A 71,320-nucleotide genomic window follows, 5' to 3' on the forward strand; every position below is an offset into this window, starting at 1 on the left:
TTTCAATTTTGAAATTATCAAAGGCCATTTTTTTAATCTCTTGAAAATTTGAATAAACTTTAATAATGCAATGGAACCATACAGTTGAATCAGCTGTTGGTTCAAATCAGTGAAAATATGAGAATTGTTGTATAGGCCTTACTGTTAGCTATGAAGCATTCTACCGGTGCTGACATATTTAGGGATTTATATTGAAACCAACATTTAATAGATCATAATCTCGATCATACATGTACAGCCAGTACTTGAAATTAACCATGGCAATATATGACAAATCTTTGGTAAAAGCTTGAGCAAACACAGACTGTTACAGCAAAAGAAAAATAGCCTAAATTGTGCTGTTGTTAGTTAGTGTAATATACTAGACATACTACATGTACTCATGTAGATGGTTTCTACTCAAAAATTTATCCCTTTTATATAAATAGTAAAGATGACACATGAAATACATATGTACATGTAGTTTATAACTTTTCAATATCAGTGATTGGGCGAAGGTTGGACTTGGAATTAGGTCAATAATTCAGCGATGCAATATTTAGTTTTAAATCGTGTTTACCGTTATAATTTAGTACTTCATAAAAACATGCTCACTTTCTACAATAGTGTCCTTATTAAAGAAAGCTATGGCTCAGCCATGGGAAATTTTATTAAGCAATTTTGGTATCAATGATACCAACACAAATAACTTTAAAATCGAAGGGGAAAATCTTAAACTAATTTAAATGTCTTTATATAATACTCCAACAAAAGTCTGTAAATTTGATACGTATGAAGTCTGCGTATGACAGTACCACAAAACATAATTAGAACCAGATTCATTGACACTGAAAATCATTGTACAAGTTGTTTGTCTATCTACGAATGAATGAATAAAAATTTGCACGTTCCGTGATGGACAATTACAACAACATGAATGTGTTAAATATGAAGAAATGCTGTGGTGTCTTGTGAGCTCAGTTAGATACAGCATTTTCAGATTGTTTGTGCCATTGTAGAAAAATTCTAATTTAAAGCACTGTCATACTTAACTCTTGTGTATAGACTGTTGACAAGACATCTGAAGGAGGAGTAGGCCTATACCACGAAACAGTCGTGGGGGTCACAGTGGCTAAGTGGGTAAGACGCTGGCTCGCTACTCTGAAGGTCGGGTGTTCGACCTGGCCGAGAAAGTTAATCCAGATTTTCCCTCATGGTTCCCCCCTTGTCAGTGATGCAGGGCAGAGTGCCTGACAAGGACAGCTGTCTAGTCATTCGGTTGGTACGAAAAACCGAGGTCCCGTGTACACATTGGCGTGCACATAAAAGATCCCATGACAGTTGGAATTCGATATAAGAGTAGGCCGTAGTACCGCTGTCCAGGCAAAATTACCCTCATAGCACACTGTATGGCGTATGCCCATCTTCATTAGCCCAGTTTGGAGCAAAACAGTAGGACATTGAACCCAATTTCATTTCATTTAAAAAAATATACATGTATAATGGGAGGTTATTAGACTATCCAAGTTTTACGGAAAAAAACACATCTCACACATGAACATTTTCATTTATTTTGGCTTCAGATATGGCTGTTATTGACACCAATTTAAAGTATTTCTACCTCCAATGCACTGTCATTTTTATTGATTGTTTTTCCGAAATTTATGTCAGCACTTTTTGGCCCTCGATTTTAAAGCCATTTCTAGGGCTTAGGACAGCAATTGCCATGATGGCCGTCAGAAATTTTGATCCCTGAGTAGTTCAATGCATTAACTTGCCCAAAAATAAAATAGGCTATATGAATGTATAATTGTATAAAATTTGCTTTGTATGCCAATGCCTGTCCTGAAACAATTCACCAGGGAATTTGTTAGGATGTCTAATTGATAGTGCTGTATCTTGTCAAAATTTACGCATCGATACTTGCATTGATATATCATAAATGAAACGCTTTCCTGCAAATCTGTTATATAAGTTCTGTTAACGTTATGATTAGGAACCAAATTAATACTACTAGTGCCTACTTTGATTATGTATTCGATAATTTTTATATCTGTTTGTGAAGAAAGTCCTCGAATTGACAGGGTATTTTTATCTTGGCAAATTTTCCATTAATTTTTACACCTGTTTCTCGAATCCTGTTGATTGTTCATTCTTTGGCGTGAAAATAATAACTTCCTCAAAAATGAGTTTTTTTTGCTCTAGCCAATCAGGCAACTGTTAATGCCGAGCCGTCTTGGTAAATATAAAAAAAATTGTCCTTAGATATAATAAAAGAATTGAGGATTAGTGTGTAGGCCTTCTCCGGTTTCCCGAATCATGGTAGTTGTACTTTTGCGGCATTGGACTGGTGTCTACAGGGTATTTGTTTTGCATGATGCCTGCAAGACTGACAGGGAAAGTGTCTGTATAATTATAAAAGAGGGTAGAACACTGCTGTCCATGCAAAATTCCCTTCTGTAAAAATAAGAATAACCATGTGTTGGTGCATTTGATTGGCAGGTGCCTGTATAGAAATACAATACATGTACATGTACCTACCTACAATATTAGTTTGACCTAGTTATTATTGGTAATGTATAATATTTAGCCCTAGGTACATGAAGCTCATGACAAAGATACATTCCAAGCATATTATATTACAATGTAAAAGTATCTTGTTTTTGATAAATGATCCATCTGGTCCTTTTAATTTTACTTTAACAAGTTCCATGTGCTTACACATAAGCAGTGTGCATAATTTGACTCTTTAGTGTTCTTTCCATGTAGGCACAATATGTTTCATTATTCAGAAATACATACCCTTATCTCTGTATTCTGATTCAAGATATTAATAATTTCATATGAAAGCAATCTACAGGCAACATCAAATTACTATTCTGCACAATGACTTTACTACTTTGATAAGGTTAAAAGTTTTGGACATAAAATTCTGTAATGCTGCTTGGATACACACTACCACTGGTGAATAAATGTCATTGATTTACATGTATAAATGTGGAAATAAATGATGTCATGCAATGAGCTCTGGGTCTGTCAAAAAATCAAACAACACATTTAGGAAAAAAAGTTCCTTATGTTGATCTCAAAATATGTGTGAATGTTAAACCACGATCGCTTGTTGTAAATGAAGGGGATGGTCTGTCATTGAGTCAACTGGCATGGTTTCGATTCCTCAGTTGTACGTGACAAGGAGTAGGGTCGCCTGTCCAACCTTGTGGGTTTCCTACGATTTCCTCCAACGGCAAGCGAATTATTGAAATGAAATTGAACCATGTGTTAGTTCTGAAATCACCTAGTTTGTGTCGAGTGGACGTTAAACCCCATTTCTCTCTCTCTATGTTGATAATGATTGAAGTGGTGACATCTGGTTTAACTCTTTACAATCTAATTTTCAGTTTTGGTTAAATGTGGAAAAGAAAATTTCAAAACAGAAAAAACGTAAGTATTGTTGATTTATATTCATATTTCATTACTGTATATTGGCTCTTTCTTATTCAATAACTGCTTTACAAATTGTGTGTTGAGATCAGATTGCTATGTTGAGGTGATCTGTGGCTTCGATATGCTATGGATGTGATTAATATTATCAGTAATAATGGCTTGGTTAGCTAAATTATATAGGCACAATTTCAGATGTAGTCTCTTAGTAATAAAATTATTCCTTTACTATAGACTTTTCTTGTTCATTCATCATTCAAATAATGGATGTTTTTGTTTGTTTGTAGGTGGAGCTTGGGTATTTGAATTTGCAGTCAAATTTTATCCACCAGATCCCACACAACTTCAAGAACATTTAACAAGGTCAGTTATATTGATTTGTCAAGTTTAAAGTATTTCCACAATATTTTTCATGTGTGAAGTGTGCTCATGCTTCCCTAAGCAGAATATTTACGTTCTGGCAATGACCCACAAACTTGCATTTTGAATAACAAGTTTAATGTTGTGTTCTTTGTTTTTGCATCATACAAACACTGGTTCTCTTCCACTTAGTCGATCAACTGACCTTGTTACTGCAAATTCAGCTTGCAGATGGCAGATTTTTTTGGTATGGTGTTATTAATAAAAAAGGCCGCAACTGAATGTAAACAAGTGTCGGACTCCCTGCTGTAAAGTGAAATCCTCACTTAAGACATCATTTACGTGTAATTTCTCAAACTTTTCAGCGATTTTTCTGTACACATGGTGTAAATGCGTACATGGAAGGCAGGCCTAAGTGGAAATATTGCAACCAGGGCAAAGTATCTCATGTAACCATAGAAAAAGGAAAAACTACCAATGACTGAAGTATTTTGTTAAGCAGACATTAAACATCAATCTGTTTCTAGTTTGAAATTAACAGAGTTCCAAAGTCAGTATAAAGTTACTAAGCGATTTTTGGAAGACCTTTGGGTTTTCATGTATGTGTGATTCTGTACATGGAACCTGTATGACCTCTGCTCCTACATTTTTGTGAACTTTTTGCTTTGTTTTTTCAGGTTTTTAGTCTGTTTACAAATTAGAAGAGATATTTTAAGCGGAAGGTGAGAATCAAACCTTTCTATGATTTATAGACAACTATGGTGTTTTTTTAGATGGGTTACAGCTTTGTGAACTAAAGCATGACCAAGTTCATTCGGTCAATGCCCTTTTTCTTTAAGGCTTGTTATTATGAAATAAGCTCCCACTTTTTACACAATGATACTGTATATCTTTTTAAATCCTGTTGAAAATTCGCCTATTTTAAAGAAATTACTTTATTCTCCATTTAATGAGATGTTTATACTAAGCTTATTTATTATTGTGTGTATGATTTTCCTTTTTAATTTAAACACTCTTTACATATTTTATAAATGTGTAGGGAGGGTGGATGGCCGAATGGTTAGCGAGTGCGCACTGTATCATACATGTAAGGTCTGTGATTGAGTCAACTGGCGTGGTCGCCTGTCCAACCTCATAGGTTTTCTCCAGGTCCTCCCACTGCTAAAGACCCCTACGCGCAAGCGAATTATTGAAATAAAATTGAACCATATGTTTTGTTCCGAAATGACCTAGTTTGTGTCAGTGGATGTTAAACCCCATCTCTCTCTCTCTCTCTCTCTTTCTCTTAAACTAGTCAAAGCCCTTATAATGATGATAAATAATTATAGATATGCAAATTGATTGTAGACTTATTCGACAGATTAAACCTTTAGAATAAAAACACACCCATTAATATTGGCAGCTATTGGCCGATTAGTAGACAGTATATATTTATATGTTAATGCTGAAACAATTTCTTTTGTCTAGGTTACCGTGTTCTTTCATCACACATGCTATGTTAGGATCATATAGTGTACAAGCAGACAGAGGAGACTACGACCCATTGGAACACGGACATGGTTATGATTATATTAAAGAAATGCCCTTTGCTCCTAACCAGACGCCGGAAATGTTAGAAAAAATAGCAGAATTACACAGACAACATAAGTATGTACTCTTGTATTTATAGGATGGTATGGGTATTTTTGCGAAAGCCCTCTCTGGCGTAATGATAAAACAAGTTTCTACTAATTTCTAATTTGTCAGATCTAGTACTAGTGATATCCACTTAAATTGCCATGCATAATAAAGACATGAAATTGGCTTTAACATCCTACTTTTCTACATGATAAAGAGAAACTGAAAACATGTTTTGGTAAATTGTCTATAGTTTTTGCAGTTTATAGGTTTAACTAGTAACAAATCAATTCTCTTCTTGGAAATAAACAACATTTGCTACCATATTTATTGATAAAGAAAACATAGCCTGAAAATGGATTCAACATAACAGACAGAACTACGTCATTTTAGATGTATTTAAGTGATTATCTCCCCTATGTTTTCTCACATTGTATAGTACAGCATTATTTGAGAGGGAAAAAGTATAATATTTTGTATATGATTTCAACCGCTATAAAATATTAGAGTGAATTTGTGATTTAGTTTGTAATATGTAGTGAACTGTTGCATTTTTTTGTTGTAGGGGTCAGACACCAGAGGAAGCTGATGTACATTTCTTAGAAAATGCTAAGAAATTAGCAATGTATGGTGTAGATCTTCATAAAGCTAAGGTAATAAACATAACAATTCAGTGTGAAAATATTTAAAGGGCTATTAAATTTGAAATCTTCTGCAGTTCCTTTCATCGTTCTTTCAGAAATGAATGTGTTAGTCTCAAATGTAGATGAAATGTTAAACTAGCGATGTTATTAATCCATTAAACAAATCTTTTATGGCTTACTTTATCCTACAAAACTCTGGATTATATTCAGAAGATAAACTCTGGATTTTATTCAAGAGATAAAATCAGGATTTTATTCAAGAGATAAAATCAGGATTTTATTCAAGAGGTGAACAAGAGATAATATTCAAGAGGGATGCATGTAATAAAGTTTAAATGAATATGCCGTTGTATTTATAGGATCATTATGTTTATTTTCAGGACTCCGAGGGGGTTGACATAATGTTGGGTGTTTGTGCCAGCGGTTTATTAGTATATAGAGATAAATTAAGGATTAACAGATTTGTCTGGCCTAAAATTCTTAAAATATCTTATAAAAGAAACAACTTTTATATAAAAATCAGACCTAGTGAGGTAAGTATTTATAGAGACAGAGACTGAGTGGTTAAGATATTGTAAAGAAAAATAAGTCCTGCAGTTGACTGATAATTTATGATATAAACAAGTGTAGAGTTCAGTAAAAACTAGTTGGCTACAAAGATTTACTGTAAGTAATTTCTTGGGGATTAATTTGTATGGGCCATATTTGAGAATTAATACCAGATCACCCTACTTTAATCTTTAAGTTCTATTTTTACCTGTACTGTAACTGGGGCACTTCCCCCCAAACTATTATACTATTAGTAAGGGGTTTATTCATCAAACTCTTGGATATGATTTATGACCGTGGGACCTTCACAATAGTGAATAAGATGCATGCTAGACTCGGAATCAGATTTGAAAATTTCATAGTGGATAATTACTCCCCCAATTCCATCCTCTGGAAGTAAAAAACAACAATTGAATTAGTATTTTAGCTAGTACTTCCATTGACTTAAGACCAGTTAATATAGTTACACATACATCGTATATATCATTTAATTATTTTTCAGTTTGAAAGATATGAGAGCACAATAGGTTTTAAATTAGAAAATCATCGATATGCCAAAAGATTATGGAAGACGTGTGTGGAACATCATGCTTTCTTCAGGTTAGTTTTTCTGTTTATACAAATATCCAATATTTTTTTTCAGGCATTTACTTCTAATCTTTATACTTCTAAAACTGTCTTAATTTTCATTTCACTATCAATCTTATATCTTAATAAAATCTACTTTGAAAAGAACTATCTCAATACTATTGCCTAAAGTCTGCACAATCTTTTTCTTAATTTAGTTCTTTTAATTTAACAATTTTATTATTTTTCTGGAGAACAATTTTATTTAGTTTTCAAGAGAACATTTTTCTTTATTTTTCAAGAGAACAATTTTTTTTTTTCAAGAGAACAATTTTAAATTAATTTTTCAAGAGAACAATTTTATATCTATCAACAAAAAGTTTGCCTTTATTTTTAATAGGTGTATATACCCGAAACGTGAAAGAAATAAGCCTAAGCCTATCTAGTTTGTCAACAATTCCCGGTCGTTTGCTTTTTGTCCTCTAGTCCCATAATTACAATATTGATATCAATAATTATTAATGATTTTTAAAAATGTTTATTCTTCTATGGTGAAATTATTTTCTATTGGGATGGTCTTCTTGCCTTAAAACCTTGCACTCTTTTCCTTATCTATGACTATTTCTACAAAATATTATTTAAATGTCAAGTTCATTTCCCTGATATATAAAGTCCCAAATTTCACAGTTTATATTGTCACACGGTATTTGGGAAGTTTTAATTAATCAGATCGATGGGTTAATTAAGTGGAAAATGTTTTATATTATGTTTATTATGGAATAATTTATACTCCAATTTATTATGGAATAATTTATACTCTTTATTTATTTTCTACTTTATTATGGCTTTTATACAATAAAACATTAAAATAATCAGTTTTGTTTTTTCAATGTAATACTCAACGGATTTAATTTGAATAAGTGTCTTATTAAGTAGTTGCATCAATGTACAATGATGGATGTGATGTTAAGTTCTTAGTCAGTAATTACTGCTCAGGGTTTTACTATTTAATGAATTTCTTTATGGGGAACAACAACATATTGCTGTTACTATATTGATATAGATATATTTTCTTGAATAGAATTTCATGTGTAAGTATTAAAAGCATTGCATTATATTTATTCGGTAAAGCGTTAATTTATTAAAATCTTTCAAGCAGTTCTGTTTAAGTTATTTAAAGTATCTAGGCCTAGTTCAAGGGTTCAATCATCAATTTTTCGAGCATGTATTAATATAGAAATTCTTTTCCTTCGCAGATTAAGAGAGCCAGAACAACCTAAAAATAATGCAGTATTTCCTCGTCTTGGTTCCAAGTTTCGATACTCTGGAAGAACATTGTATCAAACAAAACACACGGCAGCACTTCTTGATAGAAATGAACCAGCGTTTGAACGTGTTCCTCGACGAGCCACATACCAAGACAGAAGTCGCAGTATGGATGATGGTAGGTAGATGCTTGAGTCTTGTGTTTTTTGAGACATTGCTTGCTAGAGAGTAATGACTATTAAAGAAACTAGTCTTTATCGGAGAAGGGGGCTTCGAATACCGAGTTGGATTTCTCTGGGTCCTCGATATCCTCAGACACCTAAACACCCTGCATTTAGCCAAATGAATTTATTAAAAGGGAAACCTATGACAGTCCCAAAATGACCTAGTTTGTGTTGATTGGATGTGAAACTTCTATCTCTCAAAATATTATTTCTATAATTTTAGTTGGTCCAAGGAAGAACAGAGATGGGTATGGTGGTTATGCGGATGGCGAGGATTATGACAACAAATATCCTGGCGATCGTAGTCCTAGGAATAATAAAGATGGTCGCACATTTTCAGATAGTGATAATTATGATAATAAATATCCTGATGGCCGTAATAAGAGAGATACGTTTCATGGAGTACCAACACCTTTCGCAAAAGCTGGTATGACAGACTCTTTAAATGACTATAATCCTGAAGATGGCAAAACTAGATATAATGACAGGTCATTTGATAAGGATAAGTCATTAAGAGAAGGAGAAGATGGTCGATTATATAAGGATGGTGAAGATGCTTATGCTAAAAGTCGACCTGGTTATTCACCAGATGGTAAAGCATTAGATAGTGCTGAGATGCGATTACAAGAAAAGCAAAGGCGTTTCGATGACAGTGCTGATATAAGAGACCGAGCGCCAGGAGAAGGGGTAGGCAAGATTTTATATGTATTGAATGTTGAATCTGAAATTTAGAAGCTTAAAAGTTAAACCACAAAAAAACTAACAACGATTTAGTCTTTACAGAAAGTGCAAAATAAATTCTAAATTAAATAATTTAAAGAATCCCCGCTTAACAGTAGCACAACAGACTTGGTAGAAGTGAAGATTTTTTAATCAATATGACGTTTCGGGTTGAGATACCCTTTATAAATTCTAAATTCTAATGTTTTAAAATCCAAATGCAAATATTTTAGTCTCGGTTTTCAGGCCTGATATATTTTTGCATTGCTACTAAGTAGGTCTGAATACACAAGCTGAAAATTGTATTGCGATATATTATTTTTCTACTCAAAAACATTGTGTAATATTTTGTATATTGTCTGAACTTATTTAATACTGCAATTTAAATGAAGATGTGATGTATGTGATTGTTCTAGTGGATCTATTAACCATCAACGATCACTCAATATCTGGATATGCTAACTAGTATATTTTCGAGTCTTGTTATCATTACACCAAAGCTGACAAGTCGTTCTTTGAGTGGAATTGAAAACAAAAGTTTATGTCTGTTAGTGCACGTCAAAAAACAGCCCTTGAGGTTTTATTCACAATGTCAAATTTTAATTTTGTAGGATGTGACATTAACAAGAGAGGGTCACATACCAGATGAAGCAACGTTAGGCGTTCAAGCAGGTAATATCTCCTTGCCACCTAAAGGAAAACGTACAAAAGAAGAAGAAAAGAAATTCAAAGAAGCTGAAAAAGAAAGAAAGAAGAAAGAAAAGGAAGAAGAAAAGCGTCGTAAAAAGGAAGAAAAAGATAAAAAGAAGGGTGGTAAAGGCAAAGAATCAGAAAAGATTGCTTTAGCAGAATTAAATGTGTCAGAAGATATTCGAGATCAACGTGTATGTATTTTGTTTTAATTTTACTTTGGGTACTGGCTTAGAATGTAAGACATCGAACAATACTTTAGCTTCATGCAAGGCTCAACTAGGTTAACATCATATTCAATAAACCTTATCCTTTCGATGGGTTGTCTTGCATTGAAAATGGATTCTTCATAAACATAAAGGTCATCCTTTATAAGAAACAAAAGCTGGATTTTCCAAAAACTTGGGTTGTGTGTTGGACTAAATATGGTATTTTGTTGGAACTATGTAACCTTAAAACCCGATTAAATCTTACATGTCCGTTTTGTAAAAGGGCTGCAGTTCATGGTTATGGGACTGATATCCTATGTGACATTATCTTCTAATATTTTGATGTTTGAGCTAAGCTGCTGTCTTATACCTATTGTTATTATTTTAGGAAGGAGATAGTGCTACAGAACGTGCAAGACAAGGAGTTGACCCAGGATCAGTTGGCCTTGAAAGGGTGAGTGCTTATAGAAATAGTTTCGCAATTCTTTTGTGTGAAATCATCGATTGATCATCGATATTTGAATTCTTAGTACATCTTAGAGACTAGTTCTACTAATAGGAGTTGTTTTTAAATGTTCTTCCTCCTTTGTTTTATGATTTAGCACTTAGCACTAAGATTGAAAACCATTCCATTTTACTTGAATTTTATTTTAAACAGGAAGAAGTTAGACTCTCGACTTTTGGAAGACCTGGATCAACCTCTGACAAGGTTTTATTTATAATAAAATATTTGCTAGAAAAAAGCCCATGCAAAATTCGCAGTTCCAATCAATCTTTTTCTTCACGCACATTATTTTCAAACATGAACATGCTCTGTCTTTATTAAATTAAAGATAAATCAGACATGGCTACTTAACTGTAACAAAAATGTAATTATCATAAATGTGAGGATCGGATAAGATAGCTGAGGATAAATTCCATGATTTCTCTTATTAAAGCCGATGATTGTCGCTAGAACACTACCTGATTTTTCACTCAGTGATTATTTATCATTTCATGAGGAGAACAAAACCAAAACGACGAAATGTTTCAAAATATTAAATGTATCACATCTTTGTAAATACGGACCAGAGTGGAACCATTTTTTTGGGCCGATATTCTTTTAGAAATTCAGCGTTCACAATATTGTAGTTTGCAAGACGATCATCGGCTTTAAAATAATAATGGAAAGATTTCAGAGTGAGAAATTTGTAATGTGAAAAAACAGACCAAATTAATAGGTGAAGTTATCATTCTTCATAATTTGTTATTTCTTTGAAATAATATATATTGAAATACTTCTGTTAGGAGGATGATATTGAAAAAGATAAAAACAAGAAGAACAAAGGAAAAGATAAAAATAAGAATAAACACGATAAGGACAAACATGATAAGGATCACGCCGATAAGGAAAAGAAAGGAGGGTTATTTGGTAAATTGAAAAAGGATTCCAAATCGAAACTGCCATCTGATTCGGATGCATCTGACATCGACGCTCATGGTGTACGAGGTGGTGCTTCCTCACCAGACAATCAGGTTAATTTGAATTTTAAACTTCCAATCCTAATGGCTTTGGTAGTGGTTGGACAATATTGGTAGATTCGGTTTTAGAACTTTATAGAATTTTCTACTGTTAGTTTTGAATAATACAATATAAATTAGTTTCTACAGCACCTAACTACTCACACCTAGATTATTACAGGTTTTCTAGGTTTTTCACCTTTTTATAAATCCAAGCATGATTCAAAGAAATATCAAAACTGACCTTGCTTGTTTGCTTGGGTTAATGGCAAGATGGGAGGTGCTTGCATGGGTTTGAATTGAGGGGATATCTTTGATGATCTCATTCAAGTACCCTACTTTTTATATCAAATAAATGGACACAAGTCCCTTCAGTATTGTTTGATGGCCAAGAATTGTTAATGTTGAGTGTCAATATATTTGAAATTAAAAAAAAATGAGTATTTTTGAACGAACATCCACTTGAAATGCTGGGAGGTACCTATCAAAATTGTTTTTACTCTAAAAAGCGATATTATATGTTGATGGCCATATTGGTGATAATTGAATTAACAACCTAACCTGTATCCCTGCTTCTGCACTTTATTATAGATTATAGATCCAACACATAAAAAAAAAATATAATTTAGTAAAAAATTCACCTGCAGATATTTGCAAGAAAGCATAACCTCGGATATGGTTTATAAATAGGACATGTAATTAGTTTTTAACCAATAGATTTCACTCATAAGTTTCAATCTAGAACACTTCTCCATTCATCTTCATTATTATAAACATTTAATTTTGCTTTTTACCTCTAGATTTTACTTATAGTTAGTTTTAGTGTAGCACACTCGTCAGTACATCTTCATAATTGTAAAGTGTAAAAAGAACTAAAACATATTTACCCTAGAACTGTTTGTGTAACAACTGAAACTGAGGCTTTTGATTAGAATCAGTAAATTTTGATGAGTATTCATATTCTGGTCTCTAGGTGTCACTTCCACGTTTAAAGAAGTATTAGAATCTTAATTTGCGATTTTGTCAAAGTTTCACCACACTTGATAAGGGGCATTTAATTTAAATTTTTCAAATTGAAACAGATCTGCCAATCTATCACTGATATACCGCCATTATAGTTGTTCAAAGTCTAGTGTTATTTTAAATATATTACATGAAACTACTAATGTCTGTGAAACATTCACTGGTACATAAACAGTTCTGTGATAGTCAAAGGGCCCAAGGGTGAAATTTTCTTGTTCTTTTTATACTGGACAGTAGGAAGTTGTGACTTTTATAGTTTGAATATCTTTTTATGTATTATCAGATATTTTAGATCTTTGTTTCAGCTTGTTTTTGTGTATTTATATTATTATTAGATTCTTTCATTAGGTTTTTAGAAGTTAACATATCTCTTATATATTCTTAGTTTACAGGTTTTAGAGGAATGACTACAACAAAATTAACCAATAATATATTTATCTTTTCTCACTATCTTTTTTAGCTATGATGTATTATAAGTTTTCAGAACTCAAAGTTACATTTTGTAGTTATTTAAATATGTTCCAGATAAATTGTCAACTGTAAATATTTGTACAGGACAGTGAATTAAAAGTCCCGTTGTTATTTAAATTGACATAAATGAGTTAAGTGGGGGAAAAAACCCCTCGAATATGAACTATGTCTGAGTTTGCTGTTGCTACAGGATATCTTATTACTGTATTTTCAACTTTTGTCACATGTGGCACTGTAAGGTAAAAGTGACACATTTGTTGAATAGATAGCTCAATTAAATGTTTCTGATAAGTTAAATAACAAAAAACACATACACATATGTATATATAGTAAGATAAGTGGTTTGTTATTTAGGACATCGTTAGAAGAGATAGAAATGATCCAAATGCTTCTCAACCAAACAAGGTTTTTATACAAATTATGATTTAATCATATGTATATATATATATATATATATATATCACAAACCCAATCTTTTCTCCTTTTCTCATGCTTATTGTGGTTATATTAAATGAATCTTAACATAGTACCAGTGGTGGGTGTCAATTATTCAATATATATTAATCATTAGTACACTTGTAGCAACCATGTGTGGTTGAAATTCAACAACTTAAATTAACTCAAACTAATTTGTATTATTCGTGCTTTTCCCCACTCCCCCAACCTCTGAATTATATTTATAGAGGAGATAGAAATAATACAAATTGTTACTTTTATATGATTAACTTTTAGGATTATCACCACTACAAAAAATGGCTGACCACAAAAGGCTATTGATCTTGACTTGCTTTATCTCTCTAGTCTGTCGCAAAAGAAATTTTACAGTTCATTATTTGTGTAACCATGGGAATACTTTGATATTCTGGAATTGAATACTCTCAATCTCTTAAAAGGTGTCAGGGAAGGAAACAGGATAATTTTGGGCAGCTCATACCACATCTTTCATCAAGATTGGCAGAATGTTGATATTACACTTCCTATGTGTAGCAGAAGACACTTCTCGTTACTCTATTTCATTCAAATGATGAACTGCTCAGTTTTGTGCACCCATAGCTTGCTAGCCCTGCTGACTAGACCAATTTAAATTGCATAACAGGCATCTTTAAGTCAAATATTACTTGAATATTTTTGTATGGTGAAAAAATGTCAAATGTACTGTCTACCTTGTGTTCATCTGATAATGTATAGTTTTATCTCAGCATGAAAGATTTGAGTTGATTGTATTAATACAATAAATGATCATTGTGTTAAAATTTCAGAAACCTAAAAGTGATAAGGGTATTAAGTCGAGTATTATGGCGGGATTATGTGCAGGAAGATCGCCTAAAAAGGTTAAAAGCTACCTTGGTTAGAATGTTGTATCTATATAGAAGTGTTATCGGCATGTTCATTATATTGGTTATTTATATGATATATTGTGTTGACATTTAGTCTCTCAAATCCTGTTGTGTATTGTTCGACTAACATTGGTTGTTTAGCAGATTTATTGAAAGTGTAAAGAACCGCTTGTTTTAATGTTCAATTATTAACTCATTGTTTAATCTGCAACCTATTTCACGATGCTCGAGTTTTATGTCTATTGGATCTGCATAATGTTGTTGTCAAAATAGTACCCAACCTACCATCATAACACACTTGAGCTTTAGTAACTTTTTTCACCTGAATAGCAAAGAGTTAGATCCCCATTTTAAAGAACCTCACTTATATTTTTGTGTTTTATTATTTTTTTTTTAGACAAGTGCATGTTCATGATCAGATAAAACCTTAGTAGTAGCATATTGTCACCTTCACAAAAAGATTTAATTTGAAATGTTGACAGCTTACAGTAGTATTCCCTGAATTTGTACATTAGACTAGTTTGTTAGAAGTTTATGATAATGATTAATGTCAGTCTAAGTGAATGGGCTTTATTTAAGTCATTTATCACAAAATGCATGACATATGCACTAATTATTCATGCAAGATCAGTTAAATTATTTTTAGGTTTTTTTTTTCTTAACACAATTTTAGAATTAGTATCGAAGAATAGACTTTATAAATAGTGATGCCACGGTGGCCCGGTGATTATGAAACTGGCTAACTGGAAGGTTCGGGGTTCATTCCTGATGTTGGCCGAGAAATTTCATCATCATTTCCCAGTCTGGTTTCCTCTTGACAAGTAGTGAAGGATTGGTGAGGGGGTGGGGGGGAGCTGTCAAGGAAAGTGTCTAATCGGGCTGACTGGATAAAAATCCAAGGTCCACTCGCGGAATTGATGGCATGCACATAAATGAATCCTTCATACTTAGAAAAGCTCTGTCCGGGCAAAATTTCTCTCATAACACTCTGCATTAGCCAAGTAGGTGTAGATTTCATAAATAGTTAACCAATTCATTTCAAATTTCAATAGATTATTGTATAATTATTTCATGATTGGCATGGTTAACTTTCTGATATGAAAGTTAGCATGGTTAGGTTAGCTGAGTTTAAATACAGATTTTTTAGTTGGGTTTGTTGTGGATTTTTGATTTGAGTTTTTTTATAGATTGAGTAATTCAATCAATAATAATAACATTTGCATATTGTAATAGCTGACCATTTTATATATATGAATGTTTTAGGAATCCAGGCACAATTCTGTATCGTCACACAAGTCTAATTCGGAAGAAGATGAAGAATATCGTCCTAGCTCAGATATAGTTGAGTCTGACAAAGATACAACAGAAACTATATCAAAATCTGTTGTCATAAATAGTCCTATTCCCATTACTGTCACAGATGTTAATCAAATCGAAACTGAAATTGAAACATCTGTTGATGGTCCAAGTGATGAAGATGTTCTTGATAGCGATGTAATAATGCCTAGTGTTGTTAGGGAATTACAGGTTTGATTTCATGATGGTTAAGCATGGTGTGATTTCTCTTTACAAGGTGTTGTGTAGGCCTCTTCTGATCAGTCTTCCAGTTCTACATAATAATACTTCTGTTAAGGATGCTTGATTCTGACTTTATTTCTACCCCCAAAGACAAAGATATACTAATATTAATATTTCTAAAGTTCCCAATTCTTAGCACTTTTCTTTTTCCAAGAGAATACTCAGTAGTAATAGTAGTTAGAAGCATATATCGGTATATAATGTTATTTTATTTTCAAGATGTCGCATAAATACACCATTATCCATACTAATTTAATAAGAGGATGATTAATATTGATATTAAATTTTTTTAACTGTCTAACCTGTTTTTAAAAGCATGGTTTTTGTGCTAGTTCTTATCAAATTAGAATTTTGATTGAAGCCGGTTAATTAAGAGAGAAAAAAAAGGGATGTATTTGAATTTCACCCTGTAAGATTGAGAAAATTATCAAAAATGATATTTTGATTGAATCCCAGGAGCTGAAATTGTATGTACTACTAACAGTCATTAAAAATAGATTCATTTAAATGAATTAGCATTTTTCAGGTTTTCCTTTTATAACTCTTTTTTTTTTAATGAGGCATTTGTATAGAATTTATCGATTTATTTAGTAGCATTCATTTTTCAGAGTATTAATATTATGGTTATATTTTCAGTATTTATTTTGAAAACTGTTTGACACTTGATATGAATATGAATGAAGTTTAAATTGTTGTTATTTTATAGGCTGATGTTGGTTATGGTGTGGGTGCTGGTGTGGGTGCTGGAGCAGGAGCAGGAGCAGGTGGTTTAAGTGCAGGAGGAGATGAAAGTTTTGTTGACAATAAAATGTCCTTCATACCTGTCACACCTGCAGACACAGTAAGTCAATAATTATTTGTTAACAATTGTACAGATAAATATGGTATGGTACTCGTATATTGCCTTTATGACAATGACCAGTGGAATATTAATACAAATAGGTCTTTCAAAAAGAGGTTTGCTATCTTTTATTTATGCGATTTTTAATGGTTGTAAAGTACTCAATTGAACATTCCATAATTGAATTCCCTCAATCCATTAAAATTTGTTAATCAAATCGAGTATACATGTACACACGAATTTTGCACGACCATGTTGTGCCAACTGAATGATACTATCTCAACCATCACCATATATCTCATACGTTTCTGCTCACACCATATTTGTTTTCAGGATTGACAGAAATATACAATGTTGGTGTGACCAGGATTTTAGTATTTAAATTCTATGTAAGATGTGAACTTAGATTTCCAATGCATATAAGCTATCAAATTTCAGTAGGAATTGTTTTTATTTTATTTTTTTATTTTTCTTGTTAGGCAAAGAAGTCTGGCGGTTCCATGAAGACTGGCTTAGATTTAAATGACAGTAGCACAATGCCTTTCTTCCAACCCAACGCTACAAGTACAGTAGGTCGTAAAGTTCCACCCCCAGTTCCACCAAAGGGAAGAGGAGGTGGAGATGCCGATGACAGAAATTCCAGAGTTTCAACTGACATTGTAAGTATAAAACTGTAATATTTGATTGAATGTTCAGGAATTGAAATCTCTCAATCCCTCGACGTCAATCAATGAATTATACATGCAAGTTTCTGGTGAAAAAGACATGTGCCAATGGAATACAATACTCTGTCAGCCATTCACCATCGCTGAAACACTTGATTACATGTCGATTCAGTTCTCACCAAATTTGTTTTCGAAGCTGGTAGAAATGTGACATGACCTAACCCCACAACCATTACTATAGAGAAAGAAATCTGTTTGTCAATGAAAGGGATGCAAAGAATGCAAACGACAGATTTTCACATCTGCACGAACCGGGCTAATAATTTCATGCACCCCTTTCATCCTTTGTGTGTTCTTTTTTTAATCAGAGCCCGTTTCTGGGTTTATCTTAAAGCAATCACCTTTACTGAAGTGATCATGCTATTGGAAATTGTTTCACAATAACTTACAGGTATGGGTTCTATACCTTGAATAATGTTAAGATTAAAGTTTTCTTTCTTTACTGTATTTACGGATCAAAAGTTTTATTCACCAGATATTTATTCAGTTATCAGTATATGCAGTCATTATTATATTGATTGCTATAATAGTTCTCATTTGAAAGGTCAGGATTATGACTGATATGAAAGATCTACTTGACATGAAAAACTCTAATGATTACCTTTTTTTGAAATTGTATCCTACTCTGAAATTTTTGTATCTGTAATTCGTTCTTTCTTTAAGAAAGGGTATAGCTTAAATAGCTTATCGTCCATTGCATAACACATACTAAAATTCTAAATTTGGCATTGCTAAAGAAATTACCATTTTCTTATTGCTTTGATTCATCATAGGATACTGCTGAATTTGACCAGGTGACTGCTGAGTTAGGCAAATCGTTTATTAAACTTTCTTGTTGGATAATGGTTTGAAACAATAATTTTCATAAAACAAATTTGAGTTTCGTGCATAAGATGTCCTGTTTAGAAACCTTATGTTTGGTTTCTTTGTTTTTAATTTTATGGAAATAGTCTGCTAAAAATGTGCAAACCTACATTTGCATGTTTTTTAAGTTTGCGTAACCTGAATAAGCTTATCCTGTGAAATTTATGGCCTGGTATTGTATTCTATCAAGTCATTCTCATTGGTGCAAGGCAACAGTGCACCATAGTTACTAACAGCTATGAGTGAAGTCAACTGCTAGCTTTGATTCCTTTTTAATACAACATTATTAAATTAATCTTCTAAATTTGGGAATTTTTGGCCTTTATTTTTGTCTGCATGAGTGAAATTTTTTTACACATGACACAATTCTATAGATCATGTTCACAAGAAGTAATAAACATTTAAAATTACCTGGGTAGATGGGAAAACCACTTTTTAAAATGAAAAGTTCTTAGAAGTTTTTCTATTGGTAGATCTATTAGGAATTGTTTATAAAATGTGTATCTCACATCCTGCCTGCACCCCTTCCCCCAGGTGGTATTAAATGTATATATTTCATTGATGACTGTTAATCTATTAGCCTTGAATAAAATTATTTTTAGGGATTTTTATTTTATTTTGTTTATTATGTTACCATGATAGTCTTTTCTTCATTTATAAATGGTAACTTTTTAGTTAGCTTAATAATGTGTTTTGATTGAATTTTTATACGCCCACATTGAAATGTGGTCGTATATTGTCGCCGCCCCCGTCCGTCCGTCCGGCGTCCACAATTGCTTGTGGACGCTCTAGAGGCCAAAGTTAATATCCGATTGACGTTAAATTTATACACAGTGTTTAAGGTCTTGAGACGAAGAAGCCTATTGATTTTCAGTGATTTCCGATAATTACTGCCAGAGTTATGGCCCTTGATCACTTCAAAAAATCTTGTGGACGCTCTAGAAGCCAAAGATTGACCTTAAATTTATACACAGTGTTTAAGGTCTTGAGGCGAAGAAGCCTATTGATTTTCAGCGATTTCCGATAATTACTGCCATAGTTATGGCCCTTGATCACTTCAAAAAATCTTAAATTGACGTTAAATTTATACACAGTGTTTAAGGTCTTGGGACGAAGAAGCCTATTAATTTTCAGCGATTTCTGATAATTACTGCCAGAGTTATGGCCCTTGATCACTTCAAAAGTTATCATCCGATTGACTTCAGATTGATACACAGAGTTTAAGATCTTGAGACGAACAAGTATATTGATTTTCAATGAATTTTTATGACTTGAACAAATCCATGATATTAAAAGTTTTGTATACAAAACGTTAGCATGGGGCAGAACTTTATAAAAACCAAACAAATTCTAATGGTTTTCTGATAATTACTTCATGAGTTGTTGCTCTTAATCAGATTTTAGTGTATTATAAATGTTTCATTACCGAAAAAAGTAAGAATATGCGACAACTCTTGTTGACTGCCTGGACGATTTAGCTGCTGTGGGCGTATGTTTCGTTGCCTGGCAACCTATCTTTGTTTGAAATATAAATTATATTACTGAAACAATGCAGGGCTTATGGTTTATTAGTGCTTCCTTGGTCTCTCACACACACACACCCTGCCCTTCCTGTTTACAAATACCTTATTCCTGAGATAATGATAAAATTCTTCACATAAAACTGTTTCTGGCATACCAACTGATAAATCAGCAGTAATGTTGAGTAATCAGTTTTAAAACAATAGTGACGCTCCAACTTTTCTAACCACTTTGAAAATAGATTGTGAAATAAGAGATATTTGGTGGGTCATGTCAGTTTTGCTATATCTGTCAGAAGAACTATTGTTGGAACTTAGAGACTAAGGAAATGCATATTTAAAGTTGTGGTATGATGCATCCTGGCCTTTTAAAGCTTTTTTTTAAGTTGCTACTATTCTAATAGAAATGAAACATTTTTTGACACCATCCATGCTACATTAACCAACCTTCCATATTGTTCCACATTTATTATGGCTATTAGGCAATATTTATATTTATCTCACTTGCTGTAGGTGGCTGGGGAAAACACCAAATTCTAGATCTAATAAATTTAAGAATAAAATTTGCACCTACCGATTTGGTTTTTATATTTTATTTTAATGCCCGCATGTTCGTTGTAAAATAAGGGGGGAAAATTTTGGACTGCATGTGCATGATGTCCACAAATAATTTTTGAACCGTGACTGAATTGGCTCTCAAATCCTTTTATTATCCTATTAATTCAGCCACCTACAGTTGCTACGGAAAGCTATCATTACAACCCAGACTTGGATGAAGCGCCAGTTTCCACTAAGAATGTTCCCATAGTGAAAACCGAGACTCGTACTGTAACTTATGAAAAAGAAGGCTACCCTAACAACAACTATGATTTCGATGATGTATTAATTAGTTCACAGGCTCACAGTTCCAGAACGCAAACTATCGAAACTACCACTGTAAGTTTGTGTGACATGATATTGTAGTAAGGTTTCTTGAGAATATACAAGGCTATGCTGTTTCAGTAATATAGTTTGTTTACAAAAAGATAAATGCAAAATTGAAATTACTGTAGATTTTATTATAACATTTAGGTTATTTTTAGAATATCGGGGCTTATTTTATTTGCCAGATGAATAATTGTTAAAACTTTGATATTTCAGTATAAAACAGAGAAGGGTGGAATTAGTGAGACACGAGTTGAAAGAAAAGTTGTTATTCAGAGTGAAGAAGATGATTTCGATCATGATTCAGTGAGTTTTTCTTTTATTACATTATGATGCATACTGAGATCCGAACTTGCCTGCACTGCTATAGGGAATCTTCCACCCTACTGTTTTTATAGAGTGTGGGGGTTTTATCGTCTCCTCCTTGGAATTATGATCAGGGGTGGATGGCCGAGTACTGAAAGTAAAAATCAAACTTTATATTTGTCCACAAATGGCCTGGATAACGTTAAGTAGACATTACACCCCATTTCCCAGACCTCTTATTTTATCAACATACATATAACATGCAAAAGTTAAATTCCTCAGAACCAGTGCCCCCCCCCCCCCCCCCCCCCCCCCCCTCAAAACCTTACACTATAAGACAAGAGGAATCTTTTAGTAAAATCCAAATAGAAAACTGTCAATTTTCTGGCTTCCATTTTTTGGTAGTGAAACTTTCTTTACTAAATTTCTTTGTTTTGATGGATAGTTAAAGTATAATATATGTAAATTTCAGGCACTTGCTGAGGCTATTAGAGCTGTTACAGAACTAGATCCAAATATGTCTGTAGAAAGAATTGAATGTATGAGGGAAGTGGAAGAAGTGAATGATGACAGACGCAGATAAGAAGGTATTTATTTACAGATTGATTTTTTTTTTTTTTTTTTTTTAAAACAATATTTTTATTCATTAAATTTGGATTGGGGAACAGGCTATGTCTATGTGATGAAGTAAAGGGGCACACAGAATTACAAGGGGCAATGGAAAAATAGATGCACAACTCTGGATTCCAATAAGTTTCCTCATTAAGACTAAACAAAAACAATCCTAGCAAATTGAAATAAAAATCGCAAAAACTATCTGCAGAGTGTTTACAAAGTTTTGATGACAGGAGAAATAACTAGAAGAACAATCCAACACTCTGTTGTGCATTTACATGAAATGTGAACAGACATGATGATCATATACACTCATGAAATGTGGCCATATATAGAAAACCAATTTAAAGGACCTGTTTGGAACTTTCTCATCTTGTTCAACTCTACCACCCTATTGCATATTTATACATAATTAATATCCTTTATAAACTTGTATATTTTCAGGATCTGCATGTAATTAAAGTGCTGTGGAATTCTACTGTATATCCATCCCTCCTCAAATCTTTCATATTGTGCTAAGCAAAGTGTGTCGCTATCATTTCGCCTCATATATACCCATGTAGATAGGGACTTTTGTTATATCGTGTATGAAAATAAACCGCAAATAATTGTATATTAGTAAGAGCTATTTTGTAATAGTTTGATGTGAATATTGGCATTATGTAAGTTCATGTTGTGGAGTTGAAGACCAACCATTAATGGTCCTCGATGAAACCAATAGCACATTGATCTTTGTTTATTAGACTTTGTATTATGAACTTCAGTAAATATATATATATTATATCAACATGAATAGCATTGGCTTATATCTTATATCGTAAGCTCTTATTTTGTTAACAAAAAAAAAAATCATAATTTCGTTATTTGCATAGCTGTTCTTTGAATCATTAATTGGCAGATGGTAATGATATAAATTTGAAATGGAGTGTTGAAAGCAATCTGTATTTTATCTATACAAAAAAGGCAGCAGCTTAATTCTGCCTTATTTTTAACATTGTGTGTAAAAAGGAAAGTTTGTCGCCATTTATTTCAAATCCATTATTTTTGTTGGGGATTAGAGGACCAACTTTTTTATGAATTGTTGTTTATAACTGAATTACGATGTGTTTCAAACTTTTTCCGCATTAGCATTTATCACACGAACTTAGAAGAAAATTGTAGAATGCTTAATCGTTTTGTATATTAGTATTTTTGGCAATTCTACAATTTTTATATAATTTCGCCTTTTTAACTTGCCATTTTAGAGAAAAGTCAAGAAAATTTGCATCGACTATCAACACATCATTTTGTAGTCTTGCTTTTTAAGTCGTATAGAACTAAATCAAATATGGAGATGGCAATAGTTATGTTTTTGTGTAGATGAATACACACTAAAATTCTAAAAGATGTATCATTTTTATTATTGTTTATTTAAATTGATTGTAATGTTTTTCTTTGTAATATTCATATGGCTGCCATATATATTGTTGAAGAAATGCCTGTTTTTTCAAATAATGTTGCTTAGAATAGAATAAATAGAATTTTATCTGGCTTATAATTCACCAACTGTATATTTTTCAAAATGTATTTCATTCGGACACTTTTCACATTTTAATCCTAAAGTTTTTAACTGTACTATTGCGTCATGATTTATTAGGAATGTTTGTACTATAAATACAATTAACAATGCTTTATATTAAGAAACTGTTATTATATTGGAAATAAAATTGTTTAAAGTGTTAGTTGGTATAAAAACCATAGTAAATAATAAATTATATATTCAATGCCTTGCTCTATATTATTATGACATGATTTTAATTCACGTTTTATTTTTGTTAACATAGTTTTTAAAATTAGAGGTCAAAACCACACTATACTTATTATCATGCTACAGATTATTTTCTGTAATCAATTTAATTGGTATAGTCTAAGTAGAGAAATATATTATCCCCTAATAGATTTAATTACGTTTTTAATTTGTATAAAATTCATTTGTTGCTCATTCAAGATGGAAGATTTTGTTCACTTTGCTTTTCTTTTTAGTTGGGTTTCAGATCAAATAGCTGCTCATTTCTGTAAATCATGAATAAACACATCTTTATAAACATATGACTTCTGGTTTCTTTGTAATGTATACTGTCCTATTAGACAGTGCAGATTGTAGACTCCAGTTAAAGGGGGTATTACCTTCTACTTTTCTGTAATCAACTGGGCTAATGAAGACAGGCCTTTGACAACTGGTATGTGCTTTGAGGGAAATAATGCCCAGACAGCGTTTCTGCCTAGTCACCTTCTCTATATCAAATTCTAACTGTAATGGGTTAATTTATGTGCAAGCAATTCAGAACAACTAGACACTGTTCTTTGCCCGGCCCTCCTTCCTGCACCAATGACCAGTCCTGAAAATCCCAATAAACTTGGCCTCATAGCTACGAGATTTTATTGGTGCAGGATATGTTTCTGGACTACCTGATGCCACAGTAGTCTCCCCACTGCTTGTGGGCCTCTGATTGATGTTTTGTCATTCAGAAAAATAAGATCCAAGTTTTGAGAGACATTCCTAACCACCCCTGAATAAGCTCTAAAATTTAAACCCCATGGCCATAGTTGTGTTTAACGTCCCATCAAAATACTTCTGTCATTTTTCTATGCCATGCGAGACTAGAGGGCTTGGCATATTTTCCTTGTCGGCCTCTTGGGTGCAGTATGTGGGGTTTTGTGAAGCAAGCTAGCGGAGAACATCAAAAATGATGCAGCCAGATAAAACAATTAATATCCAATGAATCAATTATCAAAATGCACAATCAACAATCACCAAATTTAGCTCAGTATTTATTGCGAAGTTCTCTACCGTAAATCAACAAAATCGAATCGAGACACCGGTATTAAGAAAAAAAAATATAAGGAGATTGCAAAACCTACCCACCAACAAACACTGACCCAAATCGATACTGAACCTGTCTTGTTCGAAATAGGTTTAAAGGGACAATAACACTCTTGCTGGCTTGACAGCTCCAGAAAATAAAAAATAGCCTTATTCTAGTACTAGATGTGTTAAGTGTCCTACCTGTTGTGTAAATTGGGGGGTTGGATGGCCGAATGGTTAGCACATGCGTGCTGTATCATACGGCCTGTCATTGAGTCAACTGGCGTGGCTTCGAATCCCCGGTTGTACGTGACAAGGTGTAGGGTCGCCTGCCCATCCTCGTGGGTTTTCTCCGGGTCCTCCGGTTTCCTCAAACTGCTAAAGACCCCTACGCGCAAGTGAATTAATGAAATAAAATTAACCATATGTTCGTCCCGAAATGACCTAGTTTGTGTCGAGTGGACGTTAAACCCCATTTTTCTCTCTCTCTCTGTTGTGTAAATTATCCATTAAATCCTATTTTACTTGTCCAAAGGGTTCAAAATTATTTTTAAATCCAAGTCACATTTGAAAAGCTTTACGTCGGTTTTTCAAATCATTTAGTTGAATTTTTCCAATTTTTTAAATGAGATGTGTTAAGATGAAATTTGTATCATCAATTAATTGGAATATTGTAAAATAGTACAATTTGTTGACCAGAATAAAGATTGGGACATATTATTCAGTTACAAGAGTGGTATTGGGTCTTTAAGAGATCTCTATTTTGATGACAGAGACTTGCGTCCAAAGGGGGACAACTCTCGAAATAAAGCAGACGGAAAAAGATGAATCTTTCGTTTTCATCTCCGATTTTATATGAACATTTAACATTCTTGCATAGAAGTTTGAGACAAAATTGGCTATCAAAACAGCAAGAAATAAATATTTGTGCAGAAGACGACAAGAGTGAAAGGTGAGTTTAGCAGGGAAGAGTAAGACATTTATAATACAGCAGAGTGAAACTACCCATGGCACTTCTGGAGCTGCAGCAGTGACAGCGTTTTAGCTAGATCTACACAATAATAACATTTTTGTATCAAATAAAACAGCAAGAAATAAATATCTGTGCTGAAGACAACAAGAGTGAAAGATGGGTTTAGCGGGGAAGGGTTAGAAATTTATAATACAACAGAGTCGAAAGTGCCACTGTCAGGCCTACCTCGACTCTCCCTGGTCGTGGCGCTTCTGAATAGGCCCAGCGTTTAACACAATAGATCTACTAATTAAATTCTTGTAACAAAAGGGTAGGCAGCTAATGTGCACCGCGCCATATCCTGGTCTGGAACACCCGGGCCTTTTATGCTGTTTATACGACAAACTGTTAGGTACAGCCACTGAACAAATGAAAGCATTTGGCATAACATCGTCATCGTTCTGGAGTAGCCTACCCTCTTCCAACTGGCAATTTCTGGCATTTTGAACAGTATTCCCATTCACCCTATCAAATTAATGAAATTATAATCCAGCACAGCACAGCTTAGTCGGTCCTGGAGTTTAACGTCCACTTCCACCAAGGGTGATATCGTAGACAAACACAGAGCTCTTACACTTGGAATTATGTTTTATAGAAATATTCTATATAGATAGTAGATACCAGACTTTGGCTAGTAAAATCTGAGTTGACAAAAAATATAACCAATCTAGTAATGTGATGGCGAAATCTCGTAACAAAAGAAGGTTCACAAATTGTCGCACTTTTTATGTTTACACCTGCCTTATTTTATAATTTCAGTTCCAAGAAACAAGATCTTCTTAAACGAATAGAAACTTTGGTGAATGATTTAGTACATTCATTATCAAATGGTGTATCTCCAGTCTTATCTTATGTCAGCTATAAAGATTGGGACTCAGTCAGGTTAACTTCACAAATTCACCATAAAGTCACGAAAAAAAAAAAGAAAAGAAAAAAAACTAACCCGGAAATAGTATTTTACATTTAAATTATCGTCAGAATGCAATTGTTAGTATGGTTTTTTTTTTTATTTATTTATTTATTTTTTTTTTTTTTTTTTTCGGGAGAGGCGGCGATAAAAATACCGACATAGATCACAATATTAATCGCACTTTTGCTGTCCAATTGTTGCTATAGATACCTTATTGTAAAATGAATAATTTTCTAATTTTGTTGTTGTTTAAAGCTACACAGAAGGGGGCATATTGGTACCATCAGCGAAAAAGAAAATGGCGTATATTCGCTATGACAACGAAAAGTCATTGAAAAAATTTGGTAATTATACACACAGAATTAAATAATTATATCCCTCGAAACATGTGTAAAAATGTTTATCTTAAAGTAGCTAAGTCTCTAACTCAATATCATCCAAAATCTTCAACATTGAAAACACAAATTATTTGTCAATTTAAATCAACATTGATGCTGTGATCTTACCGGAAAAAGATGGGCTTCTGATATCCAATATTTAAGACAAAATAAACATTTTACCATTGGTACACGAATCGTGTACCATAATGCGTTTCAGCCCCAGTTCAGCCCCAGGAACGAGGCTAGACATATTGCACCAAACCAAACAGCGTATGTAGACTGGAATAACCAGGCGCTAGAAATTTGCATTCGATTGTGACTGCTGGCTTATTTCGCGGAACATAACTGATTTGAAATTAGAGTAAAAACGGAAACCATTGAATGTATATCAGTTTATATACATTCATATTACAGTATTATATGAGTTCCGACCCACTTGTGTCAATTTCTAGGTCCCAAATGTTAGCGATTTAGCTCCTTTAAAATGACCGGAGTATTACCATGACGAGACATTTTACCACATTCCGTTTCATTCCGAAGATTATAGCTCCAGATTTTCAAAGCCCCTTTCTCACTTGTAACGGACAACGCCTATGGTTCTGGTAAAGATATGTTATGTGGGTTGTTGAGATGCCACTGCGCGCGCAAATGTGTCCACCTAGCCCGCAACTCCATTTGCACTGTAGCCCATACCCGGAATTTATTTCAAAGCTTAACCATGCCCCATGCATTGAAAAGCGAGCTTTTAACATGTTCGAGTATTCGCAATCAATGTCATAGTATATTTGTTCGTTTTATATATTCCAGGTTTGATAGTGAAAGTGCTTTCAATCATATACAAACTACTCCAAGAGAATAGATATTGTACAAAACGGTGATTATCGATTTTTCTAATTCAGCGATTTATACTAATACAATAAACTAATACCCACAGTGTTTACATAACGACAATAAATCGATGGGATATATCAATTCTCGGTTGTTAGTGGGTACCATACGAAACCGAAAAACCAAATTGATGCGTAACCGGTCCGTTGAATACACAAGGAATCGGGCAAAACCAGGTACACATTCAAACGGCGGCCTCGAAGTTCTGTACACACGAATTAGTAGAATATATAATAACTAAATGTGAAAAATGATATAATTAATGTGTGGGCCATCAGAGATTAGCGATATGTCACATTTCCAAAATCAGGATATCGAGGTGGCTAACTACAAATCACCGAAATACAGAAGAGTTTATAATACATGTATCCTCAATAAGTTGTGTTATATTTGCACTTTAAAAGAGCATTAATAAAAAGCAACTGGTTTTATAATAAGATAAATGAGCTTTGACTTGTTTCTGGAACTTCAGACAATATCTGGTATTTTTTAATGTTAATCTGTCGCATTGAATGACTGGGATAATGAAGACGGGCGCACTCGTGTTCTGTGAGGGAAGTTTTGCCCGGACAGCAGCTCTACGGCCTTCTCTTTCGCGCACGACAATATGTACACGGAACGTCGTTTTTATGTCCCATCAGAACGACTATACATTGCCCCTGTGTTGTCTTATGCCGGGACCTCCGTCTTGCACCACTGACAAGGGGGAGTCACGCCGGAAAAATGGGAAAACGAACTATCTCGACCAACGCATTACTCACTGAGCCACCACTGCAACCCTGTCGCAATGACTATAGATTATAGCCATCATTAGTATCTCATGTATTGTTTTCTTTAAGAGATCTATACTACCAGGATCCTGAAAGTTTTGGTAAACAAACAACTTTAGATGGTGTTGTAGACATTATAGCTGCTATATTGAATGTTCCAAGATGGGAATTAAATGTGGTTAGTATTTACTAGAGTATTTATGAGAGAAACTTTCCGACTGAGTATTATTACTGTCTTCTACACATGAATATTAAATAATTTCGCCACTAGTTTGGTAAGGCGGTGTTTGTCGGCCTCATATAATATAATATGTCTGTTCCAGCGTTGTTTCCCCTTGTTAGTAGTGCAAGACAAAGGCACAGGCAAGGGACAGTGTCTAGTCGTTCGGATGACACGAATAATCGAGGCCCCGTAAACGCAATGATTGAAAGTTAGAATTTGAAATGTGAATAAACCGTAACCGACTTCTAGGACTAGCTATACCGTTCTTTTATTTCAGCTTGCCACTTCCAAGGGTTTAGTATCTGGCGATTTACAATTTTATAATGAAGATGGTCACCATATTGATTGTAGGGGATCAAAAGGCGTAAGAAACAAATACCATTTCCAATTCAAAGTAGTAACGATTATCATTGTGTTCAAGCCGCTAAACAGTTAGTCGCAACCATAGCTGGGTGGGGGGGGGGGCGGCATTGTGTTCTTGAATGTGTCCAATTTAACAGCCAATTTATTATTATTATGTAACATACTAAGAACCTAACTACATTTTTGGGCACCAACCACCACCGCCCCCCCCCCCCCAGTCAAAAATTTTCCCGTACGCCTCTGGTCGCAACACACATAAGCTAACAGCCAATGAGAAATATGGTTATCCTTTTTTGACTTCTCAACACAGTAAACAAAATATCTTAATTCGCGATCAATTCGTAATATGTCTTTAAATCAATGTGGCTCGGTGTCTAAGGCGCTGGCTCACTAACCAGAAGGCCGGGGTTCGATCCCCGGGTTGTCCCATCGTAGCTTCCCCTTGTCAGTGGTGCACGGCGGGCGGGGGTGGGGGGGCTCACAAGGAACAGCGTCTTATCCCTTGGGTGGGACAAAAATCGAGGTCCCGTGTAAACGTCCCTTTATAGTTGGAATCAAATTAATTGCTGTCCTGACAAAATCTCTCTCATAGCCTTTTTGGTGCAGATGTTAGGGCGTTAAACCCCATTTCATTCATTCATTGTTTCTGTAGTTCTGTTAACTTGTGTAATGTTTGATACACATCTGGAGTACTGATACACAGTATTTGATTCATAAATATGACTGGCATGTAATCCTTTGTATGTTTAACAATTTCAGGGTATTTCTATTCCAGCTCATAGAAAAGATATGAACAGTATCCTTGTATAGTTATATTTTCATCCTATATTTTATCATAGTTGCATTTTATTCTGAACTTTGTAATTCAAAATTTGTTCTTTGCATTTTTCTTTCCGTCTTGATGTTACAAGTTCCTTAACATACTTTAGATATATATACCGATGCAAAATTCATTCTTATTGTAGAAAAAGATGCCACATTTCAAAAGCTGCTTGGGGAAAACTTCTGTGAAAAATATGCACCTTGTATTCTTATAACGGTAAAGCTAAAAAGATATTCTGATTTAGGATTCGTAAAGCTTTAGTTTAAAAAAATGAAATACATTGGTGAGAAGTAAATCCAGTTATCACCAACATTAGGTCGCGGTGGTTTAGTGATTAAGAGAGAGAGAGATAATGGGGTTTAACGTCCACTCGACACAAACTAGGTCATTTCGGGACTTACACATGGTTTAATTTTATTTCAATAATTCGCTTGCGCGTAGGGGTGGGTCTTTAGCAGTGGGAGGAAACTGGAGGACCCGGAGAAAACCCACGAGGTTGGGCAGACGACCCTACTCCTTGTCACGTACAACCGGGGAATCGAAACCCCGCCAGTTGACTCAATGACAGACCGCATGATACAGCGCAGCGCGCACGTCCTAACCATTCAGCCATTGAAACCCCGCATGGCGTATACCCATCTTCATTATCGCGGTTGGAGCAGATAAGTAAGACGTTAAACCCTATTTCATTTGGTGTTTTCACCCATCAGTGAGAAATGAAAGCTATGCCACTGACAGTAGGGTGACCCATGCACCTACAGAAATACAGTCAACCGCTGATAGTTCGAGACTACCACTGAAGCGTGCACATTCGCCGTGTCGAGTCCAACTTTCTGACAGTATGATACTATAAATAGCCATGACACGTGCAATTCTCTACAAATCTATCAACTATTACAGCCGTAAAAAATTTATTGTTGACGATTTTGAATAGCAGTAAAATTGAGCTTCTTGGTTATTACAGCAGATTTAGAAATTACGTTCGTTTCATTTTTTAAATCGCTTTATCATTAACTGTACCGTTAAGAGCGGCATCTTTTGGTTTAGTACAAATAATATCTCTGAAGCACTCGGGTTAGACAGGAACATGATACAAGCAGTAGTTTCATTTTACTTTTACAAGCTTCTTAAAACAATTGTTTAGCTAGCTAACGTGCTCATTTCTAAATTCAATTTCTTGTTCTAGCTTTCTGTTATGTTTCGTAAAAAAGTAGTCTTGATTATCCCGACCTGTCAATCAGCCCTAGAATGGTCGATAGACTGGTTAAGCGAGACTAATTTCAAAACAAGGGCACGTAACCTATCTTTTACTCAAGAGTGTCTGGATGTTATGGACGACACATGGAACCAGTTTTCAGTCTATTATTTATAGATGATTAATGGTCATAGCTTATTAAGTACAACATGATCGTTTATTTAGTGACTATAATTGTGTGAAACTGATTTGAGGCTTGGCATATATATGAATATTGTGGCGAAATTGTCGAGATATATGGAGATATTTATTTATGGTGGGTCACCCTATCAGCCTGACACCACCCGACATATGAAATAATGTTGCAAACTCTTTTAATCTAACATTTAACAAGTTGCACCTTTCAGTCTACTTTACCGTGGGGTTGGGGGTTTTTTTTCTCTGAAAAAGGGCACAGAAAGATTTGTGCCGCTCTACACTTGTCAAGACTTGAAATGATTGAAATATGTGAAGTGTTGTATTATGTTTTGTAGGCTAAAGGCTTTCCAGATTTAGGCACACGGCTATTATTGAAATTATTATGGAATCAATTTCAGTTACCCGTGTTTTCTTTAGTGGACTGTGATCCTCATGGTGAGTAACTGTATTACTTATTTTGAATGTTAAAGAAGACAGCACATTTTCATTGGGTCTCCAAGAGAAATAAATTCGTTTAATTATTCAAATCAAAAACCAAATGCGGAGAATGTCCCAGCTTAAAATATTCAGTAAAACGTATTTTGCGCATTCGGCACCACTTGCAAGACATCCTAATAGAGAGAGAGAAATGGGGTTTAATGTCCACTCGGCACAAAATAGGTAATAAGGACTAACACATGGTTCAATTTTATTTCAATAATTCGCTTGCGCGTAGGGGTTTTTAGCAGTAGGAGGATACCGCGGGGGTTCGGGAGAAAACCCACGAGGTTGGACAGCCCCCCCCCCCCCACAAACAAATGTACATGTTAGATTAAGTGAATGGATCCGCTAAACTGCTGGAGTAAGTTGGAAGACATCAGTTACGTAGTGGAACCATTTCTAGCCACAAGCGTCCGCTGGGCTGTATACAGACTTCACTCAAAAATGAAACCTAACAATTTAAAATAATTATTCAATTAGATCATTACCAAATATGTTGCAGAAATGGATGTTTCGAAATTTCTTTTAAAATACGTAACTGTGTTCCGCCTTTGGCAGTGCGCTTCAAATAAAGAGATTTTAGTCTAGGAAGGCACCAGACCACTACGCCACTGGGACTATACTTATGCTAACATTAAAAGAAAATTTATTATTCACTACAGTATTCAACAATTTATTAAATTTCAGGGTTTGAAATAATGGCTGTTTATACATTTGGATCAAAGGTAGCATTTTTTTATTTGTTCTCTACATGCTAACGTAATGAGTACAGCTGTATTTTTGTGACTTGTAGAAAGAGACTAGGACAATAACTCGACAACTCGACGTTACGATAAAAATAACAAGATGATACGACAGAATAAAGTGTCGTATGATTGCGTCAATATTGTGGTGGTGTCGTGTTGTCGCGTTATGAAAAGGGCGAGATTTAACATGGCCACCATATTAAACAGATATCATTTTAATATAGGAATCTTCGCCACGGCTGAACATAACAAAGATTGGAATAATCCGGAAGTGATGCAAATAAAGGAATCAGGTATTGTTACCCAGCGCACCTACTAGGCGGTTTTGGGATGTCTAATAATTACTCTAAAACGATACTTATATATACAGTCCTATGAATAAACTAAAGTTGTATTATTATTATTGTCATCCATTGTCTCCTTTCAGGCACAGGCGTGTGAAAATCAACATTTAGCTGTGCCGACAATCAAGTGGTTGGGTATTTTACCTTCTGAGTTATCGGGGTATATATATATACGTTTCTTTACAGTCGAAGTATACGTTTATATAGCTTTCAATGAAATAGGTCGACGGAGCAATATTTTATGTTGTGCATAACCTAGTATGAACATTCCTATTTATTGTAAAGTCAAACCACATCAAACCACATGTCTGCGATATCACCTCGGTGGAAGCGGACGTAAAATACAACTAACTCATCATCATCACATCAAACGCAGTTGATGTGGGTTTTGTGATGGAATTGTATATGATCGAGGCCTGTAACTGTAAGAGAGTACAATCCTTTGTGGTAATCTCCATGTTTACCGGAGTTTTGAACAAGATAAGTCTGGATTCACAAACTTAATTTATAAATTCGAGGTATTCAACTTCGAAATGGTAGCCGGGCCTCCAACCACCCACCCAATATGAATGCGCTACTCAGCTACTAAAGTTCCGCCTTCAAAGCAATCCGTTAGAGACAGATACACGCACCTGTCAACAACTAATTTATTTGAATGGAATCATTGTGTCGTTATGGAAGTGGCATTGTTACCAATTTGATTTCATTTTTAGATCTCACATTCCAGAAGCTACATTGATTCCACTAACTCAAAGAGATGTTGAAAAAGCTTCAGAACTCCTGCGCAGACCGTATGTCAATTCCAATTGGAGATTACGGGAACAGGTAAACCAGGGTGAAATTCTGTCATTTAACAAAATCAGTTTTCCTTGATAAAGACGAGTGTATCCTCGTCGAAACGTCGCTTGAGTATCAAACTCAGTAATTGTATATCCATAAAAGTGTACCTTGTGTTGTCGGTATAAATTTATAAAAAATATACATTGTTGCTTGATCGTAAAGTGGATGAAAACCGGTGACTGTTCTGGATTTGGATACCTGCTGGCGTGGGTAGGATTATAATTGGATTCTGTGAATTAAAAACTGTAACCACCTGCCCGGATATTCTCCTCTTGGGTCCCCCGGTCCGTCCTCGTTCCGCTTAAGGCTCTAGTCACCGTATCCGGGCCCCCTATCGTTTGAATCTAGTTCGACATGATTTGGGGTGTTGAACAAAGTTAACGAATAGTTCAATCTGATTAAAACACAGATCCTATTTCGTTTCGTTTTTTATAGTTCAAAATTTCGCTTTACTTGTCTTTACTACACGGGGATCTGGAAGAGTTGTTATATTACCGGCGTTTTGGTTAAATTGAGTGATAAGCCAATGAAACAGTCTGTTACGGCGACTTCTTGGCGTGCCATGCACGAACTGTGGGTAAACCACTAGAAACGCCAACGCTGATCGATTAATCAATGTCTGACGTCATAGGTTCAAAAGGCGCTCGTACGACCCCTGACAAGACCTTCGAGTACAACTTGTCAGATCTTCATGTAGTGTAGGTCATCGAAAGCATAAAAAAACGAATTAAGTATAGGTCTGGGCCCTGTTTCTCGAAATTTTAACTAAGATAAAATCCAAATTTTAGTACCGTAGATACTTCAATTTTGATTGGCTAAGCACTAAAATCAAATATCCAATCAAATTACAAAAAAATTTGGATTTTATCTTAGTTAAAATCTCGTGAAATAGGCCCCAGTATTTTAATCAGAATGCGAACAGTTGAGATATTTCTGCGTCTAATGATCAGTTTTTGTTTTTCCATTTGTTTGCTCGTTTAATACTTCCTGTCAAAATCGTGTACATCTGATTATTACATCAGTAAAACTAAAACGTAGTACCATGTATCTCAGTTTCTGTGTTTTAACAAAGTAACCTCCAGTTATGCGCCAAAATGTTCGAGCCCGGGGGAAGAGAAAGACGCCCCCCCCCCCCCGAACCTGACGAGTTGCTCCGGGCCTTGGTATGAACGTTATCGCTACCCTGGGGATCACTAGTTCCATTTCGGTGTTGACCGGGACTTGCTCTAGATTTTCAGACGGCGTTTCCTTCTCATGTGCAGGACGGAAGGTTCAGCAAAGGAACCGCGACTAGTCGTTTGGATGGGACGGAAAACCGACGTTTCGTATACAACAATGACAATTGGAATTCGATTAGCGCCTCTGTCAGGCAAAAATTTCACATGGTACTGATGGTTAAATTGGCGTTTCATGGTCGAAAGCCAATTTATAAAATTGCTTAAAGACATGGGGTCACTATACTTTTCAAATCAGAATACCGATATCCCAGTTTACTATTTCAGCTACAGAGAATGTTGCAGTTAGGAAAGAAAGCGGAGATTCAATGCCTGGATTCCATTAGCTCAAATTATTTATGTGATGTCTATATTCCATCCAAGTTATCTAGTGGAGACTGGTTATAGAAGTTTTATACCCCAGCCCTATAGATTAACGACAGCCATGTCTAAACATTCTGACGACCATTTCAAGCTCTGTACTAATGCTCAGGGTTAAAATTCAGGCGACCATAAACTTCAGCGGACAGTTATGCAGGGTCATAAAACACATTAAGTGTGGATGCCCAGATTTTCACAAGGGATATTGACAAATCTGTTGCGAAGAGGATAGCTGGGGTCAATGAATGTGCCAGTTCTGGGGACAAAGCTGAATAATTAGGCTACTAAAGACATGCATCTTGAACACCCCTATTCGACAGGGCTTTATCATTTTGAGGAAGAAAAAAAACTTCAATGTGGGAGTATAAAAATATAAAATTTATTTTTCATTTATTGCACACATTTCCATAAAATCTGTTCTGCTGCCTTGTTTGTCTGAAAATATAAAAACATTGATTAACATCTGTTTCTAGTACTAAAGCTGGTACCTGCAATATATGAAAATTATTTTAAATTCAATTAATCAAAATTAAAAATAGATATTTTTAATATTAAATCAATTATTTTTTAAATGTTTTAATTATTATAAAAAATTTAATAATGTTAAAGAACCCAATTCCAATAACCAAATTGAGGACTTATTAACTACTTAAGATGTGAATAATCAGTGGTCAGTACTGGACAATTAGCTTTTAAATATTAGATGATTTAATGTTATCTTGGGTTTGGTTATTGGAAATACAGGTATATTTTATTTCTTTTATTATAATATTATATCTACCTTAATTTATCTCTTCATACTCAAATAAAGATTGTCACTTTACCTGTTACTATTATTTCTGCTCAATATTAATGCTGGTTTACATTATATTAAGCCTGTGCAGCACAAATATTCTTTAAGGATTGCCATTTCAACTTTCATCTATTATTTTTCTTGGAATTTCTTCAATATCTATGTTCACACATTTTAAGTTTCACATAGTTTTCTATATTTGTACACTATTCATTGTATATTTATTAGAATTAAACCCTTATTTTCTATTGAATTTATATAAGATTTGCCTTTATATGAAATTCAAAACATGTGAAAAATGTTTATCAAATATTATCAATTCCACTAGTTTACACCAGAAATTCATAAATATATTTATAAACTGTCTTTTAATATACCACTTCTTAAATTCCAGAAGCAAACAAATGCATTTGTTTTCAGTTTAAGTTGATGTTTTGTTGCCATAATTGTTTATATGCAAGATCTAGTCATTTCATATTTTGTTGACCTTAATATATGCAAGATCAAGTCACATTTTCATATTTTGTTGACATAACTGATTTTATATGCAATATCTAGTCATCTTTTAATATAGTTAAAATGGTCAGAGTAATCAGCACTTAGTGCCTATATTTATATACTGCATATTTATTAGCAGATTCTCTGAAAACAACTTCTTTCCTTTCATAGTTATACACATATTACAGACTATTATTTATTCAAAGCACACTTAACTTTAATTTATTCAAAAGAATCACCAACATTAATTATTTCTGAGTTTTTACCCTCTTTCGGGAATATTCTTTGATTAAATTTACAATTAAAAATTCTCTCATGGAAAGACCTTAGATTAAAAGATTTGTTATTACAACATAAAAATGAAATGTCCAATGTTTTAATAAAAACAAATCTTGATTAATGTCTTTGTGCTTACAGTTAAGCTTTAAATTAATGTTTATAATATATATTATAATATATATTTTGTAATACATAAGCACAATTGATGTTGATGCCCTAATAAATGCATCTATATAATCTAAGCACAAGATGTTCTTGTACCTGAAGACAATGTCCATGAAGTGATGATGACGAAACACAATGTGATGTACTGTATATGATGAAGACCTGGAACACCATTAACAATTGACTAATATCCCCCACGGCTGTATGGGTGTGGTCGCTGACCATAACTGGGTTTTCCTCCTCGACCGCGTTCAGGCTTTGCAGGAACAGGGTTACCTCCCCAACCACCAGTTTCACCACCTAAAACAAAATATTTCCAAAAGTAATATTAAGTCCATCTTGTCTAAAAACAAATAGTAAAAAGTCAATGGTTGCCCAAGTATTCTAAAATTATTCCAGCCCAAAATGTCTGCCTCGACTAAAACAATTATTCATCGAAAATGGCATCAATTGTGAATATTGTAACTGGCACTGACGTATGTCTCAATGCAATCCAGAAATACTGATGTCACGTGACATCACCTTTCACGCCACATAACATGGTAGCGACCATGTCTTTAAACAATCACATGACTTCTCAATACGAGTGGCTAATGAATTTTACAATTTGACAAAGCTGATACTCGGGGAATATAATTTGGCCGAACGAAAATTCAGTTGAATATATTAAACATGTTCTGATACAGGCGAACCATTCGATTGAATGACAGTACACACTAGGTGAGTTTTGACACCGATTAATTTTGACCGAATCTTTCGGCTAGGTGTCCACTGCCTTAATGGCATTGCAACTCACCATAATCATATCCAGCTCCACTACCAGCTCCAGCACCATGTCCATAATCAAAATATTGAGTTCCTCTGAAATAGATATAACCAAATTAATCCTTGTAGTTAATTTGAAAAGAAATATATTTTGCCATTTGTTTAGATATTTAAAAAATGTTTCAGATAAAGGAGACTGAATTGGTTAAAAAGCCTAGATCAGCACTATGATTCTGACTTGTCTATCTAAGGCAGAGTGATTAGTATGGATACACTTCGAGCTAGCAAAACGCTAGACCCTAGGCATACGCATCAGATATAAACCTGCATACCATGTTCACACATCTACCTAAGGCATCAAGTAGGACACCACTACAGCTGAATATGGCCAAAGGCTGGATGATTTCAAAACACTACATGAACCTAAAATACCCTTCTGTCTTAAATCACTGCAAGTTATCTTAAATGACTCATTGTTTTCACAATAGAATTAGACTACAGATTCATAAACAATAACCTACCCTTGATCATATCCCTGATCGTATGACTGATCTCTGTATCCACCTGCAGCTTGTCCATATCCATCATCATAACCCTAAAAATATCAAGCATCAATATTATAATTTATCCATATGTAACATGCTTAGTTCAAAAACATTTACAACGTATAGAGGAAACTTTAAAGTATACTTACAGCAGATCCATAATCATCATAAACGGGTGGGGGTTGAACTGGTGGTGGACCAGCCCTTCCTCTGCCAGGACCAGCCAGTCCTCCTCTAGGTAATCCTCCCCTAGGTGCACCTCTAGGTGGACCACCACGTGGGGCTCCTCTGGGTCCTGGTGCCCCTCTTCCTGCCATTCCACCTCTGAAATGAAATCAAAAGGTCTTTCAAAGTACTGAAATCTTCCACACAAGTCAAAACGTAAAATAAGGTTTCCAATAAGATACCAAATATTTGGAATTGTACTGTGGTTGTTTTTGTGCAGCATCTACTGTTCTCAAAACTGAAACTTACCTTGGTGGACCTGCAGGTGGGCCCCCTGCTCCTGGTGGACCTCCTCGACCACGTGGGGGTCCTCCTCGACCTCCGAAGCCTCCTCTTACAGGCTTATCACCATTATTCATGTAACCCATCTGTTCAAACTGTTGTGCTCTTATATCATCGTTAAAATCCTAAAAAAAAAAACAATTTACAAAATCAGTTCTCAAAGTAAAATTAGCAACGGCATATTCTGTAACTGTACAAAAGTATTATTAGCACAACAGTTACCAACTAGGCAATCTTTATCTTCTGTTAAAGCACAATATATTAACATTTTTAATAGAAGGCGAACTTGTGGGACATTTGCTATTTATGCGAAGATCTGTTTTCAGGGTGTACAAGATGCATTTTCCATAATTCAATAAAAATTTAGAAACTTACAGGAACCATAAATTTCTTTAACTCTGTCAGTGCATGTGATAATCTCCCATAACCCTCAACGGCTTCTGCAAACACTTCAACCATTAAATGAAGATCCTGAGTTAAATGGGCAAACTTTCCACCTTCCTTTCTACATTCTTCTTCCTGTGGTTGAAAAAAAGATTGTAAGCTTATAGAACAGGTTAAAAATCGTACAGTTTCCAATAACTTAACTATCTTTCAGATTGTTTTTAAACAGGTAATTGAGTAACCATGGACCAACAGATGCTCAAGTTGGCTCAGAAACCATATTTCTTTCTGACATTAGATATCAAACTTTCCGACATTAATGGTTTTTCTATCGATAACTGACATTTGTCCCCCTTTCTAAACAGCTACAAACAATTATACAATTCTACTCAGCTTAGGAAGCTGCTATAAGCCAGAAATTTTCATTCCTTCCAAGTCAAAAACGGACAAGGCGACGGCAAAAATCAAAATATCAAATACAGAAAACGTCTAATGTAACTAGAAGTAGATAATTAAATCTACAGTTATTACCTTTGCTTTGTCTCTCATTGATCCTCGGCCTAAAATAGACATTTTGGTCCCAGTTTCTTCTTGCAGTCTTCTTAATGTAACACCCTTTGGTCCAAGTAGTTTACCAACAAAATTAAACTGCAATTAAAACATAATCCAAATAATTCATGCCTAACAGGAACAACTAAAATTTTGGTACCATGGAGTATGCACACAAATTTTACTAGAATTATCATCACCATACTGCTTCTCAAACTTTAAAGTTTAGGTCTAATCATCTCGAGAGGACCAGAATGAAAATCCTTAAGAGTTTATTTGAGAAGCAAACCTATTATCGACATTGGAAAAAGGTATCAACCATATTGCAAGATTAGTGGTAAATCAAAGACTCAATTAAAAAGTCTTTTTTTTACCAAGTTCTCACCAGTCACATATCGCCATACACATAAAATGCACAATCCCTTTTGGCATAAACAAATTACCTTTGGGTGTTCTTTGATGGGAATTCTGATTTGAATTTTCACTGACTGGGGTTTGTCATGATGAAGTTCTAACCAAGACGACGATGGTGGTAGTTGTGCGTTAGTTGTGCTACTGCTAGTCTCTGGTTCTCCCTTCTCCACTCGCTCCATTTCTGAAACAAAACATTTTCATTATTATTAACCGTCAATTATATATTGTAGACCCCGATGCAAATATTTATTTTGAAAATGTTATGTTCTCGGCGATTGTTAATTCTTGCCGTGGTAAAATCAAACGGGCCCTAACGAGCACATGTTTTACAAATGGCCGCCGCCATTATTTGACCTATTTATTTCTTGTAGATGTCTTTAGTTTAGTCCTACTGATTATTTGATAGTGTCTCCAGCGAACAATTTAATAAGAATCCCAAGGAATTAAGTTTCATCAAATGATAACAAACCTTTGCTTAATAATCTGTAAGCGTTGGAATTGGGATCTAAAGGTTCTAGTTCAACCTTCAATTCTTCTTTGTATGCATTAGGTGCTTCCATTTTCATCTCTGACCGACCTTCTTCTAACAAAGCCACGAATAACACGCCGTGAAAAGAGCGGTTGACCTTTAATATTTTACAACCTTTGCACCGTTAGATCCTTCCGCATACAAAATAGTTTTATAATAACTTGTTCATTTCTCTATTATAATAATATCTTATGTTTTGATATTTAAAACTTGTATAAAGGAAATTGTTTAAAAGAAATTGAAATTTTTAGTAATTATACAAAGATGTTATTACTGGTTTCAAAAATCTAAAATCGAAGAGCTTCAGCAAGACTCCATTATCCAGTCTACTAATCACTTCAATAAAAGAGGCAAGGAAATAAGTTAACAGTAATACAAGCATTATACACACTGCCAAAAGCAAATAATGTATGTACAAATAACACTACAAATAAGCTAGATAACTTGTTAAAAATGTAAATAATCGTCTAGAAAATGCATAATAATATGATCAGATCTACAATATTTTAGATAGACCTAATATGTTACATCTACACATTAGTAATTTCATTACGAAGAATGACAATTTTATTGATTAAATACATAAAGGACATTGTTTAATAAAGATGCATTATGAGATATTTTGATAAAGAGGAGCGAGGGGGGGAGGGTAACGTCCACCTGACACAAACTAGGTTATTTCGGGACTAACATAGGCCTAAGTATGGTTCATTTTTATTTTAATAATAATTCGCAGTGGAAGGAAACCGGGGCAACAGAGAAAACCCACGGGGTTGGACTAGATCAGTCCATATTCATTGTCAGGCGGGGAATCGAAACCACCCCACTCAATGACAGACCCCCCGACCACCACCCGCGGTCACGCCCTAACTACGAGAACGTAGCTAAAAACGTTGAGATAGGCCTATATACTGATGTGCTTGTTTTTAGCTACGATTGGGTGCTTTTATTGGTTCCATGTGGCAAACTGACTCAATTTCTTTATTAATGCATGTATCGTAAAAATAAGATAATTTTATACTATTATAACTAATTAGGCCTAAACTTACAGAGGCCAATGTAGTGGCACAACTATCGCCTAACGTCAAATATTCGCGTTTAAATTGTTGTTGTTGTTCTTAGCGTTTAACGTCCGCTTCCACCGAAGGTGATATCGCAGACAAGTTCATTTTAATGATCTTAGCGCACGCGCAGGGGTCTTTCACTTTGCTGTGGGAGGAAACCGGAGTACCCGGAGTAAACCCACGAGGTTGAGAAGGCGCCCCTATCTCCAAGCCACATACGCTCACACCTGGGATCGAAACCACAGCCGCAAGCCAGAGGTGACCGGCCAACTAGAGGTCGAAGCGTTGTTTTTATGGGACATCCGTCATACAACTGATCCCGTTTAAAAATGGCGTTCCTAGTAACGGCTTAACGCCTCGATTTTAAATACGATGATTTATACCCATTTCAGGTAGGATTATATGCTTATATTACTGAAGAAGGACACCACTTGTCCGAAATGTTTACACCAATAAATTTGTTTATTACTACCAAGGAGTTCGTGTAATCTTCATTGGTTATAGGGGATGCTTCTCAAAATATTATAAATAACTAATATTAATAATCAATCGTTGTTTTGATGAAAAATATTGTCAATTTTGCTTACTGAGGCCCGATGTGATTTCCGTTTGGCTTTGCTACGCGGAACTATATAGCACAATCTCTTATCTCGAAACACGAAGGGTTGAAAGATAAGTTTTGTTATCGACCCACGCCCCAGCCCCTCTCGATAAAGCGCACGCCGTTCTTGCTATAATAATTCCAAAATAGATATTGAAAATTTCTTCAAATTACTTTGTTCTGAGAAACGTTATCACTGTTTGAAGTTTTGACATAGATTGTTTATTATCGTAGCAACGTTACTGGTTAATCCAGACGTGTCCATTGTAGAATTACATATTATCATTAATTCGCGATCGTATTTTAACACGTTCACATCTAAATAGCAGACAGCAATCACAGCATTGCTTGATAACGATGAGAGTGTCCTCATTGAAACGTCGCAGTTAATGAAATGAAATGAAATGGGGTTTAACGTCCTACTGTTTTGCTCCTAAACTGGGCTAATGAAGACGGGCATACGCCATACAGTGTGCTATGGGGGGGGGGATTTTGCCCGGGCAGCGGCGCTACGGCCTACTCTTCTATCGAATTCCAACTGCCAATGGATCTTTTACGTGCACGCCAATTTGTACACGGGGCCTCGGTTTTTCGTCCCATCCGAACGACTAGACAGCTGTCCTTGTCAGGCCCTCCGTCCTGCATCACTGACAAGGGGAAACCACGCCGGAAAATCTGGATGAACTTTCTCGGCCAATACAGGGATCGAACACCAGACCTCCATGTGCAGGCTAGCGAGCCAGCGTCGCAGTTATTAAACCTAGTGAATGTTATCGATAAAGCTGTCTGTTATTTATATATCGCTTTCACGAAATGTCTTTTAAAGATGTTATACGTTCACATCTGCGCCATCCGAAGATCTAGAGAGTTGATTATTGACTTATGTGAATAAATATCTAGATAATAATTTATATAACATTTGAAGCCAAAATAATCTAGATTTAGATTTTGTTTTTATATGATGCATTTTTAATAATTTTGTAAATAAATGCATATTTTATTTGTTCATTAAGACTGAGTGGCGCTTTTTAATATCTAAGAGTTTGATTTGGACAAGGCCCACTGAGGCTAAATCTTTTATATGTCCTATATTTAGAATTAATTTAAAGCGGGTTCTCGCTTTGTTTTGTTTACGCGCGTTGCTACGATACCAGGTGTCGTCTGTGTCAATCAGGCAAATTTCAAACTGCACGGGTTAATAATAATTATAATAATAATAACTTTATTTTCAAAGGGTTGACAATTATCCAGGAGGCCTGTCTTACATTTTGCCCTTTATAACAATAAAATTTGAATATAGAAAAGAAATATCTACAAAAGAATATTAACAAAATCACAACTGAATATAATAATTACAGTCGCAATATAATAAAGTTGTCACGCACGAATCATATAATTATCATCTAATAATATGCTTAAGGTACATGTAAATAGAACATACTAATTAAGGAAAATGACCATAATATTTTTCTTCTGACCGCTCCCAATGTAGGCTATATATAAGTACTACAAAGAAGACGATACTCGGTCTCTACGTAGTTACAAATTTAAATAATCACCTTCGAAATGAATATGATTTACAATATTTTAAATTGTCAGGTAATGAATTCCATAAATGGGCAACAGTGAATCGAATACTATTTGTAACAACAGATAGATTAGGCCGAAGAATGACAATCAGGGGCGTACATAACGATTTTGTTTGGGGGGGTGTTTAGCGAAAATGCGACCGACTGATGCCCATACCCCTAGTACAAGTGACGCAGTCAGGAACCGAGCACCACAGGTGCGACTTTTGTAGGGCGCATGTGAAGTAGCGGATCTAGATAGGGGTGGGAGTGGGTTCCAAATCTAGGGCGCCACCTCAGCCACAATCCCACCCCACAATGAATGTCAACAAAATACTGGCTATAACATTAAGCGTCCCGGTAGAACATAGATGGTATTGTATAATCATATAGTTGTTTGCCGATCATTGTCTCGCTGAAAAGCAGTTTTATTTAAGTTGACATAAAGTTTATGTCATATATGATTGTGCTTATAACACTGAGCAACCTGAGAAAATTTTGAAAAATTGACTCAATATCTTGGCATTTGAGGTCATTGCTGGGAGAAATTCTTGTGGACGAGGGGGCCAGAAATGTGAGTCAATTAGACAAAAGCTCGAGATCTGCCCCCTGTCAATTCCGCCTGTTTTGCAAGAGTTGACAGAACTTTTGTATAGTCTGACGCCCCACGACCCACACACCAGTGCCAGTGGTACTACTAACATAACTAGGCAGTTCAGTATAACCGTGAATATGATAGTGCTGAGACAGTATAAGACAACAGAGGAGTGGAAGAATGATGTTATAATGGAATCGAGCGCCGCAGGCGCGAAAAAATTTGAGATGTGTAACCGAGCTTTTAATTTTTGGGACTGGGCCTGGCAATTTTAGTCAATGTCATGGCAAATGGATCCAAATTCTCGTTAACGAGAGGATAAGAAATGGGACAGAATCTTGAGGACTATCTGTCAATGTCGCCTGTTTTGTGAGAGTAGAACTAACAATTCTACAGTCTTTTGACCCACGACTCACTCACTAGTGGTACTACTAACTGGGCGATTCACTGTGACTGTGAATATGATAGTGATGAGATAGTAAAAGTCAGAGAAGGAGTTGAAGAATGATGGCATAATGGAATTGAGACCGACTATTTTTTTGCCATGGGGTGAAAAACATTTTTTTCAAACATGATAAGTCGACAAGGTTATTTTATACTAAAGTTTTGCGTGAGAGAGTGACGTGTGCAGTGAGCATTTATTTTGATACCGACTGCTCATATCTTACGACCGACTGCACTGATTTTGCGACCGACTAGTATTTGGGATCTATTCTGGCATTATTAGTTTACCTCATTAATTCATTAAGACGGCAATGCATAATTTTGAGACCGACTGCAGTGACTGCACTTATTTTGAGACCGACTATTTTTCTCCCTGGGGGAAATTTTGTTCTTAGACCTACATACTCACAAAAGAATAAGAGTGAAACACATTAAGTTGACAAGGTTATTTATACTAAAGTTTTGCGTGAGTAGCGTGACGTGTGCAGTCAGCACTTATTTTGATACCGACTGCTTTTATTTTGCGACTGACTGTACTGATTTTGCGGCTGATCTTATTTTGCGACCGACTGCACCGATTTTGCGACCGACTATTTTTTTTTCCTGTACCCCCCCCCCCCCACACACACACATTTACGCCCCTGATGACAATTTTGTTATTGATACTAGAGTATGGAGTAGGCTATTGTAGTAGCAGAGGATGTTGGTTAAATATGAAGGGCATTGTTGATTAATAATTTTGTCCACCTCATTCTATAGGAAGAAGAAATAGTTTAAAATTAGCTCGAGCTCTTGATGATACCAGAGGCTGCCTAATTTATCGTCCTTTACCTGCCCTTTTAAACGTGGGTTACGAATTTAAAAGAGGCCTTGGTTTATTTGTTCGCCTACCAGGGCCGTAACTAGCTCAGAGCTACGAGGGGGGGGGGGGGGCGGAAAGTGTTCTCGGGGGTGCTGTAATATTGACGGACAATGTATATCTATTTTTTTTTATGGTCGAAAATCTTTTCACAGGGGAGGGGGGGGGGGGCGAAAGTTTTTACAGGGGGCGGGGGGGGGGGGGGCTTTCCCTGCGCCCCCCCCCCCCTAGTTACGGGCCTGTCGCCTACAAGGCGCCGGTTCAAATGTTTGCATTTGCCTACACCCGATGTCGGGTGCCTACGGCCGCCTAAAATGTAGGTGCCCATTGTGTCTAACATAAGTTGCCTATTATGCAGCCTGTATTGTAATTCTATGAATAGAATAATAGTATACCTTATATAGTTCACTTGAAATTTGATACTACAGCTGTATTGCCCGGAGTTCTCCGCGTAAACCAAAAGACACTCTCTAGTACTACCCTCAAGATGATATCGGCGGGAGGAGTCGAAGAAGGAAATTTCAGAAAATTGAGTCATAAAACCCTGCCTGAGGCACTTCAATTTGAGGCTCAGAAATGCACTCAGATGCGAGAAGAGAGCACCAAATTTTCAGGGGGGGAGGACTCCCAGACCCCCCACCCTGGCTCGAGCCTTCGGAGCTTCGCGGTGGCCGGCTTAGCCGGACACATCCTCAGCCCCTCCAAAAATTTCCATAGCCCCACCAAATTTTACGAGCTGGCTACGGGCCCGATTTAAAGGCTTTGTTTAGTTGACGAATTAGTGTACTCAGAGTAAAATAGAGAACGGTATTGAATTGGTATAGCTACTTGATTTTGGGAAGATGGAAAATCTTTTGATTTCCATTTTGGTAACATAATGGTCAGCCCATTGTAAAAGATGGTCTAAAATAATTGCCAGAACATAAATGATTAGATATTAAAGTAAAAATAGAAACGATTGAATGTAGGCTAAATTAGTTTATAATATATTCATATTACATTATTATATGCGTTGCGACCCATTTGTATCCATTTCTAGATCCCAAATATTAGCCTAGAGATTTAGCTCCTTTAAATGCAAAGGTAAATCATTTATAAAACATAAATGTGGTATGCCATATTCTATTGGTTGTCATGCGGTAAAAGTTGGGGTAATTGGTGTATTTGGGCTAAAAATGAACCAAAATATATTATTCATTGACGTCATTGTATAACTTTTCAAAGTAATATGATATTCGAGTCCTGTTAAATTAAGAGCGCATAGTCGATATTTTTTTACACGATAGGCTATTGTCAAAACGGCTTGATTCAAATAGACTTTAAAACTAGTGTTGTTTTCTATTGTGGGAAGTAAGGACGTGTTTGTTTAATCAGTTCAACCTCCCTATACCGTTACTGCCCCTTAATGGGGGGCGGGTAATCTGTCGACGTAATCGCTAAATAGGCTACCCAAATCTGTGTGTATAACTCAGATTAATCGTATTACACGCAGTCTGCAGTCTTCGTCTATCGATGACAAGAATGCAGGTGTCTTTTTCAGGTTAGTCGTCATAACCTGAACCCTGTTGTAAAATAGTAGATATCAAAATTCCGACAAGCGCTAGAATGTCAGTGAACTATTTATCAAGAACGACCAGCTCTTTATCTAAATCTTACTTAAATAACGCGTCAATATTTGGGAGCCACCGAGGTGTCGAGAGCGGTGATATGAGCGGCTTCAACCGTTGCTTCTGTGATAAAAACATTAAGTGGCATCGTGTTTTAGTACAAGACACACCTACTTTCCGGTCAGTTGGGTATTGGACTAGGCCTACATTTTATTTTGAATAGTTAAAGATCTACTGAGATACCTACCCGTTTAGTTTTTTTTAAACAATGAACAATACCAACCAGCCCAAAATATAAAAATATTACACCATGCAATGCAAAATGTGTGTCATAACAATCTCTTAATTGCACATCAATTGTACACCGAACTTCTTGTTTTTGGGTCCAATCAAGCCAGAAACCTGTAGAATGTCCATTACACAGGTGTTACCTAGAAGATAGTTGAAAACTGCCTTATCTGTGATATAAACCCAGACATTCTATTTGTGAGTAGTGTCCAAACCTAGTGCTTTTGCTACTATAGATACTGTAACTGATGCTCTTTGAAGATATGACTGGACAAAGTAGTTAAGTATTCTGGGCTTAGAGGTAAACAAGTCCCAACCACCAGCACTCCATTCAAATATTGGCAAAAAGTATGGATGAATCTAGATCATATTGTCAATACCACGACCATACATAAGTGGTTGCCATGCAAGGTTCGTACACATTATGGACAAAGAAAAAGGTAAACAAGAAGAAGCGATTTTTCGTACAATCAGGGGCCATAATCCAGGAAGTTAAGGTCCGATATGCGTGAATATCTACAGTAACCGAGATCTATAACCTTGGTATTCCATACTTTTACACTATTTGCATACAAGGAGCGACCATTTTGTCAGGCAGTTTCGATTTGATTTTCACAAAATTCAAATTCAACCGTCATTAGAGTGTAATGGTGACATATTTAAATGTTTTTTAAAATCCGATAAAAATTGGGACCTCTAAAGCTAAAAACGTGATTTTTTGTATAATCAGGGGCCATAATCCAGGAAGTTGCTGTCCGATATGCGCGACTGAGTAATAAACATACATTTCAAGTTTCATCTAAATTGGATGAAAATTGTGACCTCTAGAGGGACCACAAGCTAAAAACGTGATTTTTCGTACAATCAGGGGCCATAATCCAAGAAGTTGCGAATATCGAAAGGAACCGTGATCCGTTAGTGATAAACATACATTTCAGGTTTCATCTAAATCGATGAAAATTGTGATCTTTAGAGTGTCCACAAGCTAAAAACGTGATTTTACGTACACTCAGGGGCCATAATCCATGAAGTTTCGATCCAATACATGCAAATATCAAAAGGAACCAAGATCTTTTGGAGATAAACCTGTATTTCAAGTTTCGTCAAAATCAGATAAGAATTTTGACTTGAAGAGTGTCCACAAACAAATTGTGGACGGATGGACAGACAGGGGCGACGACAATATACATCCACATCAATATGTGGACGTATAAAAACTACAACTATTGACATTTTTAAAGAATTTTATTTTAACAGTTAAGTTGATCAAATCTGGTCATTATTTTCAGCAGGTGTTTCTACTGTTTGTATACCCTTACTTCATAGATTTCCACATTCGACAGTGATTAGTAAAAAAAATGTTATTTCTCAGACAAGTAGTAGTATGTGAAAAATGTTAAATTACATAATGTACAGAAATTTCTGGTTTTAAGTGTTTCCATGGTAAACAAATGTTCAAATATAAATATAATATATACCACATACATTACGTTCACTCACTGATGTTACAAATGGGTATTGGGTCTTAGAATTTTGATTGTTAGTTGATTTCAAATATTACCAGTGATAAGATAAAAATAATTTACTGCAAGAAACTTCATTCTGATAAAATAAAAACAAAAGCGTTATACATAAAACTATCTGCTATAGTAGGATGCTCTATTTTAAGCTTCAACAATCAGGGCTTCTATGAATAGATTAGTGCCAATAGCGGGAATATTCTCTGGGACATGGTCTTTAATTGGTCGGAGAGAGATGGCTTTTCTTTCCAAAACACAATCTTCTTCAACAGGAAACAAATTATACCTATAAACACAAACAGATTAACATAATCAAGCAGGTAAGTAAAGTACTTTTAAGTTTTTAAATGTTTTAATTCTTTCAAGACTGTGAACCATCCAATCCAAATGACTACACAATGTCTTTACAAGCACTGGCATCTTCAATAGAAGGCTTGATCTCGCTTTAACTACGTACATCTTATCAAGACCATCACGGAATACCCTGCATATTGTGGCACTAATTTCAAATGGGTACAAGCCCAACTTGTGAGCCTATCAAATTCCTTGATCATTGCAAATACCAAGTCTCGCGCTTCAAGCTAAAATGTCTACCTGTGATAATCGAGTTGCAAAGTTCAAGGTTCATTCAATGTCAAGGTTTCTGTGGAGGTCACGATGTCACAACCTCTGATTGGGCGCTATAAGTTCAGGAATTGTGAAGTAAACAAGCAACGACCAGATGTTGTGAAACTTGCAGTCGTTGCTTCAGGAATATGAAGCACTGGAGGCTTTACCCATTACACATGGAAATAAGATCAAAAATATTCCTGGACAATCATGTCTGATTTTGGTGTTCTACCTCAACATGATTAATCTATGTCTAGATGTGATTTTCAAGTTATCAATTTATAGTTGTTAAAGGACCTAACCTATGCTTAAGGTCTAAATAAAGTATTGCATTGGATTGATCTGATGAGTTATTTTGGTAGGTGATGAGGAAAGCTCCACTACAATGAAATATTTATTTCTGAAGCCGACTTGTTTATTCTTTTTTTGCTTGCTGTGTCCACTAAGGAACACAAAATCTGTTATCTGTACACATGAAATAAAATTTCCAACGAAGACAAACTGCCATCCCTCAAAACAAATGAACACAATAAATCCATAGAAAGCAACATGTCATCATCCATCATTCGTTTTAGTTTCTATCTTTTTAAGTAAACAGAATATTTTGTAATATGGCCAAATACTTACCAGACATCTTCAGCACAATAGTAAACACATTTGGGCTTAGGCATTCCATTGAAACAAGAGGAGGCACACATGGTGTATGCTCCCATATCTTCAAAATAGATCCATTCACCCACGTGCATCTCTGGTAACACACAGTCCTCTAGAATACAATCCATACCATCACATGTTGGTCCCCATACACTAGATGTAAACTTCACATCACACACATTATCCTAGATAATATACAGAATGAAATGGATTTAACCATTTAACAGTCGGAGCAGAACAGTGGGACCTTAAAGGTTTAATCCACATTTCATTTAATCATTTAACAGTCGGAGCAGAACAGTGGGACCTTAAAGGTTTAATCCACATTTCATTTAATCATTTAACATTCTACTTTTTTGCTCCATCAAAAGAGGGCTGAGAGAGAGATGGGGTTTAATGTCCACTCAACACAATCTTGGTCATTTCAGTTCAATTTTATTTATATGTGTTTTATCAGTGTGAGAAAACGGTAGGACCAAGAGAAAACCCACAAGGTTGGACACAGGACCATATTCCATGTCAAGGAATTGAAACCATGCCATCTGACTCAATAACAGTCGCTTTTATCTAAAGATCAGTATGCTATGAACAATACTTTGCCGGAACAGCGATGCCACAACCTACTCTTATTTAGAATTTCAAATATTGCAGGTTCTTTTACATGCACAGTATTGTGCAAGTTATTTGTCCCACTCGAATGAAAAGACGCTGTTTTTTTCCAGGTCATTCGTTCTGCTCAGTGACAGAAAATCCAGGAGCTTTCTCAGTCAACGCGGGGTTCAAACCCGGGATCCTCTAGTCTAGCCAGCCAGTGCCTTACTCACCAACCTATATACATTAGGAAACTAAAAGAACAAGAAAAAATAACTTTAATAGCATTTATTCTCTAAAAGTTATAAGAATAAAACTCAGACAGTATCACAACAGCTTCAAATCGTTCATTTGATTTCCTAATTGTGTGTTTGTGAGACAGAAAAACAGTCAGTGCTAGGGCATAAGTCTGAAAGCTATAATCAGAAATAATTGACAAATAGGCTTCTTCATCTCACAAATGTACACAATATCTGTAAATGTTAAAAAGATCAGATGATAAATGTCGTCAATGTGGGCATATATTATGAGACTATTACCTGAAGTAATGATGGCTTAACTTTAGCATGATCATACAGTAAGCAATTGAAGGAACCATATACACCATCATTTAGATAATACATATACGCTGGTTCATCATTACCACTAACACACTGGTCAGAACTTCCATCTTCAATAAAATAAATATATCAAAAAATTAAAATAATTAACAATGTTCCATTGAAAGGATCAATACAGAAACTGACTGAATTTATAGAAACAATAATATATCATTAACATTAAGGAATTCCCTCCAATGTGATTGCCCACTGATAAAACAAGTTGTGATATCATGCTAGTAAAAGCTGGAATAAAAATGTCTATTTTATAAGAATGAATGATATAAGGTTTAATGTTTCGTAAACCATACTTCAGTCATATGGTTACTGTTTATTCTATGTCATATGTGAAATGTTAGGGAGGTGAATGTTCCCAATCTTCATTACACTTCAACTTTACGTGCATGCCACAAATAACTTGCTAACACATTACTTGTAAGCCCAGCAGACTGATGTAGAAAAAAAACCCAGACTTGAACCTGAGACATTCTATTTATAACTACACTACCCTTATTGCTTAACTACCACAGTACCATCACTGCTCATGGTATTTTTCAAAGTTTTTGTCATGTCTAAAGATGAAATTTGAGAACTTGAATTCTAATTGCTATGGAGGAATGTAAATTAACATATTTGTTCATGTGTGGATTTTTTTCACAAAATTCAATATTCAAAAATAAAATTAGTCATGTATCACGAACCTCCTACGATTTTATCTCGACTTATCATGCGTTTAGCTATGATGTTGGCTGTCAGAGTGAATGCTGAGGCTACAAAATAGCGACCAGGTTCAGCAATGATTCGGATCCCCATCTCTGCTGGAAAGTATTCATCTAGGGCATCATTTAAGACAACTGCAACCTGAACACACAAAGCACAATATTTTTTCAGCACAGGAATCTAATATTGCTGGTCTGCTGAATAATATAACAATCCAGTAACATACATAACTCATCAAATTATATTAAAAAAATAAACAGCAAACTTTTACTGTAATTAAAAATATACAATAAACCTGAACACATCTCTACCTATCACTAAATAAATTTCATATCAATCAAATGACAACTTCAGTCTCTATAGAGTCTTAAAGATTTTTGAAAGTGAGCACAAACTAATAACAGGAAAATATGGAAAAAGGGATGAGCTATTTGATAACTGTGATAAAGGCCCGACATTAATACATGACCATATTATTAGCCTGTCCTATAGTGCAACTTTTGACTATGTGTGGCACCCTACCCCAATGTAATAACTAAATTAAACTCTTAATAATGATCTAAATCTCTTTTCTACTTAATGTTGACTAACCTCTTCAAAACTTATAGGTGCATCTTTCTGTCCTGGGAAGCCACCGCCAACATCCAACATTGTCATATCAAAACCAAATTCAACACCCAGTTGGAAGACTCCATACGCTTCTTTCACTGCAGCATAAAAAGCTTCTGCCTCTTCAGCACCACTTCCAACATGAAAGCTGAGAAAGGAATTCAATTATATTATTATCTTTAGGTCTAATTGAGGGAGAGAATGGGGTTTAACGTCCACTCGACACAAAGCAGGTCATTTCGGGCCTAACACATGGTTCAATTATATTTCAATAATTCGCTTGCGGGTAGGGGTCTTTAGCAATGGGAGGAAACCGGAGAAAACCCACGAGGTTGGACAAGCGACCCTACTCATCATATACAACCAGGGATTCGAAACCATGCCAGTTGACTCAATGACAGACCTTAATGTACAGCAAGCACGTGCTAACCATTCGGCCATCCAACCCCCCTTTAGGTCTGATTAATCAAGACTCAAAACCGTTTATAGCTCGGATCTTCAAGTTATCTTATTATTTCTATTCCATATGACTTATAATCTTTTTTTCTATGATGTCTGCAATGTGAGGAAGAGAATTTTGTCAAGCCAGCAGTGTTTCTGCTTACTGTTAATATGAATTTTAACTTGCACACCAATGCGTATATGATAAGATCCTTAATTGTTCAAATGACTAGGTACAAGAGCCTTGGGTGGAAATGTTAAAAGTTCAAATAAAAATTTACTTACCTAACTCCAATAACATTTAAGCCTAGATCTTTGGCTTTCTGATAGAGATCAATCGCTTTATCAGGATGACAGCCAAATTTAATTCCAAGGTCACACTGAACCTTAAAGTTTGATGGTGGCAAAATTCTTAGAACTAACCTGAAATAAACAATATACATATATAATATACTAAGCCAAACTTTTTAAGAGACTCTAGAAAGAATCTTTTGATATAATCAAAAGTAAAACCATATCAAACAGATGACTCATAGCATTTACAGTTGTTTCCTCTATAAATGTTTTTGACAGATGATCAACCTCAACCTAGGGTTATATTCTGAATCTAGAATAAAACCACCCTATCCATAAAGCTGCGTAATAAAAGACTATGTTTTAATTCACCACAGAGTAAATTTTAAGTCTAAGCTTTATGAATATTGGACGTTGTTTGCGATAACAAATAATTTTGGATGAATTAAACTATATATAATCAGAAATTCTAGTAATTCAGTTAAACTTTTCACAAATGAGGTCTGTTGCCTTAAATCCAATATATAAATCAGAAATTCTAGTAATTCAGTTAAACTTTTCACAAATGAGGTCTGTTGCCTTAAAATTTGAGTTATAAAACTTACTCAGCATCAGGATAAATCAGTTTGATTTTGTCCAACTCTGGTTCATTATCAAAGGTCATCATTTTAACTTTTTGCTTTGCAGCATGGCGAATATATGACTTCTGCTTACAGGGATTAGCGTATATAATGCGTGATGGGGAAACACCCAGGCTTAAAACCTGTTCTATTTCGCTCTGAAAAATAAAATAAACAATAGATTCAAGATATTAGACTTAATGTAATCCTTCATAGTAAGTAGTGTTACTTGACATATTATGGTTTCAATTAGGCCCACTAATAAGGCAAGTATAGATATATTTATTGTATTAACCCCCTTATGGCTCACTGCCATTCTATGAAGGAATGTATCTTTGTGTGAATTATTTAAATATTAAAACAAACTTGTCACACAAAAATTAAAATAAAACATTTAGAGAATTGAAAAAAGGTCGGTGTAAATCAAAGCGCTTAGTTGAACAGGGCCCACAACTGAAAATTTATGATGAGCGAGGCAAAAAATCCACTAATCAGGCTACGGACTAATATATGGTATATTTTTATTTCAATAATTTGCTTTTGCATGTGTTGGAGGAAATCCGAGCAACCAGGAAAACCCCAACAAGATTAGAATATCGTATAACTTACCTTACTAGCACAATCAAATGATGTTCCTAATTCAGCTAGTAGTCGTAATACAGGATCATCTGTGTTACATTTTACAGCTGTAGGAGAAATAATTAGAAATAAGAAATGATTACTGCAGATTAGGTTTGTGTCTCTTTATTGAGAACCATAAGAAACGATGAATCTCTTCCATTAGATTTTTATATCAAGAGGCTATCTGACCAAGAATTCTTGAATTGTTCACATAACTCATGTAATTTTCAACATTCAAGTACACAGTCAATTCACGAGTAGAGAGAGAGAAAAATGGTGTTTAAGGTCCACCCAACACAAACTAGGTTATTTCGGGACTAATATGTACCTGTATATGGTTCAATTTTTTATTTCAATAATTCGCTTGTGCGTATGGATCTTAGCAGTGGGCAGAATCCAGACGACCCTACTCCTTGTCATGTACAAGCGGAGAATCAAAACCATGCCACTTGACTCAATGACAGAACTTATGATAGGTCACCCAAACCCCTCAATTTCTAAGAACACTGGAAATTTTCAAGAAGAGATACCCAACACGACTTTCAAGCAGTCAATGAAGAATACATCAAAAGATAAATTGTACAAACCGTAGAAAGGTTCGACCCGGGGGAGCAGCTCACACCATGTTTCATATTTATGAATAATATCACCCAGATCACCAATAAAGAAGGCATCCTCTCTAACCTGCAATAACAAATATTCAAAATATTTAATCAAATTCATGGAGACCAAAAGATATGTTTCAGCGTACACTGGCAGAAGTCAATTGAAAAGTGATTATGCACTTTTTCCAACATTATCAACATGTGTATAACAAGCCATCTTCATGTTTTCCAGGACAGTGGCTTGTAATAACTTCTTGTCACGTACAACCGGGGATTCGAAACCACGCCAGTTGACTAAATGACAGGCCTTCTGATACAGCGCACGTGTTCTAACCATTCGGCCATCCAACCCTCCCTTGAGAAAATCATAATGCTCACATAAATATTTTAATCCGAAAAATTTTTAAGACTTGAAACAAGACTTTGGTAATGTTAAATGTAATCAATGTGATTATGAATTGAATCTAATCTAATGGAATTTTAATTGGTTATTTTTGTCCATGAAACATTTACTATTTACTCCCGATGGAAAGTATATTTATTTAAAAGATATAGTTTCGAGAAAAATGTTTTGAATAATGACTAGGAATATTTGAATGGTAAAATCAACATTCAATGTAAAGACAAGTTAATGAGAGAAAATATTTAATACCTCAACATCTTGGTTAGCGATCTCCTTCTCTATTTTAGAACATTTATTAAACTTGTCACAAATATCACTAGGAGGAATAATTTCAAAAGAGCATCCATTTATAATAGATTGATACATATTGCACAAATCTCAAGTCCAAGGGAAGAAATCCAATAAGTGTATACAAACAATCTGAAGAAAAAGAAAGAAAGAAACGATAATTAAAATCACTCTGATCTATTTGCGACAGGCATTAACTTATAGAATTTAAAACACAAACTTTATCTTCAAGCTACCCATCCGTCACTTGGGAGACTTTGAATCCAATGCAAATTACAATATTGTGAGTGAAGGTGGAATCTCTAAAAGTGAAGGAATATCAGTCCAAAAAGGTACGATTCTGTCCAGGATTTGCAAAGATAAATGAATAGAAAATCTCACAAAATGAAATCATTAATACAAAAAAAAAACAAACCAGAATGAGACAATTGTGAAATTTTTAATTGTTTTTGGTTTGGGGATGGGCCTGTTTTACGACGAAAAATAAACCTTGGATAGTTCTCGCAGCTTGATCTTGAAATCTTGAGGTCAAAATAAAAATTGGGTGTACCAACAGAATTTTTAACTTTCACTTACCTGACCAGACGAAACACCTGCTGTCACTTAATGTTAGCTGGGGTCCCACGGCGGCTCTGCGTTGAAATTGAACTTACGTTTGGAGCTACTGCCCCCCTCAGGACAGTCTATGTAGATCACAGCTGAGTAACCAACCTAAAAAAAACAAAACAATCAAAACATTAACACATCATAATTATTATAATTATTAGATAACAGTACAGTCAAATTGTTACGTAGGGAGTAGCATCAGATTCAGATAGACCAAAATTTCAAACAACTTGTTGATATAACGAATGCTAAACTAGTAGGCTATAGAACATGTCGTACAAAACACTTGCCAGCTTTTTCTTGGAAGTTCTAACTACATGTATAAGAAGAATAAATGAACTGCTGGTTATTAATAACCAATAATTGAGAGAACATTGGGATCGATTGCATGTATCATCTAGGCCCTATTTTGAGTGTCTTACAGTTACAATGACAAGGAAAATGATTAAAATATTAGGTTGTGATGTCATCAAATTGTTCTAAACAAATAACGAGAGAGAGATATGGGCTTTAACTTCAACTTGACACTAACAAGGTCATTTTGGGACCCGGATCTTGGGCCAATTTTATTTCAATAAATCACCTTTGCAAAGGGAATTTAGTAGAGTGGAAGACTCTAAGAAAACTGCTGTTGACTTAAAGACAGACCTTAATATATGATCTAAAATCAACCCAACCACAATATCATATTCAAACATAAAAGGCTCTACCCTATGGAAAATAGGATAATACATGTGATGAAATTCTGTTTCAGGTATTTTCGGAAACCTAATTTTGTTATTGTGTATCTTTTTCCAAACTGTGCATACATGTATATTTCTAAACCAATAACTTGATGTCATTGCTAGCCTGCGATAGTCACTGGATTGGAATCCGATCTGTTGCTCAAAGCTCACAGATGATGAAATCAAACAATGGATAATCGAGACTATGTTCTTTATCGTACCGACCTTAGTAGGGTGCCCCACAATAAATATCTCCAAATATCTTGACAATTACACCACAATACTTAATATATAAAGCCTTAAATCAGTTTCAAACATTTACATGTATAGTCACTAAATAAACGGTCATGCTGTACTTAATAAGCTACGACGACCTAATCATCCATAAATAATACACTGAAAGATGGTTACGAGTGTCGGAGATAACATCCGAGCACATGCGAGTAAAAAAATAGGTTACATGCCCTTGTTTTGAAACTAGTCTCGCTTAACCAGACTACCAACCATTCTACGTTTGATTGACAGGCCGGGATAATCAAGACTACATAGCAGAAAGCTGGAACAAGAAATTGAATTTAGAAACATGCACGTTGGGCAACTCAACAATTGTTTTAAGAACTTTGTAAAAGTAAAAAGAAACTACTGCTAGTATCATGTTCTTGCCCAACGCAAGTATTTCAGAGATATTATTTGTACTAAACCAAAAAATGCCACTCCTAACGGTACAGTTAATGAAAAAGCAATTTAAAAAAAAAAAGCAACGTAATTTCTAAAGCTGCTGTAATAACCAATAAGCTAAATATTACTGCTATTCAGAATCGTCAACAATAGATTTTTTATGGCTGTAGTTGATAGATGTATTGAGAATTGCACGTGCGATGGCTATTTATAGTATCAGACTCTACGGCTGAGTATTATTTTACTGCGTAGTTAGCGAAAAATCACTTCGGGTCAAGCCACTGAAGCGTGTACAACTTTCTGTATGGAAAATTTGGGACCACAGGTCACCCTAACCTTAGTAATGATGATCGAGACAAGACCTGAAATTCAATTGCTAAATTCTCGGTTCAGAGAGGATCAATCTGACTGAAATTTCAGCAAATTCCCTTTACATTATCTAGTTTTTAACTATTATAGTGAGAAATGCCAGCTCTTTATCTAATCTCCCATAATGTACAGGTATCTTTAATAAAATCAAATGTAGGCCTACATTTTCGGTTATCTTGAACTGAAGAAGCAAGGACATGATTGTGCACTGATTATCTCAGAAGCTGTCATTAATCACTAAGCTAAGTGAAACACACAGGAACACTTGGTTAAAGCATTAGTTACCTTGCCTAACTCATAAAATTCTGAACAAAAATAGTATAAACACGATACCAGTGTCCGGTACGATTTAATCCAAAGTTTATGTAGATTACAAGACCTATGTCATGATTAAAGTGGCCAAGTCTCAAACTCAATATTTTCCATAATATTTGAATTAAAAATACGAATTAGAATTCAATATTGATCAGTTTCAATCAATACTGATGTTGTTATCTTGCCGCGAATAGGATCCTAATGTCCAATGTTTTTAAAAGACACAAACATTTTATAATCAGTACACGAGTCATGTACCCTATGGTTTCGGGTGTTCCCTATAGGCCTATGGTTTCGCGGTTCCATTTTGTAATGAACAAATAAAAACATATTCTACAGTACAAAACAATGTGGAAGTGTAATTCACAACGACAAAATAATAATTAAATAATGTGTATAATAAGAATGCACTAACAAGCATAAACTAACTACTGCCGTTCAGTTTATGTAGATTACAAGACCTATGTCATGATTAAAGTGGCCAAGTCTCAAACTCAATATTTTCCATAATATTTGAATTAAAAATACGAATTAGAATTCAATATTGATCAGTTTCAATCAATACTGATGTTGTTATCTTGCCGCGAATAGGATCCTAATGTCCAATGTTTTTAAAAGACACAAACATTTTATAATCAGTACACGAGTCATGTACCCTATGGTTTCGGGTGTTCCCTATAGGCCTATGGTTTCGCGGTTCCATTTTGTAATGAACAAATAAAAACATATTCTACAGTACAAAACAATGTGGAAGTGTAATTCACAACGACAAAATAATAATTAAATAATGTGTATAATAAGAATGCACTAACAAGCATAAACTAACTACTGCCGTTCAGTTTGAACTATTCATGTATTTCACCGAAAATAATTGATTAGAAATTACAATATGTCTCTTCAAAAATTGTATATAATTAAATGGATATAAATCACATAGACATATCATCACATTTTAGAACCATTTCTCTTCTGTCTATTTCAACTCAAGGTTCCAAAAGATAGAGCCATACCAGAGTATCTCCTTGAAAGTGTAATACAAATTTTGAAGAACAAGGCATATGTATGTCGTAATCCCTTGACATCGTGAAGATGTCAACAGAAATCAGAAAAAAATGTTGATACTCTGATTCTCTCGTGGTGATGTCTCAACATGATATGATCTCATCATTCACTAATTCAGTGACATGTGTAACAAGTTACAAGCCTAAATTCAAGTTAATTTATACACAAACCTGTTCCGGAGACCCCGAATCTATGTCTTCCTTTATGGACGTAATTTTGCCGGCTCAAAAATATACTGAAAAAAATTTATCACTCATACAGTCTGCTCTGACAGAGTTATATCCCTCTGTCGAGCTGTTTCCATGCAGTAAAGGAAATTACAATGGCGGCGTTCACGGCTTATATACAGCCTGTTCACATACGCACGAATTTGACAAAGTAGTCCCTTCTGTCACGAATCATAATTCCATTTTATTTCAATGACAACCCTAAGTAGTATTATAATTGTCAAGTATTAATACAGGTGTATTTATTTAATGAGATAATTATATAAAAAGGTACAGTATTTCATAAATCTAATTTAAGTCCCTGTGATCATTGACGTTGTTCAGCTTATGATGTTACTATAAATACGACAATCACGCGCACGAATGCTGACTGCAGCTAGTTCTATCTGCTTTTTCTCTTCAAATCATTATCCATTATGTTCTTGGTGAAAAAATGGGTCTAGAGGTGATACAGTGAGGTTCCCATCATAAAATTTAAGTCCGATTTTTATTAACAGCTTTATTTATGCGCACACATGTTTTGTCTTGTTGTATTCTAGTCCTGAATAGCCCTATATTAACAATACTTTTGTATTTTCTGTCCTCTAACTTACTAATACTAACGACGTTTCGATGCAATATAATTTTTTTCTATTATAGTGTAAAGTATCTTCTTATATCAAGCATTGTGTCCTGAGTATTTTCAGTTCGTCACTGGAACAATTTATAGATCTGGGACCATTATGACACTCAGATGCCATGGGGTTCTTTTACACGTGTGTATGCCAGCGTGTCTATCACTCAATCCAACCGACTTTCCGGTGTGGCCCCCCTTGTCAATGGTGCAGGACGGTGGGTTTGGCCAGGGAAAACGTATAGTCGTTCGGATGGGACCAAAAACTGAGGTCCCGTAGTGTACACAATTATGGCGGGCAGTAGGCCTACTTGAATTTGACGATCTACGCTGTCAGCGTTAAATGAATTTATGAAGACGGCATGTGTGCCCGGATATGATCGGCACAATGGCCTACTTTTATTTTAAATGTTAATTGTCTAGGGTTCTTTTACGTAGGCCTAAACGCCAATTTTTACACGGGGCCTCGATTTACTGCCCCATCCGAACGACTATATACGTTGTCCATTGCCAGGCCCTCCGTCCTGCACGACTGACGGGAACCACACAGGAAAAACCTGAATTCAGTGGTATGGGATGGCCCAGATCCAGAGATTAAGCATGATTTGCTTTATAGTACGCGACACCCACCATAATCCAGATCTATGAAGGACTAAATCTATTTGTTAAGGCCAGCTCAATTTTCGTCAAGGTCGCTGAGATGTAGGCCTAAATAAGGTTAGGCACGTGATTGTTGGCGAGATTGTACGTTAGCGGTAGTGTGAGCATTAGGGCTAGGGTTAGGGTTAGGGCTAGGATTAGCACTAGCCCTGTTTACATCTCGTGACCTTTGACCACCTTTGACCTTATCAAATAGACAAAAATCATCTATGAAGCCAACACTGACCAGAGTTAGCCGGGTATCGACAACACTGACCAAAGTTTGTATACAAAGTTTGGAATGCTTAAGTCTCTGTCAAGCATTTTTTAAAGCATCCAGTGATAACCAAGGGTTATTTGATTTTTGTAAAAGCCATAACAGAAATACAAACTCTTTAGAAATGACTCAAATTCACTTCTCTATTAAGGCATTCAGTCTGATTATACATGTATTTTAATTATCGTCGAATAGTTATTGAATAGCAGCAAACCATTTACAAACCATGTGTATGAACTAGAAGAGATTTTAAATCATTCACGTTGCTTATTTTGACTGTTTTCAATTCTATTAGGAAACATGATTTCTTGCACTCTTTTATTTTATAGTTGAGTTCATTCTTCTTAGATTTAAAGATTTCCTTATGAACATGAAGTTGGATCTTATACATGGTTTCTAAGCTTTTGTTTTGGAATTTTTTAGTTCAAGTAACTCATCATGCAGTAAACCAAGCATTATTAGGTCGGATATTAATAGTTTTGGAATTGAGTGGTAGAATTTGACCAATAACATCTACTATTATAGTATTATAAGCATTGGCTTTTTCATTGACACCTTCTTATTGAGAAATTGACAAATAATAAGCATTCTGAAGTTCATAAAGAAAACACCCGTTATCGAGTTTCTTGAAGTTTCTGAAAGTGAGTGTTTTAGTTTGAAGTGGAGACTTTCGAATACACAGATTAAAATTAACTGGAAAATGATCAAAGATAGATTATTCGGAACACTGATGTTCTGAGTAAGATTTTCACAGTCTCTAGATATAACTAAATCCAAAATATTACCAGCATGTGGGAACCGAAACATGCTGACGAAGGGAATATGCTCTAAGAAGTCATTAAATCGAACAGCGTTTGTATCAGTAAGATAGTATAGGTGAAAATTAAAATCTCCAAGAAGTCTTTTGCTCGAACAAGCAAGTTTGTCTAAAACACTGGGAAATTCACTAAAATTCAAATAAAGAGTTTATGGTTGCTGGCTTTAATAGTTTAAAAATAGATAAAAAAAAATGAATATATTGTAAATTTCGGTCAGTACTTTATTCTGAGCGAAGTTATGAATGCTTTGAAAAAGATTTAATCGAAATAGTCTCGATACCATCGCTACAATAATAAACAAAGTCTCGGGTAGAACAACTTATAGATAATACATCTTTAATTGGTGTTAGTAACGTTAAAGATACATTATGTAAGATTTATGTAAAGAGCTAGCCATTCTTGCTATAATAGTTGGAAAATAGATAATGTAAAATGAATAATGTGAAAATTCCATTCAAATTACTCTATTGCGAGCGAAGATATTAGCCGTTGAAGGTTTGACAAGACGTGTGCAATAATTTCAACCAAGTCTCGCTCCTCCATTTTTAGCTTAAATAAAAATATGGCTGAACTGTTCTAATTTATTTAATATCGGAGAAATCCGATGCCATCGAGAGTTGATTATGGCCTGGATAAGTTAATTATGTCTAATTAATAGTTTATATAACATTTCAGACCTAAAGAAAGACCTGCAATAGGCAGATTTAGCTCTTGCATAATGTATGTTTAATAAATAGTTAAATCCCACGATTCGATTTCATTATAAATACTGATTTGTACTTTCAAAGATTATTTTGGCTTTTATACTGTTTCTAGGACATTCACCCAATCTAGGGTTGTATGACCGAGAAGTCCGTCAGATATTACAAGTCTGGAATGGTTCTTTAAATATTTTTTCTTTAGAATAAAATTATTGTTATAAATCATTTATCAACTTGATGCCTATAAAAAATATTCATTAAATCAAGCCTACCGAAAATATTCATTGTCAAAGAGGAAGTGACGTCATTTTTGCAAACCCTGCATCTTGTCTCCGTCTTCGGAGAAACCAGTAGGCTGGATTAAGGGGGGGGGGGGGGGCTGAGTGGGCTGCAGCCAATATTAAAGGGACCTCCAAATGTGTTCTAAATGAATTTTTATACCATAAATAAATGTGTCATATGTTACGATAGAGTTTAACTTATCTTGGGTTATCATTATACTTTGGGACCGTTGTGGAAAATGGACCGTATACAGACTTTTGTGTTATCTTTTATATAAAACATATAAATCATACAATTTATTATAATATATTGTATGTTTGTGCCAAAAAATCTATCTACCATACTGACATAAAAATTGTATTTGTGTGCGCTTGACAATCCTCCGTGACGGACAATGACCAGAATGTGTCACATTTTCATTGTTTATGGAAGGACCTCAATGACATTTTCAGCCAGGAACTCCATGTAAGCATAATCCGACTCTAAATTACTGGTTTGTACACATACCGCGACGTAAACTAGTGATTGTTTTCCGGCTTGGGTTTTTTTTTTTTTTCTTTCTTTGACAAAACTCCATTAAAGTGCAATTGTCTGTCCATATTGTGTGTACAGGGACTGATTCCAAAATGTTATTACTCACATTTTATGTCTAAATAGAGAGATTATTTTAGCGAAGAGTGTTAAGTCCTTGGTTACTGATCTTTCCATAACAATTTCCAGTAGTCAGTATCTAAATTTCAGGATATGTTTAAAAGATTTTATTGGTATTGTAAGTGGTGCCAAGGTTAAAGAGCACCGCTACCATTTGAAACCCACCATAGCTGCATCTGAAATTTAGGCAACTGTGGCAAATAAAAAAACTTTTGTCTCACCTGTTCGTACCAATTTTTAAATATAACTGATATTTCTATATAGATGATCTTATGAACTTGGAAGCCACGGTAACTCAGTATGACGTTGGCTCGCTAACCTGGAGATCTTTTGTTAGGGCCCGGTGTTGGTCTAGAAAGTTCATTGAGATTTTCCGGCGTGGTTCCACTTTATCAGTGGTGCAGGACGGAGGACCTAATAACTTGAAATATTCTAATAAAATTGGACAAATACTCAAAAGCATATATTAAACATATAGTTTCATGGAATGAACAAAACTGTAAATCATTAGTACTGAAAGTCCCCACGTGATCTCGAGTCACTGATCGCCAGATAAAACACCCACCCTCCCAATATCCGAACGCCCTCCCAATACCCAAAGACTTATTCTTGAATTTATTTGTCCAAAGATCAGTTTTGTATGACTCTATTCTGTGCGCCGTATTATACATGTTATCTTATCTCCCCTGTTATATAAGCCCATCCATTCAGTGCGCGAGCGTCCGAGGGGTGTCCTGGGGGGGGGGGGTCCCCCTCCAGGAAAATTCCGAAAATTGACAACCGCAAACCCATTTTCCAAGCTTTTCAGACCAAAGCAGAAGAAGGCAAATTTTTGATTTCCTGATACAATTAGATAACATAATGACCTAAGAGCACTATCTTTTCTTTCTCCTGTCCTGTGTCCTGTCCTCTCCGCCCTTCTTTCTTTTCTCCTCCCCCCCTCTCCTTTCTTTCTTTTTTCTTTCTCTTTTTTTTTCTTTTTACTTTATAGGCTTAGGCCCACATTTTTTTAATGAGCTTAGGTCCACCTGTCACGGACAGGTGAGCAGGTGGGCCCAGTCCGGTACTGCATCCATTTTGAATTACAATAAGTAAGATCGTACTATGGACCAGGAACTGACCATGTTGTTGGATGAAATTCAAAAATCTAAATTCAATCATGTTAATTTTCATGTTGGTCGGACTTGACTGAATTGTCAGAGCCTCAGACGTTTTCGAAGAGCGCCACCCCAAGAAACAGAAGAACAAGAAGAAAAACAAGAAGAACAAGATCAAGATGAGTAGGTTAGCGACCAAGAACTGGTCCAAGAATTGAAATGGGGTTTAACGTTCTACTGTTCTGCTGGCTAATGAAGATTGGCATATGCCATATAGTGTGCTATGAGGAACATTTTGCCTGGCCTGCATATTCTTACATCATATTCCAACTGCCAAGGGATCTTTTGCGTGCACTTCAATGTACACGGGACCTCGGTTTTTCGTCTCATCCGAACGACTAGACAGATGCCCTTGTCAGACCCTCCGCCCTGTACCACTGACAAGGGAAAACCCGGTCGGAAAATCCCGATGAATTTTCTCGGCCATATCGGGATCGAACCCGCGACCTCCAGGGCAGCGAACCAGCGTCTTACTCACTTAGCCACCAAAACCTGATACCAAACTCACTGAGAATACACCAAATGAAGACAAAATATCAAAATTATACATAAATATACATATCAATTCGTTAACCAGGCTGGACGGAAGATTCCTAACGTTTTTCATTTGTGTGAAACAGTGCCAGTGCTACTACATGAGTATATTACTGATATTGTCAATACGCCCACATTTTCACGTATACGTATATTGTTGTCGCCCTTGTCCGTCCTTTTGTATTGTCAAGGGCGGATCCAGAGGGGGAGCTTGGGGGGTCGACCCCCCCCCCCCCCCCTGCTCAGCCACATAAATTTTTATGAGAAAGGTTTCTCGGCCGTGTGCTTTATCCTTTATCGTCAGATTTGGGACAGGATGGGCACTCAAAGCACGAGATAATGATATAGACATTATATTATGTGATATCACAATTAATTGCTTTGCATCCATGAAATTGAATCACAATGTCATTGTATTAATTCATAATGAAAATTGACGTCAAACGAAGTGTTGAATTTCTGTTTAAAAAGATCAATGTGTATGTATATGCGCCAAAATGACGATAGAGACCATGCGGGAGGAGGGGGGGGGGAACATACATTGTCTCAGGAAAATACCCCCCCCCCCTCTGCAAAAATTCCTGGATCCGCCCCTGATTGTGTTTGTGGACACTCCACAGGTAACAATTTTTATCCGAATTTGACATATATGTTTGTGTCCCAATGATCTGGGTTTTATTTCAGTCTATTTAGTTAGGTTAATTTGGTTATTGTATCCTATTTACTATGCTTTATCGCACTGAGGCCACATGTTATTTCACTCGATTTTTTCTTGTTTGATTCGGCATATTTTCACATCATTTAATTTAGCCGTTTGTGTTAAAAGCATGTACATTAGAAACCTGATCAGTTGTTCGTGTCTGTAGTTCCAGCAACTTTATAGTCTAGACCGATTATTTATACAAAGATCGCCCTATATTAAAGTTGTCTTTATCATGTAAGATTTCGATAAGGAGCTGGAAGTTTCGCTATAGTTCAAAATATATAATAAAAAAGGAATATATTTAAACTTTCAGTCAAATTACTTCATTCTGAGCTAAGTAATGCATGTGGGAATAATAGTGTAGTCTCGATTTCCATTGCTACCGTTATTACGACAATAAACAAGTGCTTGATTATCCATTTTTGAAATAAATTGTTAAATGGCGATCGTGTTTCAATCCGTTCAAAATCACAACCATCCGTTGATCCAGAGAGTTGATTGTGGGCATGTGTGAATAAACGTCTAATTAATAATTTATATACCATTTGGGTCCAAAAGAAAGACACGCAATGGGTAGATTAACTCTCACATAATGAATCTTTAAGTCCCTTTATTAACATGAAATAAAATGTTGTTTGAAGCAACAATGGACATGAAATTTCTCCATAGATTTTGAAAAAGATGAAGAAGACAAATATCCCAAACGAGTGATAAATACATACTTAATAGTAAAGAATGTCTGAACTAAACAAAACAAAACAAAACCGGGGATGATTATTATTTTAATACAAAAAAGAAAGATAATAGAATATTTAATGAATAAAAAAAGCATTTGTGTTGAACTCCGGACAATAAAGTCTCTCCGTATCGAAAGCTCGTATGTTCTGATAAGGATTTACAAGTTCCTTTAAATATGAATGGGCATTGTCATGTAAAATTTCGAAATCTATAATATCCATTCACTTCTACGCAAGTCAATGCATATTACTGGAGATATAATACTACATGATTTTGGTGATTTAGAAACTATCCTGGTGCAGACTTTTGTATCTTCTCTGTTTTTTTTATGTTTTTTTTTTTTTTAAATTTGTTTTGTTTTGTAATAATTCAGCTGAAATGCCATTGAAGAAGACTGTTACAGTAATCTACTTTTGATAACATTAAGGATGCGTACAAGGGTTGCTGTGGATTCTGTAGTTTTTGTTCTTGTTTTGTCAATAGCGCCCAAAGTATCGCAAAAGATAACCAACAACGAAACATATGATATAGATCATATTCTTGAAGCAATGGCCCGATAATCAATCTTTAATGATTGATGAAATATGCATATCTATAACATATCTTTCCTTGTCGCGGTCTCCCTTTGCAATATTTTGGGCGGAAAATAAACACCCCACCCCCCTCATGTCGGTGGTTGTCGGTGATTAACGCTTAACTTACATTGGTTAAGAACTTATAATAAGATCTGAAGTCTCAAAGAAATTAAGAACTGGAAAAAGGCAGAGTTTCCGAGATAACAATACTGGGGTACATTCAGAATTACTGCGCAGATTATCGCCAGAAACTGAATATACTAAAAATGACCACTCTAAATTTGGCTTGGGGAATGCGCGGTCACTTCGAAACAAAGTCGACCGATTCCTGCATCACATTCAGATCGAGTCTATTGACTTTTGTATAGTCAAAGAGACGTGCTTAAAGGATCACGACCGGGTTACTATAACAGAACAGAATTGAGACAAGATGGCTATGACTTTAAACATTTTGAAAGAAATAATAGTGTTGGTGGTGGAATCGGAGTTTTCTTCAATGACAGCACCAAGGTCAAAATCCTCTCATCTGGAGAAACAACGCCTTTCGAATACGTACAAGTTGAAGTAAAGATCATGTCATCCACTATTACAGTAGTGGGGATATCATAATATATAGACCCCCATACTCAGAACAACATCCAGTATCTTTTACTACATTCCTTTCTGAATTTAAACACGCATATGTGTCGTACTGTTGAATTCTAACAGATGCTTATTTTGTGGGGATTTCAACATGCATGTTAATAAAGCATCCCGTGTTAATACAGAGAAATCCAGTGTGCTATTAGATAACATTTTCACTAATGTGCGACCCAACCCATATTTCTGGTAACAAACTTGACTTGATATTGATACATGAAAATAGTGATCTCGCTAACTGATTTTGCAACAGACTATTTTTCTGATCATGTGTTTCTATCTGCAACCATTTCAACATCTCGCCCACAATAACGGAACATTAAATCGATAAATCAAGAAAGGTTTCGATCTGATTTATCCAGCATTACTGATTGTTTAGTATCAATCAACGACATCAATACTCTTGTGTCAGACTATAACAATCTGCTTTCTGATTTACTAAACTAACATGCGCGGTTAAAAACAAAGACTGTGACATTTCGCCGATCTGTACCTTGGTTTGATCATAAAGCCTTGTGTCTTAAAACGTCAACACGGAATGCTGAACGGCGTTGGGTCAAACATAAAACGTCAGAGAATTGGAGACTTTTGGGGCTATCCGTAATACATACTCTCACCATTTGTTTCTCGCGAATGACTTTGCGTGTTACTTTCAAGATAACTTAGAAGGACATCCAAAGTATAAGCCACCCGTTTTAGATATACCCGTCTTTGATTCAAACTCAAATGTTGACACCACCACAGTGATCAAGCTCATCCGCAATGCAAGACCAACTGCGTGTAGCTTAGATCCAATCCTGTCCATGTTGGTGATATCCTGGCTCCTGCCATCCAAAATGTGATAAATGTTTCATTATCGACTGGTGTATTCCACAATGATTGGAAAAAAAAGCTCGTCCAGAGAGCAACATGTCTTGTCGAAATTGGCCGAGAGGGCGTCCATGATCAGTTTTACCCAACACATGAATCAGCATCAACTACTCCCGTATTCTAGACACTAACTAGGTCATTTCGGGACTAACACATGGTTCAATTTTATTTCAATAACCTGCTTGTGCGTAGGGGTCTTTAGCAGTGGGGGGAAACCAGAGGACTCGGAGAAAACCCACGAAGTTCGACAGGAAACCCTACGCCTTGTCACGTACAGTCGGGGAATCGAAACCACGCCAGCTGACAATGATCTCCTGCATAACATGGAACATCAGTTTTTAACTCCTTTCGTTGCGGTTGACTTAAGTGCAGCTTTTGACACCGTTAATCACCAACTATCTCCTGATGTCCTGGAAAAGTACTTTGGCATGCGCGAAACGGCAGCAAAATGGACACACTCTTATCTGAGTGATCGAAACTTCAAAGTCAAGACTGGGGACACTTATTCAGATCCAGTGAATATCAATTATTCCGTGCCCCACGGTAGCATAAATGGCCTTATCTTCTTTACATGCTATTGCAGTACTTTACAGTATTTGGTTGGTTATGCTGACGATCACAACATCTACGGTTGTTTTAAAGCTGGTGATCATACGTCGGAGGGGCAAACCATTTTGGATTTGTTAGCAATAATGGACGACATAAAGCAGTGGATACTGATGAATAGACTCAAGATGAACGACGACAAGTCAGAGTTCACTGTATTTGGCAGTTCAGGGGCTCTATCCAAATGCGTTACACTTAAGATAAAAATCGGAAATCTATTTGTACCAAGATAAACATCAGTTAAAGTTCTTAGAGTTAACATCCAAGACACGTGCTGCGTCGCTATTTTTATTCAACATAAGAATATAAGACACGATTTGGACAGACCGACGTGCTTACTGTAACGGTCTTTTTGTGAATTTACCAAAATCTACACTTGCCCCACTTCAGCGAGTGCAAAACCTTACGGCCAAAATGATTTTTGGACAATTCAAATAATGCAGTTTATCTAACGCCCTAAATATAAATATAAAAACTTTATTGGTCGTATATAAATGTTTGAACAATAACGCTCCAAATTACCTTTGTGATTTTTTTAAACATACAACCCGAATCGGTATTCCACACGATCATCGACCGCCCAGGATTTGCATGTTCCAAAACATGCTGATATTAACATATGTGTAGGTGTGTGTTTATATTGTTCATGTAAAGCACCATTGAATACATCTAAGATGTAATAATGAGCGCTATATCCAATTCAATAAACATAAACTCGATACTGCTGATATTAACATATCTATTAAAATGTTTTTTTCGAACGGACACACCCAGATTTGTTTCACTTTATCACTGAACGCAATTTGTATTTGAATGAGATCTACAGAAATCTTTGATGGACCGATAAGTATGGTCTATGTCTTGTTGCCGTTGAGTTTTTATTTATTGTATAACATCCAAGACCTTACAGCAGCCATGCGTATTT

General features: G+C 35.3%; 4 protein-coding genes across 24 annotated transcripts in view; 2 read left to right on the forward strand and 2 right to left on the reverse strand.

The window, feature by feature from the left end:
• Positions 1 to 24,054, forward strand: part of LOC126817838 (protein 4.1) — a 67,767-nt gene extending 43,713 nt beyond the window's left edge. For 5 of the 19 annotated variants that reach the window (XM_056100571.1, XM_056100566.1, XM_056100570.1 and 2 more), the window contains exons 4-25: positions 3,378 to 3,420; positions 3,708 to 3,783; positions 4,458 to 4,502; positions 5,248 to 5,427; positions 5,963 to 6,050; positions 6,422 to 6,574; positions 7,093 to 7,190; positions 8,414 to 8,601; positions 8,871 to 9,334; positions 9,979 to 10,251; positions 10,655 to 10,720; positions 10,925 to 10,975; positions 11,554 to 11,781; positions 13,615 to 13,665; positions 14,520 to 14,591; positions 15,861 to 16,124; positions 16,882 to 17,016; positions 17,496 to 17,675; positions 20,852 to 21,061; positions 21,266 to 21,355; positions 21,828 to 21,942; positions 22,415 to 24,054. In XM_056100571.1, the coding sequence (XP_055956546.1) occupies positions 3,378 to 3,420; positions 3,708 to 3,783; positions 4,458 to 4,502; positions 5,248 to 5,427; positions 5,963 to 6,050; positions 6,422 to 6,574; positions 7,093 to 7,190; positions 8,414 to 8,601; positions 8,871 to 9,334; positions 9,979 to 10,251; positions 10,655 to 10,720; positions 10,925 to 10,975; positions 11,554 to 11,781; positions 13,615 to 13,665; positions 14,520 to 14,591; positions 15,861 to 16,124; positions 16,882 to 17,016; positions 17,496 to 17,675; positions 20,852 to 21,061; positions 21,266 to 21,355; positions 21,828 to 21,938 (3,066 nt within the window). In that variant the 3' untranslated portion in view covers positions 21,939 to 21,942; positions 22,415 to 24,054. Of the gene's footprint in view, positions 1 to 3,377; positions 3,421 to 3,707; positions 3,784 to 4,457; positions 4,503 to 5,247; positions 5,428 to 5,962; positions 6,051 to 6,421; positions 6,575 to 7,092; positions 7,191 to 8,413; positions 8,602 to 8,870; positions 9,335 to 9,978; positions 10,252 to 10,654; positions 10,721 to 10,924; positions 10,976 to 11,553; positions 11,782 to 13,614; positions 13,666 to 14,519; positions 14,608 to 15,860; positions 16,125 to 16,881; positions 17,017 to 17,495; positions 17,676 to 20,851; positions 21,062 to 21,265; positions 21,356 to 21,827; positions 21,943 to 22,414 lie in introns of those variants that run through there. The other 14 variants (XM_056100567.1, XM_056100573.1, XM_056100572.1 and 11 more) reach the window with 14 other exon arrangements.
• Positions 24,055 to 25,618: 1,564 nt separating this feature from the next.
• LOC126818635 (meiotic recombination protein SPO11) lies at positions 25,619 to 34,059 on the forward strand. Its single transcript, XM_050546159.1, has 12 exons — positions 25,619 to 25,767; positions 26,587 to 26,709; positions 26,993 to 27,081; positions 27,925 to 27,991; positions 28,845 to 28,953; positions 29,276 to 29,362; positions 30,121 to 30,157; positions 30,291 to 30,400; positions 31,913 to 32,012; positions 32,745 to 32,782; positions 33,231 to 33,307; positions 33,861 to 34,059. The coding sequence occupies exons 1-12, from the start codon at positions 25,640 to 25,642 to the stop codon at positions 34,018 to 34,020; spliced, it is 1,125 nt and encodes a 374-aa protein (XP_050402116.1). The 5' UTR covers positions 25,619 to 25,639; the 3' UTR covers positions 34,021 to 34,059.
• Positions 34,060 to 35,939: 1,880 nt separating this feature from the next.
• On the reverse strand, positions 35,940 to 41,097 carry LOC126818644 (KH domain-containing, RNA-binding, signal transduction-associated protein 2). Of its 2 annotated transcripts, XR_008787937.1 has the most exons (10): positions 40,951 to 41,097; positions 40,511 to 40,662; positions 40,050 to 40,166; positions 39,510 to 39,653; positions 39,102 to 39,259; positions 38,777 to 38,951; positions 38,604 to 38,677; positions 38,114 to 38,178; positions 37,414 to 37,617; positions 35,940 to 36,017 (listed from the first exon to the last, which is right to left on the reverse strand). XR_008787937.1 is itself a non-coding variant. In XM_056100585.1 (9 exons), the coding sequence occupies exons 1-9, from the start codon at positions 41,045 to 41,047 to the stop codon at positions 37,502 to 37,504; spliced, it is 1,098 nt and encodes a 365-aa protein (XP_055956560.1). In that variant the 5' UTR covers positions 41,048 to 41,097; the 3' UTR covers positions 35,940 to 37,501. The 2 variants fall into 2 exon arrangements, 1 of the variants encoding a protein (XP_055956560.1); XM_056100585.1 differs by having other exon boundaries at positions 35,940 to 37,617.
• Positions 41,098 to 49,262: 8,165 nt separating this feature from the next.
• LOC126818621 (ornithine decarboxylase) lies at positions 49,263 to 60,693 on the reverse strand. 2 transcript variants are annotated; one of them, XM_050546137.2, is made up of 12 exons: positions 60,536 to 60,693; positions 57,187 to 57,321; positions 56,572 to 56,742; positions 55,902 to 55,998; positions 55,303 to 55,379; positions 54,679 to 54,851; positions 54,065 to 54,202; positions 53,321 to 53,486; positions 52,711 to 52,870; positions 51,950 to 52,080; positions 50,793 to 51,004; positions 49,263 to 49,842 (listed from the first exon to the last, which is right to left on the reverse strand). In XM_050546137.2, exons 3-12 carry the CDS (start codon positions 56,686 to 56,688, stop codon positions 49,701 to 49,703), a joined length of 1,413 nt encoding a protein of 470 aa, XP_050402094.1. In that variant the 5' UTR covers positions 56,689 to 56,742; positions 57,187 to 57,321; positions 60,536 to 60,693; the 3' UTR covers positions 49,263 to 49,700. The 2 variants fall into 2 exon arrangements, with proteins under 2 accessions (XP_050402094.1, XP_050402095.1); XM_050546138.2 differs by lacking the exons at positions 49,263 to 49,842; positions 50,793 to 51,004; positions 51,950 to 52,080 and having other exon boundaries at positions 52,787 to 52,926.
• Between the last annotated feature and the right edge of the window lie 10,627 nt (positions 60,694 to 71,320).

The sequence above is a fragment of the Patella vulgata genome, chromosome 4 (genome assembly GCF_932274485.2).
Source record: "Patella vulgata chromosome 4, xgPatVulg1.2, whole genome shotgun sequence".
Classification (NCBI taxonomy): Eukaryota; Metazoa; Mollusca; class Gastropoda; family Patellidae; genus Patella; species Patella vulgata.

Coding starts and splice junctions, on each gene's coding strand:
- LOC126818635 (XM_050546159.1), top strand. CDS start 25,640: ATGAATCTTTCGTTTTCATCTCCGATTTTATATGAACATTTAACATTC. Junction 29,363..30,120: donor ATTGTAGGGGATCAAAAGGC/GTAAGAAACAAA, acceptor TAACAATTTCAG/GGTATTTCTATTCCAGCTCA. Junction 32,783..33,230: donor TTTATACATTTGGATCAAAG/GTAGCATTTTTT, acceptor GTCTCCTTTCAG/GCACAGGCGTGTGAAAATCA.
- LOC126818644 (XM_056100585.1), bottom strand. CDS start 41,047: ATGAAAATGGAAGCACCTAATGCATACAAAGAAGAATTGAAGGTTGAA. Junction 38,678..38,776: donor ATGATGATTATGGATCTGCT/GTAAGTATACTT, acceptor TGATATTTTTAG/GGTTATGATGATGGATATGG. Junction 37,618..38,113: donor TGGAGCTGGATATGATTATG/GTGAGTTGCAAT, acceptor ATTTTGTTTTAG/GTGGTGAAACTGGTGGTTGG.
- LOC126818621 (XM_050546137.2), bottom strand. CDS start 56,688: ATGTATCAATCTATTATAAATGGATGCTCTTTTGAAATTATTCCTCCT. Junction 55,380..55,901: donor CCGGGTCGAACCTTTCTACG/GTTTGTACAATT, acceptor TTTCTCCTACAG/CTGTAAAATGTAACACAGAT. Junction 51,005..51,949: donor TTAAGCCATCATTACTTCAG/GTAATAGTCTCA, acceptor TATATTATCTAG/GATAATGTGTGTGATGTGAA.